Source organism: Castor canadensis, chromosome 4 (genome assembly GCF_047511655.1).
Source record: "Castor canadensis chromosome 4, mCasCan1.hap1v2, whole genome shotgun sequence".
NCBI classification, from domain to species: domain Eukaryota; kingdom Metazoa; phylum Chordata; class Mammalia; order Rodentia; family Castoridae; genus Castor; species Castor canadensis.
In genome coordinates, this window is record NC_133389.1 from 39,652,504 (window position 1) to 39,724,592 (window position 72,089).

General features: G+C 41.6%; 1 protein-coding gene across 6 annotated transcripts; it reads left to right on the forward strand.

Moving 5' to 3' along the window:
* Nucleotides 1-26,692: 26,692 nt before the first annotated feature.
* Nucleotides 26,693-48,619, forward strand: Ino80c (INO80 complex subunit C). 6 transcript variants are annotated; one of them, XM_074070001.1, is made up of 6 exons: nt 26,766-26,903; nt 35,679-35,743; nt 36,313-36,423; nt 37,453-37,564; nt 38,527-38,594; nt 44,824-48,619. In XM_074070001.1, exons 2-6 carry the CDS (start codon nt 35,705-35,707, stop codon nt 44,953-44,955), a joined length of 462 nt encoding a protein of 153 aa, XP_073926102.1. In that variant the 5' UTR covers nt 26,766-26,903; nt 35,679-35,704; the 3' UTR covers nt 44,956-48,619. The 6 variants fall into 6 exon arrangements, with proteins under 6 accessions (XP_020014384.1, XP_073926102.1, XP_073926100.1 ...); XM_074070002.1 differs by lacking the exon at nt 26,766-26,903 and adding an exon at nt 26,986-27,059; XM_074070000.1 differs by lacking the exon at nt 26,766-26,903 and adding an exon at nt 27,312-27,333.
* Nucleotides 48,620-72,089: the final 23,470 nt, after the last annotated feature.

A 72,089-nucleotide genomic window follows, 5' to 3' on the forward strand; every position in this document is an offset into this window, starting at 1 on the left:
GGCTTGATCTCATATGCAAATCTGGATTCTGAGAATTTGGGTAGGGTTGGTCATAGCTCAGCACCTGAAGTTTAGAATATGGTGTAGGTTAGCTTTTGTTGATAAACAAAACAAAACAAAACAAAACAATCCTTCTAAGTACTGGCATATAAAAGTAGGCATTTATTATTTTGTTCACAATTCCATGGTTGGCTAGGATGGCCTCTCTGGTCCAGGTCAGCTTAGTTCAGCTGGTTGATTTAGCATTGTTTCACTCTCACATGTGGTAGTTGGTTAGCTACTTGGACCAAGACAGCTCATCTCTGGTTGGTCAGCTGAGGTGACCCCATTCTGCAACCTGTAGTTTCTCTCATCCTTCACTGGCTAGCCCAGGCTCTTTATGTGGTTGTCTCAAATTTTCTAACATTCCCTTGGCCAAACCAAGTCATACTCAGATCCAAAGAGTAAAAACAGAGACTAACTCTTGAGGGTAGACTTGGCAAGGAGGCAAGTAGGTATAGGAGTAATACTGTAGCTATTTTGCAAACTACCTATGGTAAGACTCATTAGGACAACAATGAGGTGTCCATAATGAAACAGAACAGGATACATGTCCCACCCAGGAAGGTAGACTTCAGCTGAGTGGGAGAGATAGAACTGAGATGGATGCAGGTGAGGTGACATTCCAGCTTGGGGGAGTTCCAAGGATATGGAAATGCATTTGATGTGATCAAGCAGCAAAGAATGTATGGCTTTGATCATAACACAGAGCTCACTTAGAGGGGAAGGGGAACTGAAGACAATAGAGTAGCTGAGAGCCAAATTGAGCAGGATATTGATGTTGCTCAATTGGTCTTAACCCTCTAAGTAGAAGGAAGCACTTCAGGTTTTAATCCAGGGTCAAGCAGTACTTCAAGAAGACTACTCTGCAATAAAACTAGAACGCAACAACAAAAATAAAGACAAAAAAAGTGCAAACAGCTGGAAACTGAATAACTCATTGCTTAATGAACAATGGGTCACTGATGAAATAAAAGAGGAAATTAAAAAGTTCCTGGAAATCAATGAAAATGAAAACACAACCTACCGGAACCTATGGGACACAGCAAAGGCAGTCTTGAGAGGAAAGTTTATAGCCATGAGTGCATATATTAAAAAGACTGAAAGATCTCAAATGAATGACCTAATGATACTTCTCAAACTCCTAGAAAAACAAGAACAAGCAAATCCCAAAACAAATAGAAGGAGAGAAATAATAAAAATAAGAGCTGAAATCAATGAAATAGAAACCAAAAAAAACCATACAAAGAATTAATGAAACAAAAAGCTAGTTCTTTGAAAAAATAAACAAGATTGATAGACCCCTGGCAAGCCTGATTAAAATGAGGAGAGAAAAACCCCAAATTAGTAGAATCAGGAATGCAAAAGGGGAGATAACAACAAACAACATCGAAGTCCAGGAAATCATCAGAGACTACTTTGAGAACCTATATTCAAATAAATTTGAAAATCTTAAAGAAATGGACAGATTTCTGGATACATATGATCATCCAAAACTGAATCAAGAGGAAATTAATCACCTGAATAGATCTACAACACAAAATGAAATTGAAACAGCAATCAAGAGTCTCCCCAAAAAGAAAAGTCCAGGACCTGATGGATTCTCTGCTGAATTCTATCAGACCTTTAAAGAAGAACTGATACCAACCCTCCTTAAACTGTTCCACGAAATAGAAAGGGAAGGAAAACTGCCAAACACATTTTATGAAGCCATTAGTACACTTATCCTAAAACCAGGCAAAGACATCTCCAAAAAGGAAAACTATAGGCCAATCTCCTTAATGAACATTGTTGCAAAAATCCTCAATAAAATAATGGCAAACGGAATTAAACAACACATCAAAAAGATCATTCACCACGACCAAGTAGGCTTCATCCCAGGAATGCAGGGGTGGTTCAACATATGAAAATCAATAAACATAATAAACCACATTAACAGAAGCAAAGACAAAAACCACTTGATCATCTCAATAGATGCATAAAAAGCCTTTCATAAGATCCAACACCATTTCATGATAAAAGCTCTAAGAAAGCTAGGAATAGAAGGAAAGTACCTCAACATTATAAAAGCTATATATGATAACCTACAGCCAGCGTTACACTTAACGGTGAAAAACTGAAACCATTCCCTCTAAAATCAAGAATGATACAAGGATGCCACCATCTCCACTCCTATTCAGCATAGTACTGGAATTCCTAGCCAGAACAATTAGGCAAGAAGAAGGAATAAAAGGAATACAAATAGGTAAAGAAACTGTCAAAATATCCCTATTTGCAGACGATATGATCCTATATCTTAAAGACCTAAAAAACCCTACTCAAAAGCTCCTAGACATCATCAATAGCTACAACAAGGTGGCAGGATATAAAATCAACATAGAAAAATCATTAGCACTTCTGTACACTAATAATGAACAAACTGAGAAAGAATATATGAAAACAATTCCATTTACAATACCCTCAAAAAATATCAAATACCTAGGAGTAAACTTAACAAAGGATGTGAATGACCTCTACAAGGAAAACCATCTCTTTCTTCTTCTGAAGAAAGAGATTGAGGAAGACTATAGAAAGTGGAGAGATCTCCCATGCTCATGGATTGGTAGAATCAACGTAGTAAAAATGTCTATACTCCCAAAAGTAATCTACATGTTTAATGCAATTCCCATCAAAATCCCAATGACATTCATCAAATGGATTGGAAAATCTACCATTAAATTTATATGGAAACACAAGAGGCCACAAATAGCCAAGGCAATACTCAGTAAAAAAGAACAAAGCTGGGGGTATCACAATACCCGACTTCAAACTTTATTACAAAGCAATAACAATAAAAACAGCATGGTACTGGCACAAAAACAGACATGAAGACTAGTGGAACAGAATAGAGGACCCAGATATGAAGCCACACAACTATAACCAACTTGTCTTTGACAAAGGTGCTAAAAATATATGATGGAGAAATAGCAGCCTCTTCAACAAGAACTGCTGGGAAAACTGGTTAGCAAACTGAAACTAGATCCATGTTTATCACCCTATACCAATATTAACTCAAAATGGATCAAGGGTCTTAATATCAGACCCCAAACTCTAAAGTTGGTACAGGAAACAGTAGGAAATACTTTGGAATTAATAGGTTTAGGCAAGAACTTTCTCAATGGAACTCCAGCAGCACAGCAACTAAGAGATAGCATAGATAAGTGGGACTTCATAAAACTAAAAAGCCTCTGCTCAACAAAAGAAATGGTCTCTAAACTGAAGAAAACACCCACAGAGTGGAAGAAAATATTTGCCAGCTACACATCAGACAAAGGACTGATAACCAGAATATATAGGGAACTCAAAAAACTAAATTCTCCCAAAATTAATGAACCAATAAAGAAATGGGCAAGTGAACTAAACAGAACTTCTCAAAAGAAGAAATTCAAATGGCCAAAAAACACATGAAAAAATGTGTTTGCATCTCTAGCAATAAAGGAAATGCAAATTAAAACCACACTAAGATTCCATCTCACCCCTGTTAGAATAGCCATCATTAGCAACACCACTAACAACAGGGGTTGGCGAGGATGCAGGGGAAAAAGAAACCCTCTTACACTGCTGGTGGGAATGTAAACTAGTACAACCACTCTGGAAAAAAATTTGGAGGCTACTTAAAAATCTAAACATTGATCTACCATATGATCCAGCAATACCACTCTTGGGGATATACCCAAAAGAATGTGACACAGGTTACTCCAGAGGCACATGCACACCCATGTTTATTGCAGAACTATTCACAATAGCCAAGTTATAGAAACAGCCAAGATGCTCCACTACTGACGAATGGATTAAGAAAATGTGGTATCTATACACAATGGAATTTTATGCAGCCATGAAGAAGAATGACATGTTATCATTTGCAGGTAAATGGATGGAACTGGAGAACATCATTCTGAGTGAGGTTAGCCTGGCCCAAAAGAGTAAAAATTGTATGTTCTCCCTCATATCCAGACATTAGATCAAGGGCAAACACAACAAGGGGATTGGATTTTGATCACATGATAAAGTGAGAACACACAAGGAAGGTATAAGGATAAGACACCCAAAACACTAGATAGCATTTGTTGCCCTTAATGCAGAGAAATTAAAGCAGATACTTTAAAACTGAGGGGGACCAGGAACTAGAGAAAAGGTGAGATCAAAAAGAATTAACCTAGAAGGTAATACACATGCACAGGAAATCAATGCAAGTCAACTCCCTGTATCGCTATCCTTATCTCAACTAGCAAAAACCCTTGTTCCTTCCTATTATTGCTTATACTCTTCTACAACAAAATCAGAGATAAGGGCAGAATAGTTTCTGTTGGGTAGCGAGGGGTAAGGGAGGGAGGGGAGGTAAGGAAGGGGGCAGGGGGAAGCAGGGAGAAATGACCCAAACACTGTATGCACATATGAATAAAAAAAAAAAAGAAGAAGACTACTCTGACTGGGCGCAAGTGGCTCCTCCAGTAATCCTAGCTACTGAGGAGGTAGAAATCAGGAGGATTGTAGTTCAAGGTCAGCCTAGGCAAATAGTTCACAAAGTCCCTATTGCAAAAATGCCCAACACACACACAAAAAAAAAAATGGCTAAAAGAGTGGCTTAAGTTGTAGAATGCCTGCCTAGTAAGTGTGAGGCCCTGAGTTCAAACCCCAGAGCTGTGAAAAAAAAAAAAGACAAAAAAATACTACTCTGCAAATAGGGTGTGGACTGGGGAGAGGAGTTTTTAAATTTTGCCATAGTGTAGATCCCAGAACCTTGCCTAGAGTATGAATGATGAAACACAAGGGGGCCTTTCAGTGGTAGGTGGAGGGTATTTATTGTTGCTGTTTTGTTTTGTTGGTGTTTTTCACCTATGTGTATCTTGGTTACAAACATGCCAGTATTAACTTCTAGTGTTGTTGTAAGATTGAATTGGCAGATATATGTAAAGGGTTCAGCACAGCACTTGGTTTTTCATAACACAGAGTAGAGGGATAGAAAAGGAGTCTCAATAAACAAGAAAAGCCTATGTGTGTTGAGGCTCTGCTGTCATTATCTTGAAATTCTTAATTATTTTTTAAAAGGGGCCCCACATTTTCATCTTGTAGTGGAATCCACTAACTATGTAACTGGTCCTGGCCATCTGGTCTGTGGCCCTAAATGGAGGAACCCAAGCTAGCTATAGAAAGACACTGATTTTAGAATGGACCTATTGATCCTCTGTTCAAATGTGGTGCCACCTAAGCACACCAGGCCATTGGAGATCAGGCTGGGTAAAACCTGGTAATTGAGCAGGCTTTTCTTTCTTTGCAATTACATTTTTTTAGTACATTTAAAAGTGGAAATGTCAACCTTAATGCCTTGTGTGTGGCTATCATCCATGCTGGAGTTGGAGAAGGATGATGAGGGTAATATGTTAAGGGTGGGGTGGAGCCAGGAAGTGGGCAGTGGGCAGAGGTGGTGAAAGAGGTTAGAGGTGGCTCAGCGAGGTCCTAGAGGAGAAACATGTGGGTGGCCCTGACTTGCCAGGAATTCCATCACAATTTTCCACATCCTCTCTTGTTATATTTGCTTTAAGCCCAGCACAAGTCTTTATGATACAGGAAATGAATGAATGACAACAACAAAAAGATGCAGAAAATGGCAATATTTAAGCATTAGGAGAGACTGTGAAAGTGGATCTAAGCTAGTGAGTGTATGTACTCTTATTGTGTATATATATATATATATATATATACACACACACACATACGCATGCATATAAGTATATATGTGTATATAGTCCAATATATATAATTGGTTTCATTACCATATTATAACAGCATTGCTTTCTACTATTGTGATTTCATATATATTATGGATTAGTTTCAGCATGTTTATTCTTTTTATCTGAAACTGTATTCTGAGTGCCAACTAACAAACATGCAAATTTACTTTTGGAACATAATTTGTTTGTAAGCAACCTGAAGCTGTGAATATTTAAAGTTAGTACAATACTGGATTTCAAAGACCCAAAGAGAGTTACACAGCAAGAGTGCTCTAAACATATCCTTAGAAAGACAGAGGTAGCCAGTGTCCATAAAGGCTTCCTCAGACAAGGATAGTACGTGGGAACTTTTTGAGTACAAACTGTATGCAGAGTTCTTAGTTTCTTTTTTGTCTAAGTCCATGCAATCATGTCTGACTTTGTGCCACTTCTGTTTTCTAGAACCAGCTCTTGGTATCTATTTTGAGAGTCAGGAAACCCTAGGCCTCAGAGAGACATTGCCGTACTGGTCTAACCACCAGTGTGTGTGAGCTGAAGATGTCATTACACACTTCTGTTCACATGAGAGTTTTAGGAACCTTAATTCTTTTTTTTTTTTTTTTTTTTGGTGTGTAGGGGGACAGTACTGGTGTTTGAATGTGCAAGGCAGAGCTCTACTACTTGGGCCATGCCTCCAGCCCCCTCAACGATTCTTTACTGGTCTGATCTCTGGTGTTTTGGTTTTGATTGGTGTGTCTGGGATAATGTGTTGTGAGAATAATCTCTATATATTTTGTTCCTTCCTTCTCTCTGAGCTGGAGGTAGCTTCATTTCCCATAGGAATTATCTTCCAAAAGTCCATGCGGTTAGGTCAGACCCAGATAGTTTGGAATAAACTTGAAGGGAAAAGGATTCTCCCCTGGCCAGACCCAGTCTGTAGAGGCTGGAAAAGTCAGTTTACTGAGTGGGCTGAACCAGTAGGGTGCAAACAGAGAATGGCTTTATTTTACCTCCTTTCTCTATTTTCAAACATACTTAGTTGAATTTTCATTCTTGACTCCTTCACATCTCAGGCTAACCTTTACTTTTAGGCTTGTAAGACTCTGGTGGCATTTCATTTAAAATGTCACTCTGATATTTTATGCGCAGGACTTGGCAGCATGCCAGAGAGATATGTGCCAGTCTCTTGGCTCCCCCTTCTGCATAGTATGCCTCAGCATGGAGGAGAGGCATATTTCTCTCCATCACTTTGCTCCTTCAATGAACTCTCCCACTTAAATTTCAGTACTCATTTATCTGAACACCTAGTTGAGGACATAGGGCTAGTCCAGCCCTCTCTTGGCTGGTTCTGTGGGATGCTCTTTAGGATATGAGTGAGAGGAAGGGAAAGCAGGACTCTTTCTCTTACACACACACACACACACACACCAGTGCTTTGAGCAGTCTTGAAACCAGAGAGATTTGCACTGCTGCACAGAGAGATGGATGAACTCCAGAGAGAAGAGACTGGCAACCAGATGCCATGGCCAGATTTGCTTGTACAGACAGATGTCTTGTTTAGCACGGTGTTATAAACTATTTGAATGTCATTGAAGTTTGTGGTTGACCAAGTGCTTCTTAGGGCTTGCCCCCAGTGGGCTCTATTCATGCTTATTCACAGCCTAGAATCTGTGACCTGCTTGGGAACTTAGGCCACAGGCTACTTTGGCATAGATTCCCATTTCCTGAGGAATCATTGGCACAGAGGTGGCTAAGAAACTCAGGACCTGAAGAGGCTACTTGGTGCCAAGGACAAGAGCTGGTTTTTCCCTACCACACACGTGTAACCCAGGAACTATGTAATCTAGGGAATTTGTAGCCCAGGAAGAAGAAGGACATTCCAGCAAGGACAGCTCATGTCCTTCAACAACCAGGAAAACTTAGGGCTAGGAACTAGCAATTAATTTATCACTTAAAAAAATTAAGTCTTTATCTGTTTTGTGCTAAAAAGGAAAATCAAGTGACTTTTCTTCACATACATGAATTAGTGAGAGAAAAACTTAGGAGGGAGGATGACCAATTTGTCAAGTTATCTTATTCTTTACGTCACCTTTCATCCATCCTTTCAAACATCTATTTTTGCATTCACCTTTTCACTGTCCACAATCATTGTCTGTAGTCAATGGATTTATCTATTCATTCTTTCAGTCATTCATTAAAACTAGGCACCCATCACCTGTCTGTGATGGAGACTTACACAAAAACAAACAAACCAACAAAAGTAAAATATAAAAAAGTCTGGAAGAATTTCTGCCCCCAATGGGTCTACTGCTGAAGGAAGGAAAAGCTCTGATCCTCAAAAACACACTCACCTCAACTACAAGTAGATGTGTCTTAAATCATGGCCATTCTGTTGTGTGTGTGTGTGTGTGTGTGTATTTGGGTTGAAACCCCGGGACTTTGTGTGTGCTAAGCCCACGTTCTACCCCTGAGCTACACTCACAGTCCAAGAATTTTTTTGAGACAAGATATTGCTATGCCTCCCATGCTGGCCTTGAACTTGAGATCCTCTTGCCTCAGCTTCCTGAAAGGTGGAATTACAGACTTGAACCACCACACCCCACTCCCGTTTTGCTTCATAAACTAGAAGCTATTTACTTACTAGCACTTCAATGTAGTAGAGATTAACTGGCTCATTGGTCACTAACCCCTGTACCCCAAACTTCTAATCAAAGAGAGGGGGGTGGGAAACATTGAATTGTAACTGGGGTCACTCTTCCTTAACAACAGTGAGCCACTGCAAATAACTGGTTTTGTGTATATAAATGTGTATGAGAACATCTGTATGTATGTGGGTAATCAAATGCATGTGTGCTATGCACATATAGGTGTGTAAGTATGTAGCTTATGCATGTGTATATGTGTATGTGTATTGTGAGTGTGTGTGTGTCCATGTGTATGGTATGACACCAAGCTTTGGGACAAAGAGGACAAAAAGCTAAATGCATCTCAGTCCCACTGCATGAAAATGCAGCCTGGGGTGGGACTGGAACACCATAGCTCATGGTCAAGAATGGAGCCGTGTCAATAATGGAACATTTTTCTCTTTTCTGATGGCATTTGTGAACAGGATTCCTTCTATCTGTGCAGTGAATATCTTTGATGGGCTGAGGTCCAGCTCTCAGCTCTTCTGGAGGGCCCAGTCCTAGCTGAGTCTGAACTCTCTGCATTCTATAGGGCAAAGCAAGGATTCTGAGTCAGAAACCCTGGCCAAGAGGAGTTGCCGCTTAAGTGGTCTTAACAAGTTGCTCCCATGCCTAGGGCCATAAACCCCGGTCCTGAAGAGCACATGCAGAAAGCACTGCAGGCCTCACAGACTCACCCTGTGGGGCAAAGGAATGGTTGAGATTCTGGAATTTTAATTATTGTTCCTCCTTCATTGAGATACTGTCTGAAACTACCTGGTTCACTGTCATAATGGTATGTAGGGGGAGGAGGGAGTAGTGCCCCTAAAATTCAGTGTTGTTAAATACAGGGTCAAGTTATGAGGAAACAACTGAGTAGTCAGGGGTGACCCATGCAGTCAGTGGGCACCTATGTTGAACCTGGCTCAAGTTTATGCAGATGAACATTTCCCAATCCTGGCCTGGCAGGTGTTCGGGTGAGCTGGGGTAGACAGGGTGGCCTGGAAGGGACAGGAAGTTCATCTTGGGACAGAAGCTGCTGTGGGACAGCATGACTGTCTATGCCATGGGAGTCTCAGTGCCACCCCTATGCCTTTGTTTATGACAGATGTTAACATTTGACTTCCTGTTTTCTCCATAAATTATCAATGTCACACACTGTGAGAGGTGAGAAAAAAGGGCATGCATTTTGACAGTTAGGAAGGGCACTCTTCTCTTTATAAGATGTTCAAGTGGAACATTCTGGTCTCTGAGAGACATATCATGATATGAGCAAGAATCATGTCACTCTTGGTGTCCTGGATCCATAACTTTGTGACCTTGGTCTGGTGAAGTGACACAAGAAGGTCCATGTGAGTTATTTGTAGTATCCTCTGCACATTTCCTTCTAGGTGAGTGACTGCCTGTTTGCCTTCATGGTTTGTGTGGACATCAAGGGACCAGGGAGCCTATAGCACCTCTGTAAGAAGAAGAGAGTTCCCACCTGTAACATAGGGACTATAGGTCCTACCATAGGGCTGACCTGAGGTTGAACGTGGCGATGAATGTGACATGTTGAGCACAAGACCTGGCATTCAGGACATGCTCAAGATAGAGTATACATGGACACTTTTGGAGGCTTGGTCCTCAGGCTGAACCTCCGCCTCACCAACTTATTAGCTAGCTGGTTTGAGCCATCAAAATAGTGGAGCTGCTTATATTAGTGGTACAAAAAATTACTTTAGAAAAAGCATTTAGGAATGCCCATGATTCTGAATTTCAAATGTGATTTATAACATGCTTCAAAATAATATTGACAATGTTTATTCCTTTCCTAGTTATTCTATAATCTTAAGGCTTTAATCAATCCTAATACAGGAGTTGTAGTCACAAAACATTGAGTTTTTGTCCTTATGGGACCTTTGCATTAAATAAGTGATATAGTTGAGATACAACTGCCTGGAGTGAAATCAAAGTATTTCTCACTGTGTCTCATTTCAGTTGGTTATGTTCCTTTGTTACGAGATTGTGTCAGGTTGTCTATACTACATGATGTGACATTTCAGCCTGCCATTATTACTGAATAAGAATTTTAATACTTCAAAGTGTTTTAGCAGGAAATCAATGGCACACTCAAATTAAGGAAATTTATGAAGATTTTTATGAAATAACAATTTAGAAAGATGTGAGCTAGATTCAGAAGACCACAGGAATAATGCAACTCACCAGGGCTGCTATGGGAACCTAGAAGGAGAAAGCCATGTAGAGGTAGCAAAGGCCTCTGGAACCCTTGGTTGAGGAATGAAGCTCACTCAAGATGACTTTGCCCAGAAGAAGCTGGGGGGAATAAAATACCCAGCCCCTCTCCCATTCCCTGCAGGTTTTCCCACCTGGTTGCCAGAGAACATGAAAGCCCTTTTATCTGTCTATCTGGTCAACCCTTGGGCAGAAAGCAAGGGCAGAGGGAAGGAGATCTGAGGGTAGATCCTGAAGATCATTTGTCAGGGGAATGAATGTTTACTAATTTTAGACGAGCACAACCAGTTACAGAATTGGATGACTTCTCTAAGGTATGTAAAAATATAAGGGAGTGGCACTTAAAGAACTAAAATATAACCCAGCGTGAGGCAAACTGAAGAGCTGGAAAAAAAAATGTACCATTGGGCTTTAAAGGCAAAAGTGTTATTTTATCTCAAAATAGGTTTCATCTATTAACAATAGCAAAAATATAATCATACAAATCCACATAAACATAATGCTAATCACTTTGAATGTAATCTGGGTCCCCACGGAAGCTGTGTGTATGTGAGCTGAGTCCCTTTCAAACTTAGGATCGGGGGTTTAAGGCACCTGTATGTAACTCAGATTTAGACTAGCAGTTGCCTTCAAGAGATTATGTAATAAGGGAATAACCAGGCAGGCATATGGTTGAGCTGGCTTTTGCTGAGTCAAGGAGTGAAACTGTGATGTCTTCCTCAACACCTTCTCTAGGGCTGGGCTCTGTGGCTGAGAGTTTCCATCTTGTTCTTTCCTTGCCCAGGAGAGTTGATGTCTTTGCTAATTCATCAGTACCAAGGCCTGGTATGACCCAATGTTGGGCCAGTCCCAGTTATAACAGTAGTAAAAGATTATGAAGGCCAGTGCATGTCGGCAGGAGGGCGGGGAGGCAGTGAAAGGAAAGAGAAATCAAGTAGCCAGGAGACCCAGGCCAAAGCAGGGCTGTGAGTAGATACAAAGACATTGAAGAATATATACCTAGAGAAACAAGGATCAGAAAAATGGAGAACTAGAAGATAGAGAGATATTGAGAGACTTCATGGGTTTTGGAAATATTGCTCCTAGCTTGGTATTTAAGCATAATTAATTCTTCCTGGGGGTGGGGTAGAAAGCATTGACTTGGATCTATAGCTTTTTCTCTATCTATCTATTCATTTATCTATCTATCTCTATCTCTGTCTATATCTAGCCTGAAATGGACCCTGGTGAATTTCAAGTCCAAGGGAACAGCATGTAATAGTGGGGGCCCAAGGCATGAACAGTGAGATCAAACATATGCCCAGAGGAATCATGACAGAGCCACGGCTCAAACTATTGACTGTAGTGTGAACATGAACCTTGCTTTCTCTACCTCATGGCAGGATATAATGAAATGTGTAAGCAAAATGCATTGGATAATAGGAGATACTGATTTTTTTTTGTAATACATGTTCTTAGAATTTTCACTTAAAAATCAAATCAATCATTTTGCCAATAGAAAAGCCACAGCAGTGTTTTAAGTATGCAGATCTGACACAAAATGAATGTAATCCTTTATTTTAAAAAATGTTGTATATGAAAAGACCTTCTCCCTAGCATTGACTTTCTAGTGGAGCTATTTTGGGATGAGTAGGCTTCATGAAATTAGAACTCTCACATATATACTATAATGACTAGCCTTAAAGTAGTTGACCTCAGGGCGACCTCACCTCAGGTGCTCTGAGGCTGTATCAGACAAGTATTTATAATCTATTTAGAAAACTATACAGGAGTCATTGAGAAAATAACTAAGGTAGGTTTAACAAAGGCCTTGGTTGTGTAGATCTGGCTGTCAGAATGACAGAAAGTCAGAAAAAGGTCTGTATGGTGTTGACAGGTTCTCAGGGAAGTTGAGAAGAATGTCAGCTGGGCCTGGAGGGAGGCAGAGAATCTGAAGCATGCAAAAGAGTGTGCTGCTTGAGGGGTGGAGATCATTTGTGCAGAGGAAAGCATGAGAACCAACTGTGCTGAGGATCCAGGGTCAGGAGACTGAAAACACTTGTCCCTAAAACATCTGAAGTTGAACTCCTTCTCAGAAGCCACTGGTTCCTGAAATATCTGGGTCACTTGAGGTAGAAGCTCTTTGTGAATTCAGCGCACAAGTTGCCACTGGAACATCATTCAAATGTCAGCTTCCTTCTTCCTGTGAGCTGGCAGTGATGACTGAAAACAATGACACTGTATACTAGTGGTGAGAATGTCTATCTTAACACTATAACAGTAGCATTTGCTGGATTATTATTATTATTTAGTTAGTTATTTGTGTGTTTTCATTTTTTGCAGTACTGGGGTTTGAATTCAGGGCCCGCACCTTGAACCACTCCATTAACCCTTTTTTGTGATGGGGTTTTTCGAGATTGGGTCTCACGAACTATTTGCCCAGACTGGCTTTGAACTGCCATCCTCCTATCTTTGCCTCCTGAGTAGCTAGAATTACAGGAATGAGCCACTGACACCTGGCTGGTTTTTGTTTTTGTTTTTGTTTGTTTGTTGAGACAGGGTCTCACTATGCAGTCCATGCTGGCTTGGAACTCTTGATCCTCCTGCCTCAGCCTCCCAAGTGCTGGGAATGCAGGTGTGAACCACCATGCCCCACTATTTATTAATTTTAAATAACAACCAAGGGGCCTTAAAATAGGCACAAGTAGCTTCACTCGTAAATTTGACCAAACACTTATAGAAGAAACAATATATAATCTTCCAGAAAATTGAAGAGAAGGGAATATGTCTTCTTCTTTTCTTAAGTATTGGGATTTGAACTCTGGGCCTTTTCTTGCTAGGCAGGCACTCTACCAACTGAGCCATGTCCCCAGCTCATTTGGCTTTAGTTATTTTTCAAATAGAGTCTCACATTTTTGCCTGCACTGGTCTGGACTAAGATCTTCCTATTTACACCTCCTGTACAACATGGAGGACAGATATGGGCCATCATGCCCAGCTTATTAGTTGAGATGGAGTCTGATAACTTTTTGCCCAGGCTGACCTCAAACCACGATCTTCTCAAATTCTGTCTTCTGAGTAGCTGGGGTAATAGGCATGAACCACTGTGGTCCAGAAGAAAATACTTCTCAACTCAATCTATGTAGCTGGTATTACCCTAATTTCAAAACTAGACAAAGACATGTCAAGAGAAGAAATTATAGATCAATATTTCTCATGGACATAGATTCAAAAATTCTTAATAAAGTTGTAACAAATTGAATCCAGTATTAAAAGGATAATAGATTATAACTAAGCAGAATTTAACCCAGGAATTCAAGATAGGATTAACATTCAGAAAGCAATCTAATTTCCCATATTAATTAACTAAGAGAGAAAAGATAAATGATTTCCTTACTGGCATTTGACAAAATCCAATCTCCATTCCTGATTAAAAGCTCTTTGCAAACTAGGATTGAAAGGGAACTTCCTCAACTTGATAAACAGAATGTGTTAGCTTTCTATGACTGTGATAAAACACCTGAAATTAATCAACTCATAAGGAGGAAAATTTTATTTTGGTCATAGTTTTGGTGGTGTCAATTCTTTGTCCATTGGTCTTTTGGGCCTGTGATAAGGCAGTATAAAATGGAGAAGAGTATGTAAAAAGGAAGCCAATCACTTCTTGGTGGCCGGGAGACAAAAAAGAGAAACAAAGGGGCAGGGGTCCAAGCACCCCCTCCAAAGGCATGGCCCCAGTGACCTAACTTCTCACTAGACCCTGCCTCTTAAATGTTCTACCACCTCTCAGTAGTGCTAGGCACCAAACCTTTAACACGTGGACCTTTAGCACTCCAGATTCGAACTACAGCAGGGCATCTACAGAAAATCCCCATACCTAGCAACATGCTTAATGGTCAAAGATGAATGCTTTCCCTTTAAGATCAAGAGTAAGATAAGGGGTGCTGGGCACCAGTGGGTCTCGCCCATAATCTGAGCTATCTGGAAGGCTGAAATCAAGACACCAGTCCAGGCAACTACTTTGAGAGACCCCCATCTCCAAAGTAACCAGAACAAAATGAACTAGAGGCTTGACTCAAGTGGTAGAACACCTGCTTTCTAAGTGTGAAGCTCTGAGTTCAGACCTCAGTCCAACAACAACAACAACAAAAATAAGATAAGAGGTGTGGTGGCTCACACCATAATTCTAGCCACTTGGCTAGAATTATGAGGAGGATTGAGGTTCAGGCAAAAAGTTAGTGAGACCCAATCTGAAAGAACAAGCTGGATGTGCTGGTACACACCTGTGATCTCAGCTACACAGGAGGTCTAGGTAGGAGAATAGTTGTCTGAGGATGGCCTAGGGCAAAACCTTGGGACTCTATCTGAAAAATAACTGAAGCAAAAACAAGTCTGGGGTAAGGCTCAAGTGGTGGAGCAAGTGCTGTGTCCTGAATTCAAACAGTATTACAATAACAAAGAAAGAGAGGAGAGGACAGGGAGCAGGGGGAGGAGAGGACAGAGAAGGAGAGGGGAGGGAAGAAGATGAGAGTGGAGGGGAGGAGGGGGAAGAGAAAAGAGAAAAGAATAAGATAAGGACGTCTGCTCTCAGGGCTCCCTTTCAACATGCACTGGAGATTGTGACCAATGCAATAAACAAGAAACAAGGATCAAAGTTTTGATTGGCTCAGGCCTGACACCAACAAGAGTGGCTGAGTTGTCCAGGAATGTCTCTTATGTTCTCCAGCACATGTCTGAACATAAGATGTATTACTTGTGTAAACCAGCTTGGCCACTGTGTAGCTGTGTGACCTCGAAACACCCCTTAACCTCTTGGAACCTCAACTTCCTCAACGTTGGTATGAGCATATAGCAACCCCCTGGCAGATTTGCTGTGAGGTTAAGTGGAGAAAATATGCTTGTGAAAGTGCAGATAAACTGTAAAAGGCTATTCCAGCATTTGTTTTTGCTACACTCATGCGGATTGGTAAGAGGGAGCTATGTGATCCACTGAGGCTGCAGCAGGCAGGTGTGAAGACTTGGAATTTGAGGAGCTGGGTGTAGACTAGGTTCTTGAACAGGGGCTAGGGCTTGGCTAGAGATGTGCCCCCCAGGTGGTAGTGGGACCGAGCCACAGACATGCTGGTTGGGATGCCAGCTTGGGTTATGCCACTGCTCCGGTGGGGTAGAGTTAGAGTACTGGGAGGACAGGGCAGGGGACATGAGAGCCCTGGGTGAGATTGTCCACAGGTCCCGTCCTTATTCCTCTGCTCTCTTTGATGACCTTTAGATGCTCTCTCCATCTGCAAAGACTCTTCCTGGTTTAGAGAAAAGTGACCTGGCAAAATAACCCACAGTGGGACCCTGCGGGGTTGGTGACTCAACACTTAACTTCTTTGGGGAGCATCTGCCTTTTGAGGTCTCAGAGAAAAGGCAGTGCTTACAGTGACTCTTCAGGACTTCACAGGGGCGCTGGGGCTCCTACCCAGGAGATATTTTAGGTCACATTTTCTGCATGGAGTCTCCTCTTAGAATGAGTTGACTGACTGCTTGCCCTGTAGCAGTTGTTGGAGGAGGCAGGTGAATAGCCTTCATGAGAGAATGAAGCAACTTTCTAGGAGGAAGCACCACACGGGGGAGAGAAGAAGATGGGGAGAAACAGGGATGATGTGGTGGTTAAACGTCTGCCCACAGATGGATCCATGAGGAGGACTCAACCATACAAAAGCCAGCTAGTCCAGCTGGCCACTGGGGAATGGCCAGAAGTACCTGATCAGGCATTTGCTTGAGGGAGAGAATGAATATATTCAAACTTGTAATTAAGAAATCATAAAGCATTATGTTCCAGGTCTGGGAACAAAAACTTGCCTTGTTAGATGGTTGCCTCAGATGATGGGAAGCTACAGTGACTTGTTCTGGTCACTACTCTGCTTGGCAAGTCCTCCTGTATAATTTCCATGGGTTTGAAAAGCTGTGTCACTTCTGGATGGATGACAGTTGTGCACTTTCGGGGTGGGGTAGGTCAAAGGTGTGGAACCTATGAGCTTTAACTGTCGAAAACAATGAGGAATAAAACACAAAAAATGAAGAATGACATTATTTTGATGTTCTTTAGTTGTGATAAAAAAAATCCAAGAAGGATGAACTACTGGCAATCACTTTTGATTGACCATAGTCTTAGTGCTCCAATATCTGAACTCCTTTCTTCTACAGAGGCTGCACATACCAGATGTGCATTCTCCAGGTCTCTTTTGCAGCAGGGACTTGAGCACAGGCCATAGGCTCCACCTACCCAATCCCCAATCTGAAACTTTCTTTGGGGAGAGGGCTGTACAAGTGAGGCAGCAGCAGCCCACCTGCCTGCCCCAGGCCTGGAGGAGTAGGTGTATATTTTGCAAAGGCAGTGAGGTGCCTTTCCTGTGGAGACTGGAGCACGCATATGCCATTGGTTTCTTTCAAACTCTGACCATGCTGCCAGCTTTGCTTTGCTGCCTGGGGCAAAATAACACCCTGCTACCAAGAACTCTCTTTATAAATTCCTCTTGTTTATTTCTCAGTGCCCTTCCCTTGCCCTTCAGCTACTCTGTGTCCTTGCACCACTTTAATCTCTACACTTGAAACAGAGCCTCCATAGCACAAGTGTATGCACTTATGGTTCAGTGTCCACACAGAGCTGGTCCTGGACCTCCTACAGGGAGACACCAGAAAGTACATGACAAAGGAAGCACTCACCACAAAAGTCACAAAATGGACTAAGACTTTTATAAATAGAAATGGTCTTATAGGTCATTATGTCTTTAGGGATGAGGGATTTGTGGTATGACTGCATGCATGGTATGACTTCATGTATAACTGCATGCTTCTCTTGAAGTTTCACTCAAGTGTGATTTTTACCATACTATACTGCTTCTCCCCTTGCTAGAGGCATTTATTTGGCAAAAATAATTACTCATTATAAAGTTCAATGAAAAAGTCCTAAACTTGCGGAATATTTGGAACTGTCATTTGCTGTAGTAAGAAGGTAAATTGGTATAACTACTTATCAAAATTGTTTGACAGTTTTTATTAAACCATAGACCAGCACAAAGAAATACCACTCTTGATATATCTCAAAATACATGTGTACCTGTGTACATCAAAGTATATGTACACACAATGCTCAAAGGATCTTGAATCAGAAGAGCCAAAGACCGTGCAAAGAACCTAAATATCCTGCAGAAGAATGGATCTACTGTAGGATATTCTCACAATGGAAAACTGTACAGCAGTGACAATGAAGTGCTGCAGCATGCTACAATGTGAATCTTACCAGAGAAGACAGACACACAAGAATACATACAATGTGTAAACCATTGCATTTCTGTGAAGTTCAGAACCAATGTTGTGTTAGAAGCCAGGAGTGTGGTACCTTGGTGGAGCGAGCTTTTTCTCGTTCCCTTGTTGGAGAGAGCTTTCTCTTGCTCCTGGTTATTACTGAACCTAACTGGGGCCTAACTGGGCAGCAACAGAGATGCAGAAAGGACACAGGATAGACAGACAGACAGAAAGTGGGATCAGGTGTTTGGTGCTTAGGTGGAGATGCATAACCCTCATTGCTTCTTTTCTCTATTATTCTCTTAATTTACGCTGCTTTTTTTCTCTATCTTTATTCTTTAAGGCCTACCTCTTTCACAGATCTTTAAAAGCTTGCTTCTAAAGTCTTCTTTAAAACCTTGCTTTGCTATTCTTTAAAACCTCTTTCCCTAGACTCACTCTGTCCCATGTTTTCTTTAGCTTTTCTTCAGCATAATCTCTCTTAAAGTCTTTGCCCCCAGACTTGTACTGTCACATGTTCTCTTTTTAGCTTTCTTAAAGTCTCAGCCCTCAGACTTGCTAGAAATTCCCCTTTCGCAATTCTCCTTGAGCAAGTCTTTTCCCTCCAGAAATCTCCCTCCAGCACTTTCCCTTCAGCAATTCATTTTCCCCCTTTGGCAATCCTTTTCCCTTCCAAAGCCTCCCATTTCAGAAAGCCAAAATCCCAAAAGCCAAGCAAAAAGCCCCAAAGCAAAAGCCCAAAGCAAACAGCCACACCTCCCCTCCCCGCCCAGTCCTCCTTCAGTGAGTTTTTTATATCCAGTGGTAAACAGGATGGAGCAGTGGTTCTCAGGGAGGGGCGTGACAATCTGCATTCCTGCTTCTCTGAAGGTAAACAACTTAGGAGAAGCAGCTGTTCTGCATTTTCCTTTTCTGTGGCCAGGGCTGTGCCAATCTTGGCCTACAGATAAACATCTTAGGAAAAAGCAGTTGAACTGCATCTCACCTTGCTTATTTCCAGTTCTCACAGGCTTCTCATAATCCACTCTCCACACCTTGGGGTATGGTAACCTTAAGCAGCTAAGGTGCTAACAACTTTCTATTTCCTTCCTTCTTTCCTTCTTCCCTCCCTCCTTCCCCATCTTCCTTTCTTTCCTTCCTTCCTTCCGTCCGTCCTTCCTTTCTTTCTTATACTGCAGTTTAAATTCAGAGCTTTGAGCTTACTAGGCACAAGATCTACCACTTGAGCCATATCCCCTAGTCCTTCTGCTTTGGTTATTTTTGAGATGGGGGGGGTCTCCCTTTTTGCCAAAATCAGCCTGAAGCCTCTAATTTAAGCTTCCTTGCCATAACTTGGATGACACACCCAACTCTTTCTTCCACTGATTTGGGATCTTGCAAAGTTTTTGCCCTGGTTGGCCTTAAACCACCATCCTCCTGGTCTCAACCTCTCAAGTAGCTAGGAATACAGGTGTGAGTCATTGGCGCCTGGCTAATTTTGTATTTCTTAAGCTGGATTACCACATGAGTTCACTTTGTAAGGATTCACCTGGCTGTCTTCTTATGATTTGAGTACTTTTTTTGTTTATGAGTTAGGCTTTAATAAAAACACTAATTTAAAAAATCTCTGACAACACAGATAAAACAGCTTTAAAAAAAGAAAGATAGTTAGCTCCTTTTAAACTAAAGCCCCTCCCAAAAGTGAAAAGACTTAAAAAAAAAAGTTCTGAATCAGCCAGACTAAATCCCCCAAAGTCCACATAGTTTGGTCATATGTCTTTTGTCTCTGGAGATCCACTCTGTCCTCTCCAGGGCCTTACTATAGGCACCTGTGTCTATTTTAGACACACTTTTAACACCCTTGGTAGTTTGTCACTCCAGTGCACAATATTTTAAAAGAAAAAAATTGACAGAAAAATCTGCTGAGAAAATGAGTATTCTGGGGGAGATACCAAAAGCCAGTCCTTTAAAATGGCAGAAATGAAACTCAGAAGGCAAGAATACAAGCTTATATTGATATGGGATCTTTTAGGGCCAGGGACAATGCTTTTTACACCTGCTCCTGAGAACTTCCTTGTATCAGAGAATAGTCCAAAAACCTGTGCACATTGTCAATCTCTTATTCTTATGAAAAGTTCAGATCCTTAGTGCAAACAAGTGTGGACCTAGATAGAACATTTCAAAAAGAGCTCCACAACAAGGTCAGGAAGTTGTGAAAGTAGATGTGAGGTACAGCAAGAAGGACTAGCCACATAAGTCTAAGAATTGGGATCAAAAAAGCCAAGATGGGAGCTGAGCCAGGCTAGGGGTGGGGCTCAGCCCTCCAACAGCCCTGAGAGGACTGGGATAGAGTAGAGGACAGTTGGATTTAATCAGAAGCCATCCACCACTAAAATATTTCTAAAGAAACATAAGCAAGTTATACTTTTTGCTCTTCCAAACAATGGCATACTTCCTGGGGCAAGGTAAAAGAGTGGGATTTCTTTGTCTCACTAACCTCTAGTTTAACCTTCCAGGGTCATGCCCAGGAAGAAGACTGACAGCTCTCGTCTTAGCCTTTGCTGAGAATGGATTGCCCTCCCTCAGCCATGCCCTCTGCTGGCCCTGCCCCTCATCCCTAGGGCTGGGACATAGTCTGGGAGCTGGAAGGACAGGAGCAGTAACATCTCATGAGGGCTGAGTAAGGGACACTGGAGAAAGCCTCAGTTTCTCAGTCTTTGGGAGATTTTTTTTCACAAGCTTAGAAAATGAACACCTGAGTCTCCATATTGTCTAATTCCAAAACCAACTGTCCCCAAAGCTTTTGGACTGACCTTCTCTAGTACTATCTCAACATGTCAGTACAGTTGGCAGACACAAAGTGTCCCGTGGGAATAAAAATAAACACAAATAATATTGCTACAGAGTTAGGAAAATGATGGGGATGGGGTGTAGAGGCAGTTTAAGAGGCAATTGTTGCCACAGCCCAGGATTAGCAAATTTGAGGTTTGGGGATAGCAAAAAAAAAAAAAAAGAAAGAAAAAAAGGAGAGAATATCAAAGTTGAAAGAATTACAGTAATTATAATTGTTTTCTTTCTCTATGGTATGCACAAAGAGTAAGTGTTAGAATAATAACTCATTTTAAGTAATGGGTGGGGCCTCTGCTAAGAGAGAGGGAAGGACCAGTGCCCAAGGGAGAGTCACAGGAGTGGATACCAAGGGCCACCTGGGAGCATGATCCTGTCTCTCACAATGAAAGTTAAGAACCCCACTATTTGGAAAGTCCTTTGTCAGCCTTTTTGTGCTATACTTGTAGCACTAAATTGGTGTTTACTTAACAGGCATGGATTTAAGAAGTAATTCCAGTAAGCAAATGGCCCATAAAACTTTTTTCCCTCATTCTGACTTTGCAAAGCAATAATACCTGTCAAGGCCAAAATTCAGTAGAAGACTGCACACGCCTAGATGTGCCAGATGTGTCTGTGCAAGAGGCACAATGCCTGACTCCAGGGGTTGCCATTCACAATGTAGTTACTGTAAAGGGTGTTCTGGAGTTGAGTGGTATCCAACTTGCCCAAGTTCATTGCCAGGAAGTCTTTCATGGGTCATTTTCAGCCCTCTCTCATGATATATTTAAAGGGTGACTTTTCCAAGTCTTGACTCTGACACTTTCCCTTCACCAAGCAGGTGATTCTGCTCCCTCCTCTCCCCAGTCTTTTTGGAAAATCCGGTTTAAGAAATGGAGATCACATTGACTGCCTGCCACCCCAACTAAAAATGCATCTTTTCCTGGGCCCACCTCTCCTTCTCCCTGTAAGAGAAGCAGGAGCCCCCTGCCTCTCACTGAAGCTCATCTGAACCTTCTCAGGACTCAGAGCACAGTCTACAGGTGACTCCCTGGCCTGAGCAAGAGGGGCCCCTTCTGGCTCTGTCGTTCTGCACTGAGCAGGGAGGCTGGAGACAAGAAGACATGCCCATGTAGGTCCACAGCTCACACTTTAAGGATATGTTCTGGGTACTGGAGACTTCAGAATCTCCTGCTCAAACGGCCTTGTACCACTTCAGAGCCTCTGAGGACCTTGTTTGATGCATCTGCCCAATGTCTTGAGAAGTGGTCAGCAGAATGCTATGGGGATGCAGAAGATGAATGAAGCTTGGATGTACTGGTTAGATTTGCACATGAGTGTACACATGTCCCCTCATGATGCCCTGAGGAGCAAGAAGTGGAAGAGGTCTGGGGGCTGGGATAACTTTTTCCATGACACTGTATCTGGAGCAGAACACCAAGGAATTTGAGCATTCTAAATTCATCTTTGACCTTCTGAGTTATGAAGGTAGAAGTATAGAATGTATCTTACAGTTTTATTAGCTTGATTGGTGCATTTAAGTATCAAGATAGGCAGGCATGGTAGGCATGGTAGGCAAGTTCCCATGTGAATTCTTTCCCTTGACCCTGCAAATTCTAGGCTCAGGCTTATTTTCAACCACTCTATCTTCCCCACCTTTAAATATTTCTGTGCATCTATCAGGTGAGAAATACATAAGCAATGAAATGAACTAAGGCCCATCCCCATTGGTCTAAGATCTCTGCTTGTACATATTGATTATTTAAATAATGAAACATTCTGTAGATTGTTCCTGAGAGCCTAAAATGCTCTGAAAATAGAAAGAGGAAATTGCCAAAATGAGCTATAACCACAGGCGTTTACCTCACCTACCTTTGGTCTGTGATGGAGAAAACATGGGCTACTTTGGGAAGATCCTCAGAGAAGCATCCCAAGAATGAGTGTACTTCTCACAGTGCTGAAATACTGTGACTCATCTTAGAGTGACTCCATGAGCTTCCCATTGCAGTGGGTTTGATTTTGGCTCCACAGCCTCCTAGCTCAGAATATGCAGTATTGTCTCTTTCAGAGGCTTTGAATTGGTGATTTTGACTACAGAAGCTTCAAGGTTTTTCCTATCATCAAGGAGTCTCTTATCAATGGGAGCAGCCATTTTTTATACAGTGAGCCAAGACTTGCATGCTTCATGCCCATTATCAAGAGAAGATAACACAGTCTTCTATCAAGCAGCAGCATGATCCCACACATCCACTGTGTTTCCTGAGATTTCTGAGAGACAATAAGACAGGCACTCTATGTCTCAAAAGATATGGGGAAGTTTAACAAGTATGTTATTCATTTGTAATCCTTAAATCTTAACTGGGATCAAGGCTCTGGCTGAGGCCACTTAACTGGTGCATTCAGTCTTGTCACCAGCATCCCAAGGGGGCTCCAGCAGCCTTTTGCCAAAGGAAGCATGGCATTGATGAGATACAAAAAAGGAGGCTGAAGAGGAAGCACACAAAGGGGCTCACACTGCAGCAGAGGTGAGACACATACACATCTTGGACCTTCTCAAGAATAACCCGTGAGGAGATAAGAGGGAAGCTTGGGCCTGTCTCAACATACAAGATAGCCCAATATGGGTCACTGATGTTAATTTATTTATAGTAGAGCACATGGAAACAGGTAGTTGCACAGGCAGTGAGATGTATGAAGTCCTTCCAGGTGCTGACAATGGGCAGTGATGGTGCTGCCAAGATGAATGTGGAGCAGGTTTTTCCACAAGCTCAAAGCCTTTACTCTCTTGTGTGGGTGTCCTCCAACATTTCTCTTACTTTCCTGTGTTTCCATCTGTTAATGCTCTGCCACGCAATCCCTGATGACTCTAGTAACTGTCCACAGGGAGTTCCTGTCCAGCTGGGAAGACAAATAGTCTGTCTCCTTTCCTACTAGATTGGGGCTCCCTGAGAACAGGGACTAAGAATAGTTCTTTTGCCTGTGCTTACCTCCATCCTCAGAAATTAGCATATAAAAGGCAAACAATAGCTATCGGATGACAGAGACTGATGGAAACATGGAACTGGACCAGAGAGATAGGGAAAGCTCAAAAAATAGCATGTCACTCAAGACAGAAAAGATGACTGCAAGTTAATGAGCCTGCAAGAGGATAGTTTTGGGAGAAAAGCAGCTTCTAGGCATGTGTGTCTTCACACTGAGGGAGAAGGGAGCATAGCTGGTTGTTGGAACTGACAAAAGTGAAAACTGTGTGAGAACCCAGACACCTGGGGAAGAACCAAGACTAGAGAGATAGTAAGTCTCTGAAGATCTTTGAACCATGTTATGGACAATGAGGACAAGAGGTCTCTAAAGAGTTTCAGTTTGGGGGCGTTATCTGAAAAATGCATAGTTTTACCTTCAAAGAGATTGAAATTGCATGTAGTGACTAGGTTGGAGAGGCCAAAGGTGGAAGCAAGGAGGCAACTTATAAGGCAATGCAGGGGGATGATGGGGATAAAGGAGAATGATGGAGGGGGTGAATTCAACTATGAAATATTGTAAGAACTTTTGTAGACGTCACAACATACTCCCAGCACAACAATAATAAAAAATATAAAAAAAAAATAAGGCAATGCACAAATCCAAGACAGATCATGGTGGCTGGAATAAGGTTATGGCATGGAGGTGAATGAAGAGGGGTACAGGTTGAGTACCAGGATTTTAGTTTGAATAACCTGTGGATAATCATGGCATTTACTTATATAGAAAAGACTGAAGGAGGAGGACCAAAGAGGATGATGAATTCTGTTTTTTGCTATGCTAAGTTCAAGATGCCTATAAGCATCTGAATTTATCTGGGTGGGAAATTTTAAATCTGGGTATGTATTTTTCAAGAATGAACCAGGTAAGAGCTGCAAATCTGAAAGTAGTCCCATTTATACGGTAACTGAGGCTCTATCAGTTGGTGAAGTTGGCTGGGGAAAGTACAGACTGAGAAGGGCAGAGGGCCTTAGACATCAAGGTATGTAAGGATTGAGCAAGAAGAGCATGGCTCCAAACATGCCTGCTCATGAGAACACCTAGGAAACTTTTAAATGTGTATATTCAGGGGGATGTGACTATATAACGTATTTTGAAAAACCTGTGAAGCGTTAGAAACCATTTGATAAAAGAAGACAGTTGTCAGACAGACAGACAATCAACAGTTATGAAGGAGGAAAACAAAAGGATGGAGGTTTTTCTGACACGGAGGAGAGAATTTCAGGAAAAAAGCAGACAGTATCAGAACTGAATTTCGTCATGGGAAGCCAAATGGTGGTGCATCCACTTGTCTGACTCCTTAAAACTGGGGAATTGGAGTTTGAACTTGGTAAACCTTACAAGTAACCCAGCAGAACTTCTGTGTTCAATACCCTCAAAGACATGTGCACACAATGGGAATAGGCGAAAAGAGGGGAAGGAGTGTGCATCAGATAGCAGAAACTTTCTCATTGGAAACAGAGTTTGAACTGCAGCAAAATAGGTAGCAACCAGGCAAGAGGCTCACTACAAACAAAAGTATGAGTTAAGAGAACAAGCTACACTCTAGGGAATAGAGTTAGTCCCTCGCTGGAGCACAAGGAATTAAGTGTTGGGAATGAGGCAAGAGAAGAGGATAGTTATTAAGGACCTGATATGTCACACTAAAAAGCTATTTTGCTTTTATCCCAAAGATAACAGTCCCTGAAGAATGTAAGAAAGTAATTGGGTGCAGAAAACCCATTCTGCCAGCCAGTGGGAGGGATAGTCTGGGATCAGGAATGGATTAGGAAATGAAGACCCAAACTTCCAACTGGAGGCTGTTGCAGATTCAGACATGAGAGATGGATTGTAGGAGCAGTGAAGATGACAAGTGATCTCAGCGGGTGACTTACTGGAATTGGAGGACAGGATAACTTCCTAGGAATAGGTAACCTGCTTGGGTGACTGGTTGGTTGGAGATGCGAGTCCTTGAGATAAGAATAAGGAAAAGATTAGATTTAGGTGAGGATAGGGGTGGGGAATCTGGCTTGGGAGAGGATATTCAACACCAGTGGGCTATTCCTTTCCCTGAAGGAGAAACGACAGTAACAATATTGCATGTTTTCCTAACTGCCTTTTCACCTCTAAGTCATTTTATAGCCTGTTTCTTTTAAATATCCAGATTTATATATGTCACTTTAGCTTCCAACGAGTCATCAGAGAGTTCATTCGTTCATGATAAATGAACATGACAGAACCTCACCTCACCTTACAGAAACTACATTCTAGCATACTCAAAAAGACATACCCAATTAGAAACCATTTAGTTTATGTCATAAAGGTTCTGAAGAATACGGTAATAATGAGGCAAAGAACAAGGGGTGGGACACCGAGGTTCATAAATAGGTAGCAGATCTGCAACCTCCCTGAAATATGTATGTAAAATTGTGTCTGTCGGTATCTATTTGGTGAGGCAAGTGAATAAGGGTAGCATTATTTCTATGCTCAAAGTGGCCTTCAACCCCTAAAAGGTTAAGATACACCCTGTACTTCCAGTCCATTGGGAGCTACAAACTTCTGCGTGGGAAGGCGGCCACCAAAGAGATGCTAATATCGTGACCATCTGTCTAGTCCTCTGATAATGAACACCTTTATTCTTACAGACATCAAAAGTGACCAATCTTTTGACCTAACGTGAGAAAAGTCAACACGATTATTAATTTTTAAAGAAGTAGTTATTAAAAAGATCAGGAGATGTTCACTGGGGATTTCCAGGCACGTGCCCCAAGGCCTAGGCAGCAGGGCACCGCCCAGCTGACACCATTCGAAGGAACAGATGTCTCCGAGCTCCGCCCTTTACATTCAACCGAAAGAAGTCAGCGAAGCCTTCGTGCGTAAATCCAGGCCGGGTTTTCAAGCGTCAGGGCGGAAGTAACCGCAAGCCGGAAGTGCCGAGGTCCGCTCTGGGAAGGGGGGGAGGGGCAGGAGGAAGCCTCCGAGTAGGATGGCGGCTCAAATTCCAATTGTGGCCACCACTTCCACTCCGGCGATATCCCGAAACAGCAAGAAGAGGCCAGGCAGCCCTTCCCACAATGGCAGTAGCGGAGGGGCCTATGGCGCCAGTAAGAAGAAAAAGCTATCCGCCTCTGGATTTGCACAGGTACGCTTCCGCCCTCCCGGCGTCTCTGCGAGTGCACGGGACCGGCAAGGGAGAGTGCGCATGCGTGGGTCTGGGCTGTGCCAAGACGCGTGCGCAGAGCCGGGCGGGCGTGTGCGAGTTAGTGCGCGCTGGGGAGGACGCTGGTTGGTCCTTGGGGTAAATGAGGGTTTTTGCTTCTTAGTTTGGATGTATGGGCTGTGGTTAGAGAGTCACCCGCGTTCTATTGCGAAGCAAGAAGGCGAGGTGGGAGGTTACTATTGATTCAGTGGGCGGACCACCTCTTCCCTCCCAGGTAGCATTTACAGCGAAGGCGCAGGACTTCTCTCTGTCACTCAGAAGTTAGCGGATCTCCCTTCATCCTGCGTTCACTGGGTGTCCGAGGTGCAAAGCGCCCATTTTCCTACATGGAGTGACTACAAGTGCATGACACGTATGGGTTCCCTTACCCTTTTTTTTTTGGGTGGTGGTGGTGGTTCTGGGGTTTGAACTCAGAGCCTCACTTAGCCACTCCGTTATTCCTTATGGTGATTTTTTGACCCTCAGTTTTTCCATCTTAAATTGGGATTGGTCTGTCTTACCCCCTTGAGATTGTTAAGGGAGTTAAATAAGACAATGACCAAAGCACTGAGTACAGACTTTAGGGCATCTCTGCGATCTGTGCTCTGCTATTTTAGCAAAGAATTTTTAGCGCAGTGGCTTGATTGGATTTAGTGTTTTCTCTGGTAAGTGTTTTCTCTCTTCTCAGTAAGAGCAGAGATGGAGTGTTTGTGCTCCTCAGCGTGTGATGTGGCATGTTCTCCCATCCCTTTAGAACTTTTTTTTTCTTTTGCGTACAGTAAAGTACACATCTTTATTTTTATTTTTATTTTTTTAGTTATATTTTGAGTTTTCCCTTAGGGCCAGCCTCAGATTGTGATCCTTCTACCTCCTGCCTCCCGAGTTGCTGGGATTACAGAAACTGGCTCATTTTTGTTCAGATGGGGTTTTGCTAGATTTTGCCCAGGCTGGCCTTGAACCATGATTCTCTGGATCTTTGCCTCCCTGGTAGGTGGGATTACAGACATGAGCCACCATGCCTAGCCCACAAATATTGGCAGTACAAATAAATAATTTTATATGTATACACCCATGGCTACTGTTCAGATAAGATAGCATATCTGAGAATTCCAGAAAATTCTCTGGTGACCCTTTTCTGGCATTACTCTCTTCCCTCCTATTGAGTGGTAACCATTATTCTGCTATTTTAGCTAAATTAGCTTTGTTTCAAATGTAATATAAATGGGATCATACAGAACACATTCTTTTGTGCTCTGGGTTCCTTTGCAAAACAATGTTTTGCTTTTTTAATGGTACTGGGGTTTGAACTCAGGGCCTTGCACTTGCTAGGCAGGCACTGTACCAGTTGAGCCACTCTGCCAGCCCTGCTTTTATTTTTTTTTAAAAGAGTCTCCCTATGTAGTCCAGGCTGACTTTGAACTTGAGCTCCTGCTTCAGCCTCCAGAGGGGTGGAATTACAGGTGTGGATCAACATTTGAGCTGTTTACAGCTTTTGACTTTTATGCATCAGCTGCTCTGAACACTTCTACAAGTCTTTTTGTGGAGCTTTGCTTTTATTTCTCAGGTAATAGTGTAATTACTGGATCAGAAGGTAGGCACATTTAACTAAGAAACTTAAATGGTATTTCCTATAGTAGTTGCACAATTTTTCTTTCTCACCAGTAAAGTATGAGAATTCCAGTTGTTCTATATCTTCATACTTAGCATTATGCGTTACTTAAAATTTAGCCATTCTATTGAACAGGTAGTGGAACTCTTCTTTAGTTTAATGTGTCTCTGACGACTAATAGCAACTGCTTTTTTCATGTGCTATTGGTCATTACAATATTTTCGTAAACTGCCTGATTTTTCTTCTACTTTGTATTTTTTTTTTAAATTATTGATGTGTAGGCGTTCCATATGTACTCTTTTTTTTTTGGCAGCACTGGGCTTTGAGCTGCAGGTGCTCTTATTGCCTCAGCCACTCTGCCAGCCCCCCATATGTACTCTTGATTTGAAGCCTTTGTCAGCTATATTGTGAGTACTCTGTCCTACTATAACCATAATGTGTTTTGATATTCAGTGATGCCAAGACCAAAGAATGTGGTCAGTACATTATGGGAGGGGTGATTGTTTTGACCCCCCACAATAGTGTTGGTCAACTCCCACCATAGTAAGCTTCAGACAGTTGCCAAATGACTTCAGGATGCTGGAAATTTCCAATAACACAATGTGATAAAAATCTCAACTATGTTGCCCTCAGGACTCACACTGAGGAGAAGGGCTGTCTAGATGTTCTCTGAGCATCTTCTCCATTTTACCAGCCCCCTTAGGAGAGGCTGGAAAAAGTGGGATGTTTCCTGGCATAGTGAATTCTTTTTTTTTTTTTTTTTTTCCTTTGCTAGTGCTAGGGTTTGAACTCAGGGCCTCATGCTTGCTAGGCAGTCACTCTACTACTTTGAGCCATCCCGCCAGCCCTATTTTTTTGTGTTGGGTATTTTCGAGATAGTGTCTCAAACTATTTGCCAGGGGTTGGCTTAGAACTTCTGTCCTCCTGATCTCTGCCTCCTGAGTAGCTAGGATTATAGGCATGAGCCACCTGTGCCCAGTTTGGCTGATAGTGAATTCTTTTGTCTTGGCTCTCCTTTTCTCAGCTGGAGTTTAAAGAGCTGTACTAACCAGTTATTCTACTCCCACACTCAGCATCCGAGGAAGGAAAAGCTCCTGGGTCTAATAACGGACTCTTAGATTTTTGTCCTGCCCTATCCTTTCCTCCTAGTTCCCTGACGCAGAGCATATGCAGCCATTAGCACAGTCCTCCACTGAGAGCTGCCTGAGGCGACCCTCATCTTTGTTCCTTGCTCATCCTTTTTCTTCCATTTCAGTTCAGTTCAATCAGCAAGAACTTATGGTATTGTATTCTGTTATGTCCCCAGCAGTGTGCTGAATACATTTCAAAGAATTAGAGCTTGTCTCCTTTTTCCCCAAAATCTCCCAGGAAGAGAGAATAACAGCCGTACATTGTATTTGTTTTCTATTTTTGCTTTTATAAATTATCACAAACCCAGTGGCTTAAATAATAACTGTTTAATAGCTCATAATTCTGTAGGTCAGAATTATGGCATAACATGACTGGCTATGCTCTGTGAACCAAAGCTGAAATCAAAATGTTGTCTGGGTCGAGTTCTTGTCTCAAGGCTCTGGGGAGAAACTTGCATTCAGGTTCCTTAGATTACTGGCAGAATTCAGTTCTTCTGAAGTGGTGGGTCTGTGGGTCCCACCTCTGTCCTGGCAGTCAGCCATTGCTCACATTCCTCGCCTTGTGCTTTCTTCCATCTGCCACCCAGCTATGGAGAGTCTCTCCCTCTGTCCAGTTCCTCTCATGCTTCAGGTAATCTCTGGCTTCTTTTATCTCTGACCTCTGGATTTAAAGGATTTATGGATTAAGGCAGGCTTACTTGCACAGTCACCTTTATTTAAGATCAGCTGATTTGAAACCTTAATCACATCTGCAAACCTCCTTTACTGCAGTACCTAGGTTAGTGTTTGTGTGAATAATTGGCAGGTGTAGTGTTCTACCCATCATACCTATGAGACAGCTGGGGAGACAGAGTAGTTTCTAACCTTGAGCCAAGGCTGATGGTAGGTATACTCTCACATTGGTTCCTTACTGTGACCGGACAGGGAAAGATGAGAACTCAGTGCTAGTGATGGCAGTTAGAAAAGGAGGGGTGAAAGATGGAGGGATTTGAGGTTAACTTGGAAGGGTGATGGTTTGAATAGGGAAGGTGTCCCAAGCTGTGCTCCCAAGTTGGCTCCAATCTGTGCCTGTGTAAGGTCAACTCAACTTATCCAAGATATCAACAGCAGTGAAGTTAGTGTTTTTAAGTAAATGATGTTATTACTTGAGTTAGAAGGGATTTTACAAGTCTTTCAGCACCTAAATTTCCTTACTTCAATAATTGCAGCTATTTTGTTTCTTAATGAAAGGTAAAGTATATAAAACTTTCATAGGATTTAAAATTTTACAAAGGATATTTACATAAGACAATAGAGTGCTTTTAGAGATTGTTGAAAATAGCTTGATGCCATGGATTTTAAGGTGGGTGAGTTTTACTTTTTAGAAAAGTGCATCTGGTTCCTAAAGTAAAATTGTGTGCATAGTTGAAATTTAAGGCTGTTTAGAAATTTAAATCCTTACAGGTCCTCAGGAGTTGCATGGAATATTTTTGATCTGAATGCATTTTGAGCAAACTATTTATAGAAATATCCTTTATATCAATCTTAGGGAGTAGTATTAGATAGTTTATTAGTACAAAAATACTTTTATTTGCCAGGTGCTGGTGGCTCAAGCCTGTAATCCTAGCTACTCAAGAGGCAGTGCTCTGGAGGATTGAGGTTCGAGTCCAACCCAGACAACAAAATTGAAACCCTATCTCAAAAATACCCAACACAAAAAAAAGGTTGGAGGAATGGCTCAAGTAGTAGAATGCCTGCCTGGCAAACTTAAGGCCCTGAGTTCAAACCCCAGTACTGAAAAAAAGGCAAAGGCAAGGGTTCATGCCTTTAAAAACCAATAGTTTTATTTCATCAAGATGGATCTTTGCTTTCGGCAGAAATTACTAAGTGTTTATGCTTGCTGAGTTCTATGAATTGTCTTAGAATTCCAATTCTGTGTTTGGATTTATTTGTATTTTCAGTGTAGCCAATGTAGTTTTTATTAATAATGTTACAAAAGTGCGAACTTCCATGTATTCTGGTCGTGACACTTCGGAAAGGATTAATGTTAAGTTGGAGGGTTGGGGAGCAGACAATGGGATAAAGTGAAAGAAATGATGGTAAACGAACATTTACCCTGTGCTAGGCACGTGCTAGGTTCTTTCTGAGTATTATTTCATTTAATCCTCAAAACACTATTCTCTGAGTTATTGTTCGCATTTCATTTTACAAACACAAAGACTAGCGCCATTGAGAGGATAAGTAACTTGCCCAAGGTCACACAGCTAATAAGTCACAGATTCAAGCCTCAAACCCAGGCAGGCTGTCCAGAGTACAAATTCTTTTTTAACCGTTCTCTCTCTCTCTCTCTTTCTTTCTTTTTCTATTTTTCTTCTTTAGTGGTAGTGGGGTTTGAACTCACAGCCTCCAGCCTACAAGGCAGGCTCTCTACCACTTGAGCCACCTCCAGCATAGTTGTTACAATGTTCTCAGAAACATAATTGGCGTGTGGATTTGTTGTTACTTAATAGACTTTAGAACCATGGTGAGTAAGCAGTTAGCAAAGCGTCTGAAGTCAAGAGCCAGTAGCTACTTCTTTAAATGGCTAATGCAGAATGCAGATGACAAAAGGCACAGAGACGGGATAGAATTTTCTGTAATTGGAGGCAGCCAGAGAATCTGGACTGATTGTATGTATTCATTTTAAAAGCAATCATTCTACCCAACTTAAAAAAAAAAACCATGATAATCTTAAATTACACTAGTCTTTCCATGTAGTTTTCATTTGATATTTGGCATATGACATTGTGCACTCTGTTTTTCATTTAGCATTATTTGTGACCATTTCTTTGTTTTGATAGCCTTCTGAAGTAGACTTTAAAAAGTCTTACAGACTTTTATGACTAATTGACTCATTATGTTCTAAGGAATTAAGTGCTCTAATGAACTAACTTTATTGAATATTTAGGTTAGGTCTTATCTTTTGGCTATTTTAAGTAACCCTATAGTAACCCTGCAGTTTTAGATCCAAGTCAACCCTTTTTTAATCTAGAATACTATTAGATAGATATACTTGGTATTTGGTTTTTCAGTGGTAAGATAAAAGACATTTGTCTCCTTTCATTGTAACCACAGACAGGAGGCCCAAGTTATCCTGAAGTTTGAGCGGGAGTCATGCAGGATGCTGTCTGGAAAGTCAAAACCATTTATTTAGGCTGTGCAGTTGGAAGTGCTGGACTGAGACCCTAGGCCTGGCTGACTCCAGTGTGTTATAGCAGGCTTGGTTTCTTCTTTGGAACTTAATCAGCTCTTTTAGTGCTGCATAGGGGACAGCCCTAAGTACTCGGTGTTACTTCTCTCTCTCCCTTTCCCTTTTCTCTCCTCCCCTCCTTAGGGTGTTCATGTCTTGGGACAGGTCATTTCATCTCATAAAGTCTCTTAGTGTTAATAGTGCTTTGGTAATATGGAAACTATACATCATCCAAGGTTTTATTTAGTTACATCTAAGCCTCATAGACTTGATCTTCCCTGTGACTAAAGGTCTCTCCCTCCCATCCTGTTCTTAGTAGACACTTTAGTCTCAGCATGACTGAAGGTGAGGGTAAGGGAGCATTGAGGGTGGAGTAATAGGGCGATGGGAAAGGAGCTGAGGAGGAAAGACCAGCAGAAAGCCAATTCTGGCCTCCTGGGGGGATTCATCTGATTACAGAGGCAAGAATTCTCCACTGTGTGAGAGCCAGGAGCCCATCTGGATTGATGCAACTCAGTTCATGTCCTGCTGGCTTCCTTTCTCCCCCTTCTTTAGCTTGACTCACAGTCAGACCCTGGCCTGCTGAAAGGGAAGAGCAGAGGAAAAAGTGAGCCTCTAGCAGGATGGGACATTTCAAAGCCCCATGCTTCAGCACATCACATTCACTCCCTCTTGACTCTTCTGCAGCTTGCTGCCTGCAGCGGCTGCCTTGTAGCCTGTCTTCATGCCACTGCTCTGCATTAGTGTCAGCAGATATGCTGTCTGATGGCACGACCTCTCTCCTGGCAGAACTTGCAGATTGTCCATGCTGATTTAGTGCCATAACTGTTTTTAGTAGTGGCCTCTGGGGTGGGGAAGCTCTGTCTGTCTGAAGCCCAGTGAGGCATGGCTCCCTGAGGCCTTGGGACAAAAAGCCTATGTCAAAAGAATCCCTGTATGCCTTCCTTTTCACCTGCCCTCAGCACCTTTGGACTTCATTACTGGGAATCAGGGAAGAGCAATAAACAGGAAGGGAGGGAAACAATCTGGAGCATTTCTGGGGTGCAGGAAAAAGCAAATCACACTCCCAGAGGATGGAACCTAGGGAGTGGGGCATTCTCTGGATAGTTCTGGAGGAGGGGTGCAGGTCTCAGGACATGCTGTGTGGATGGTTCTGGAGAATGAGGCTTTGGGCACCATTTGGATGGTTCTGGAGGATGAGCTGGGCACTCTCTGGATGGTTCTGACATCATTGTTGGAAGCCTTTGGGCTGGAATTTCTTTGTTTCTCTTTAGAATCTCCTCTTTGCTTCTTTAGCAGTTGAGTTTGTTTTCTCTCAGATGGAAACAGTATTATATCAATAGTCATATTTTTATGAAAAGCTCAAACAATAAAGTTGAAACTTGAAGTATATTTGACCCCAAGAAATCTCTTTCATACTCTGCCTGTTTTCCCTGGATTATGCCTTGAACTATCTCTAGCTGTCCTTGTTTCTTTCTTCTGACATGGTGCCCACTGGGTATCTCTTAGGGTCATTTCTCTCTCTCTCTGTCTCTCTCTTTCTCTCTCTCTCTCTCAATTTAGGCCAGCCAGTAGGCTTGGCCTCTTGACCATGTAGGGACATTGACTTTTCCCTGCTGAGGTCTTACGGGGCACCTTTAGGAATAGTTAGATTCCTTGGGAGAATGGCCTCTTTTCTTCTGATACTGGCAGGTCTCCTTATACCAGCTCTGCCAGTCCCCTGGTCAGCAACCTGTGCTTTCTCCTTTGTTCCTAGAACACTGCTTCAAAGGTCTATTTCAGTATGAATTTCCTACAGCCAAAGATTTTTTACGTAATGACAGCTGGGGAAGGCTGTGGATTGAGGAAGGATGAAGGGAGGGGTTGTCCAGATAGAGGAGCTTGTGCTAACAGAGGACAGGGCTCCTAGACTGGAGTACATCCTTATGAGATTCTACTCTGCTTAAAAGTAGGAAAATATGATGAAACAACAACATGGGTACATCTCAAAAACTTTACACTAGACTAGGCACAGTGGCTCATGTCTATAATCCATCCCAGCCACTCGGGAGGCAGAGATAAGACAATTTCAGTTTGAGGCCAGTCTGGGTAAACAGTGAGACCCTGTCTCAAAATAGTTGGATGTGATGGTGTATGCTTATAATCTCAGTTGTGTGGGATGCAGATAAGGGGATTGTGGTTTGAGTCTGGCCCTGGGCAAAAGTGAAAAACAACTACAGCAAAAAGGACTTGGGGGAGTGACTCAAGTGGCAGAACACCTGCCTAGCAAGTGAAAGGCCTTGAGTTCAAACCCCAGTACCACTAAACAAACAACACACACCCCTTTATGCTGAGCTAAAGAAGCCAGACACAAGCATGTATGCTGTCAGACTCCATTTACATGGAGCTGTACTTAAAGTGACTGGCGGAGATCAGTGTGCTTACCCCTGGGCTGGAAGGTATTGATCAGGAAGGAGCAGGAGAACTTTCTGGAGTAATGGAAGTGTTCTGTATCTTGACAGGGATTTGGATTACACTAGTGAAAACATGACAGACTCCCAAAACATATTGCTTAGAATTGTAGCTGTTTTCTAAAAAGTTTATTGCAGTATAGGAAAATTGGAATTACATTATAAATGAGAAATTAATTTTCATTTTACATTGTTTCTTCTTTGTGATTGTTAGCTTCAATGTGTTTTGTTTTCAAGCATGTTAGCTTGATTGTTGGGGCGCTCTGACTGCAGCCAGCTGACCCATGGCCCTCCAGCTTCCTTTCCATTTTCCTTCCTCAGAATGCCTGTGTCCTGTTGTGCCCCTTATGCATACCGGCTCCAGCCTGGCTTCTGTGACTGACCAGGTACTTAGTACTTTAAGACAGAGTTGACAAGATCAGCAGGAGTAGTGACTGTGTGGTGTCAGGGAAATGGTGGGGCTTTAGAACTGGCCTGACCAGGGTTTGAATCCAAAGGTTGGTCAGTGTATGGCCTTGAACCCATCCCCCTGATCCTCAGTTTTTTTTTCTGTGAAGTGGTGATATTATTACCTCCTTTAGTGTAGCTGTGGCTGGTCTTGGACTTGTGACCCTCCTGCCTCATGTGCTTTGCCTTGTGTATTACCAGCTTGTGCCACCATGACTGGCAGCACCTCCTTTATACCAGTTGTTAGAATGAAATGAGCCAACTTGAATAGGACAGCCATCTCTGAACTTGTTACAAAGGGACCAGGAAACATGGCAACTGAGTGTTCTGCCTGTCTATCCTGTGACCTCCAAATACACAGCAGGTGCTTCCCATCCTGTGGGGCAGGCTGCCTGCTGCAGCTTTGGGCGCTCTGTATCCCCTTGAATGTCTGTCTTGTTGAGAGCAGAAGTGGGGAACCTAGCTAGAAGAAACTGACCTTATACTACTCCTCTTACTCTGTTTTAAGGGTGTTAGTGTGGAAGCCATGAGTGAGAATAAAATGGTGTCATCTGAGTTTAGCACAGCACCTATGGAAAAAGCTGCCAAAACTTTGCCATTTAAGGACCCCAACTTTGTGGTAAGCATCTAAGGTACAATAGAAATAAAAACCTGATAGCCACACCTTAGCCTCTGGTTGTGTTGGGCCTGCACTGAGGTCCCCTTGTCCCTCAGTCGAATCACCATCTCTCCCGTTGGCTCTTGGGGGGCTGTTGAGGAGAGAGGGGCAGGAGAAAAATGGCCCTTCCTGTTGATGCCCCAGTGTGTCAGTCCCAGAGGACTTTGGTGTCCTTTGTGGAATTTATAGAAGGGTAAAAGTTTGCAGGTGGGTCATTTCCACAGTGACTCTCCCTTCCCCCTTTTATTGGTCTTAACATAAGTTTTAGAAAGGCTGGAAATATTTAACTGAAAGAAGGGTGCTCCTCATTAGTTTCTTCTCATTAATCTAAGCTATAAGTAGAATAGGATACTTTCCCTTTCATTCTTGAGGGACATAATCAACCATGGTGATTCACATTGCAGCTTTAAAACTTCAGTTTTTATGAAAGAGTTTTGGGAATACAGTATGACTAGTGACTACAAACATTTTGGTAGTACTTTCTTTTTTATTTTATAATCTTCATAGGACAAAAAAAGAAAAAAAGATTTCATGAATGTTTGCCATGCCATAATTGAGGCTTACTCAGTTTTCCAGGATCACTGGCTCATTTGCAAGGCAGAGAGACTCATCCCCAGAAGGGAGTTTAGAGATGCAGACATGAGGGTAAATGTAACTTTGGAGAAAATTTATTTTAAAGCAGTGAGGTCACAAGTGAAATCTACAAAGTTAAACCCCAAAAAGGATTTGCTTTTTTATGTGTGTGTAAAAAAGCAGCCTTTTATTTCTATTCTATCATTAGCAAACTCATGGGTTTTGACAACGCAAAATCATGGTTTTTAAACAAAGATTAAAGGGTATAGTGAAATACTGTTTAAAAAGATCTCAGCAGTACGAATTATTGCTGATAGAATGGGGGGTACATAACAGTTACGATTAAGCATAAATGTCAGATTCTCAAATGGTAGTCAATTGATTTTTGTTTCTTCTAATCCATGCTTTTAATTTGAGCATTCTGGCCATGGTGGCGCAGTAGCTGGCAAGAAGAACAGAACCTGGAAGAACCTGAAACAAATTCTCGCTGCTGAAAGGGCATTGCCGTGGCAACTGAACGATCCTAACTGTGAGCTGTCTAGAGCCTTCTATGTGCTTATAATGCTCAGGCTCAAAACTTCCTTATAAGAAACCTTCGTTATTTGATTATGTTTGCATTACTGTAGGAAACTGTTTTTAGCTTGAGAATTTTATAGTGGCATCAGTCCAGGAATATCATGTGTATATTTCCTCTTAACTGTGTCTGTGTTGAGTCTGTTTGTTTGTGTTGTCACAGGCATGTGGTTTTTAGTGTATTGTTAACATTTTTGGTATGGAGAAATAGGTCCAAAGATGGTAATAATGATGTTTCTGTTAGACAAACTTCTCATTGAACAGTCTACTCTTAAATTTTGTTTTCAAGAACAAGGTAGCCCAAGTATGAAGCCAGATTTAGGAGGGAGGGTTTCCAACAACCAGCTTAAAGGCCATTTTTTTGCTTTCTGAGTGTTTTTCAGAGTAAATTACTTCTGCTTCAGTGTATCCAGATCTATGTAAAACCCCAATAGATGTTCTGTTCAACTTCAGTGGAAAATACAGGCTCAAACATCCTTCTTCCTCCTGTCCTGCTGTGTTCTTTCCTGGGGATGACTCAGTGAGTGACAAGTCAGCTCATTCAGTCATCTGGGTGTGGACACACAGCAGTCTGGATGCTCAGATCCAGTTAGTGGGTCGTGTGACATTTCAGCACCGTCAACCCATGAAGCCTGAGACTGTGAGCATGGCTTGCGGGCAGATGAGCCTGGCAGTTTTGCTGGAATAGATGGCCCCTGGTGACAGGGCAGGGCTACATCCAAGCCTGCACTTGGTCTATGACATACTGCACTGTTGCTAAGACTCCTCCCTTACTTCTCTGGTTAATCCCCAGAGAATTCTGTGATATGTAATCACAAGAAAAATTTGAGAATATTATCAAATGTTATTTTAGGAAAAAAGAAAAGGAATTAGAATGTTTTAAGGCCAGTTTAGTCATCTTTTTCTTTTTTTCCCTAGACTTCAGTATTGATGCTCCTCCATCCTTTAAACCAGCGAAGAAGTATTCTGATGTTTCGGGTCTTCTTGTGAGTACAGTTGCATCTCTCTATATCATAACATTAACTTTAAGATTTCACAGCAATGTCTATCTAAAACAGTGTTCAGTATCAACTACTAATGGTCCTACCTGGAGACTTTTTACTGTGAATAAGTGATGGATGTGAACAAGGTGTTCATGCTGCTATCTGGAGTGTCCGTGTGGGCAGCTGAAGAGAGGACTGGAGCAGAAAGCAGAAGACATGGTTCACTTCCTTTCTTCTGTTAATTAATTATGTGAGACAACATGATAGAAGCAACTTGTTATTTTTTTACAGCTACAGTTTTAAAATACTATATTTAAATGACTGGTTCTACTTTAAAGAAATACTTAGGGCTGGGAGGAGGGTGAGCCAGTGGTAGAGTGTCTGCCTAGTAAGCTGGAGATCCTTGGTTAGATTTCCAGCATTGTTGAAAAAGAAAAAAAAAAAATAAGCATCTCCATATCTCTACAGAGGCACTTGTATAAAGGTAGTGTCTTTCAAACTTATTTTTAAACATCAGACTCCTTTTCCAAGTGAAATATTTTATAGAATCCACATATCTAAAAGGGCTGTGGTTCTGTGTAGAACCACAGAGTCCTCTGTCTTCCTTCCTACCTCCACTAATGACTGCTCAAGTAGTGTGGGGAGCACAGTTTGGAATCCACTAGCAGAGCTGAAGACTGGGAATTGGGCAAGTTGCTGAAGCCCAGGAATCAAAAGAGAGCCCAATCTCCTTATTCACAGAACATGGAGCAAGTGTGAAACCTGTAAGGATATTTTCAGCTCACCTTCTTAATCATTTTTTTCATCTCGTAAATTTAGAAGATGGGCTTTTTCTCATAACTATAGAAGTAGTGGAGCATGTCTCTTTTAAAACTCACATGCACATTCAAATGCTTTACATTTTAATGAAAATGTCTGACTCCAATGCCTCTAACAAACTGACCAAATTAATTATATACATTTTACAAAGGAAGCCAGGCCTGGCTGTACCCCTGTAATCCCAGCTACTCAGGAGGCAGAAGCAGGAGGATCATGAGTTTGAGGCCAGCTTGAGCAAAGGTGTGGCAGGCCTGTCTCAAAAACAAACTAAAGACAAAGGCACTCAGGTGGCAGAGCACTTGTGTAGCATGCATAAGGCCCTGGGTTCAATCCTCAGTACTGCAAAAAGATAAAAATTTTAAAAAAGATAGAATTTTCTCCTTTGTGATGACAATATTCCTCTTTATTCCTGATCATTTTCATTGTTCTGAAGTCCACTATTGTCTGTATTCATATAGCTATGTGGTATGATTTGTATATGCCTTGTTCCCCAGTATGGGGGTGTTGAGGTGGTAGAGCCTCTAACGGGAGCCTAATGAAGATAATTAGGTCCTTGGGGCTCCACTCTCATGGATGGATTATGTACTGTCTCTTGGGAGAGGGTCAGCTCTCCTAGGAGTGGATTGGTTCCCATGAAAGAGAATTGTTATGAAAAAGAGCAGTGAGCCTGGCCCCTTCCTGGTCTCTTGCTTCCATTCCTTGCTGCACACATGCTCTTTCTGCACTTGCCAGTTCTCTTTCTTCCATGTTACGATATAGCCAAGGAGCCCTGGCCAAGATGTTGACACTATACTGTTTACACCTTCCAGCCTCCAAGACCATGAGCTCAGTAAGTGTCTTTTCTTTATAGAGTACCCATTTTATTGTTGTTGTTTTTGTTGTTTTGAGCTCAGGACTTCATGCTTGATAGGCAGGCACCCTCTCACTTGATCTACTCTGCCAGCTCAAAGTGAGCATTTTTTAAGACTGTATTTTTTTAAACTCATAGTTATAGAGTTATCATATACCCCAAACACAGTTTCTCCTTTTATTAACATCTATGGCATATTAGTTATAGTGAATGAACTATATATTATTATTATTAGCAAAAGCCCATAATTTATACTGATGTCCTCTGTCTGTTCTAGAATCCCATCTGGAATACTGTATGGTATCTAGTTGTCATGTCTCCTTAGGCTGCTCTTGGCTGTGGCAGTTTCTCAAATTTTTCTTGTCTTTGATAACATTGTCACTTTTTTTAATTTTTAATTTTTTTTTTTTTTAAGATGGGCTCTTACTATATTGCTCAGGCTGGTGTCAAACTCCTGAGCTGAAGTGGTCCTCCTTTTCCAACCCCCAAGTGCTAGGATAACAGGTGTGTGCCTCCACGCGCAGCTTACTTTGTCACTTTTAAGAAGTGTTGGTCAGGTACTTTGTAGAATGCTTTATTACTAAAATTTGTCTTGTGTTTTCCTCATGGAAAGATTAGGTTAACTAAATATTTTTAAGTTGTACTTATTTTCTAGTTCATACCTCTTTTTAAAAATTTTGAATGGTTGCTCTTATATTTCCAATATATATTTTTGAGCAACTGAGTCTATTTTTAAATATTATACCAATTCATGTGTAGTGCAAGGTTTTTAATGATAGTATATTTCCAATTCCAGTCTTCCATTTCCTCACCATTTCTTTGTTGTCATATTGTTTATTTTTACTATGCTATAAGCAAAATAAATTGCTACTAGTTTTTGCTTCAGATAGTTATCTTTTAGAGAAATAAAAGTGAGAAAAAATAATTTTCTTTTACCTTCATTTAGTCTATTTCCACTTTTTAAATTTCATTGCATATGTCCAGTTTGCAATCTAATAGCATATTCTTTCTATTAGGATAACTTCCTGAGTCTCATCTTGATTTTCTGCTTTCTCATTGTAGTCTTGTGCTACTGCTTGTCTATTGCTTGAAAATAATTGCCTTATATATTTTACCCATTTTGATAGTTGTTTATGGCAAGAAAACTAGTGTGGCACCCAGTTATTCTGTTATGGCCAAAATGGAAATCTCTCCCTGTGTCATTCTGAGCTTTTGGAAATCATGGTTTATGGCCACACTTAGAAGAAGCTGATTCTTTGGAATGTCAACTTTCTCCTCACCATTTTGGGTAGTTCATGCTGGTACAGTGGTTTTCACTCATTAGGAGGATGATTCCTGGTCTCTTTATGACATCAGCAGAGGAATTTCCATGTTACACCTTACCTAAAACCTCTTGCCCCACTGAAGGTAAGAATTAAGAAGTTGTAAGCATATAAAGAACTCCACCAAATCATTAAGGGGCAATCCCATAGAAGAACTGGCAAAACGTGTGTGAGTAGGCAGTTGAAAGGAGAGGACTTACAGATGACTTGTAAGTAGGTATTGGAGCTCATTGGTAATTAGGTAAAAGGCTGATCAAACAGGGAAGAAATTGAGACATTTGTTTATATGTTTCAGCACCAACATAAGGAAGTGGATATGCTCATATATTGCTGTTTTGAGGTGGGAATCATGCATTGATAGAGCTTCCTTGAAAGACAAGTTGAGACTATCTCTTGAGACCAAAAAAAAAACAAGCAAAAGTCTATGATCTAGAAATTTGCCTTCTAGGCAACTCCCTAGAGAAATATGGTGCACCAGAAACTTCATGCAGAAATACTTAGGAAAGTGCACTAGCAAAATACTAGAAACACATAAAAGTCTGCCACTGGGGATTTTCATGCTGTTCTCTGGCCTGGATGTACATGCAACAACGTGGATGACGTTCCAAGATACATTGTTGACAGAAAGATGCAAGCAGTATAAACAGTCTAGTTTATTACATTAAAAATCACCACACACTCACACCCAGAAATACTGGGCAGTTTCTCTGGTGTGTTTAATGTGTGGAAGGGTGTAAAATTTAAAAGTCTGGAAGGGTGCCCACCTAGTACTAGTTGCCTCAGGAAAAGGCAAAGGACTTTGGGGTGGAAGATGGTGATAAAAGGGTGCTTCAATCTTATTTGTAATGTTTTAATTTTTTTCTAGAGAATATGTTCATCTCTTACTTGTATAATTTAAAGTTACAAAATTTAAAAAGCTCAGTTCATATTTACACTGACTCACCTAACCCCAAAGAGCCACATGTGTCTATGTCTCCTGTGTTTGGGCATAGCACGGAGGCATGTTGGGTCACACTTGTGTGTAGCTATAGAGCTTTGAAAGTGTTGTGGCTCTAGGTGAGATTGGAGGTGGGGGCTGTGACCACTGCCTGTCACCATTTGCCTATCACCCTGAAGCAAGGGGGACCTAAAGCTGTTTGCCGATTGCACAGTACAGAAGGACAGCCTCTGTTTATTTGTTTGTTTCATCTAGGCTCAAGGGACAGAGTCCAGAGCCAGGTGGACTGTAGAGATGAAGTTCTTTACTTCTTCAGCTCTGGGGTGTTACTTGGCATTATCCCTCCTGTTCAAAATGCTGGATGCTGGTTCCTGGGTCAGGACCACCAGTTTTTGTGGGTGACCTCTGTTGGTGCCATGAGAGCTCTGTAGTCTACATTGTTTATTCAGCAGTCTTTTTGGTAGAGAGGTCTGAACTTGAGCAGGCAGCTCGGTGCAGTTTGGTGGTGGGAGTGAAGCAGCTGTGGGCAGAGCCAGACTGAGGTTAGTTCATGTACAGAGACCAGGTGGTCCAAGCCAGATGCCACATGCACCCTGCTCAGAACCACGAGGCAGCCTCTACTCCCTCCCACCCCCACCCCCATCAGGTAGACACTCTAAATCCCACATGGCCGTGACCCTCCCAGGAGACTTCTCGCTGTTTTTTATATTAGCCCTTCACTTTTATTACTGTCATGAGAGGAAATGTGGTACAGAAAGACAATATCTAAATCAAGCCAAAGGACCAAAGTTTTATTTTATATGCAGCTTTAATTAGTCTTAGCTTTTTAGGAATAAATTCCATCTTCCTGACACACAACAGGAATCCTTGAGGGGGGTCCCTTGTGGCAGGATTGAGACTTTAGAGCATGAGAAACCCACGACTCAGTTCCCTGCGGCTTGTGGTCTCTTCCCTGAGTCCTCTCCCTCATCAGACCTCAGAATTACCGAGTCTTGGTGCACTCGCAGGTGACAGTGGTGGAGCAGAGAATCCTCACTTGAGTATTGGGACATTATATGTCTGGACTTTAATGATATTTTTTATCATTTTTAAAAGGTGCTTAAAATTATTCATGTGCATGTTTTCTTTTTCAAAAATCCATAGAAACCATGTACTTTGAGGTATATAATAGGTAAATTATTTTCTCTACCTTGCACATGGATAAAATAGACCAAAAGAGTATTTTGCTATGTCTGGGAAGTAAGTTCTTTTTTCTGTGATGGTCCAGGTCATCTAATCATTCCTTTATGCATTCATCAGTTGTCGTACAAACACTGACTGAAGGCCCCTGTGGTCTACAATGATGAGCAAATGAGCACATTCCCTCCCCTCAGAGCCTCACAGCCTAGACATTAATCAGAGTCATGTAGAAACTGTATGTGAAAGCATTGCATGGGAGTGTGCTGTGATGCTGTGAAAAGAGAAGGTGGGGCCTCACCTCCTGAGGGTGTAGCTATGGGGCTGAGTCCTGATGGATGAGTAGGTGATTACTGAACACAGTAGGCCAGATGGAGTTGGGTGGGGCATGGCAGGAAGGACAGATTTAGAGACCATGGTGGTTGGAACCACAGACTGGGGACATGTGGCTGAGGAGTAAAGAAGCCTGGGGTCTGAGTCACACTGAGGACTTGGGCTTTTGTCCTGGTAACAGAGAGGAGCTATTCTGAGAGAGACTTATGCTGAGGAAGGACATGATCAAAATTGCAAGTTGCAAAGATGACCTGGCTGCAGTTGTAGAATGGCATGGCAGTCCCGTCTAGTGGTGGGGGTGGCTGGCCAGGGCAGCACTACAGTAGCCCAGGGTACTGTGGAAGTAGTGTGGGGGGATGGGGAGAAAGCTGGAGAGGAGGACAGAAGGTAGATGGAACACAGCAAGGAGAGTGTGGACCTGGTGTGCAGTCCCGTGTAGTTCTTACCTTGAGGAACACAGCCCTGGGGCATTTGATAGAAGGAGGTGGGAGTTTGAAGGCAGGAAGGAAGGACCATTGTGAATTTAATCTTGGACCTGCTGCTTACAGCCCCTGAGGCACCAAGAAGGGTCTAGATTCTGGCATGATTATTCTTCCTCCAGTCTGTACCCTGAAGTGTTTCTCAGGTCTGAAAAAATTAATGAGTCTTGGCCAAAGTGAGCAATTTAGTGTTCTTGGTGACAGTAAAGCATAATGAAGATATATTTCACTTTGAGTAAAATTAAAAAAGGATTAGAACTTGAACTTAAAATACCACCACCCAACAACTCTTTGTCCTTCCATGTTTCTCACCCAGGCCAACTACACAGATCCCCAGAGCAAGCTACGGTTCAGCAGCATTGAAGAATTTTCCTATATTCGGAGGCTGCCATCAGATGTTGTCACTGGCTATCTGGCTCTAAGGAAGGCCACAAGCATCGTTCCCTGAGCCTGAGAAATGGACATGAAGTAGGAACTGTTTCAAAAGCAGACTCCAAAGTCTGATTTTGTTTCACGGAAACAAACTCATTCTGCTGTCAATCTGAAAATGTCAGTTCTGTGCCTTGGAAAGAATGTTTGGCTTATTTTAAGGGCTTTTTTTTCCCCCCTATGTTTTCTCTTCTAGTGTGATATTTCCTGTTGAATTAAATTATACTTCAGTTGTTGCCTCAAGTAAAATTGCTTGACAAGAAAACACAATAAAATTGTGCTGTCAGTTTAGCCCAAGTAAGTCCCGAATTTTGTTTCCAAGTCATGAACTCTCGTCTAACATTTAAAGTGAATCCACAATGGATATGGATTATTCCTGATCCCAGTGACTCCCTTTTGGGGAATGTTAGTCTTTCTCTTGGATTTGAGTGCTTGGAAGAGTTCCAAAATTGGGAATGGAAAAGAAAGAGCTGAATGACCCATACAGTCCCACCAGCCAGGCCTTACTCTAAGCCTCAGCCTCTCCTTGTCTCTGGAAGTATAGGAACCAACACTGAAGCTACCTGTCAAAGAGGGAGTCTTATCTTCATACAGCCTGCTCTAGAAAGGTGGTGTTTGCTTTCCCATCCTACCAGGAAAGGCAGCATCTCTTTGGGTCAGGAAAAGGAGCATGGAGATGAACCCTGGTCTCATTGAGCTCCAGATCCACATTTTTGTAGGGAGGACAGTGGGACCAGGCCCTGGGGCTTCTGGGCCAGAGCTGCCTCTGCTTTCAAGGAATTAGGCACCCACATGCCATTTCTTGGGGTAGTCCTTCCCACCATGCTCCCCAGACTTAGAGGAAAGAAAAAACAGCTGAATCTGCTGGGAGAGCAACCTGGCAGCTGGTGGAAATAACCCAGAACCTGGTTTCCTTCCTCCAGGTGCAGCAGCCCCAGAGGCCTTCAGCACTTTCCCAGTCACTAGTGATAGCAGCAGGAGGGCTGCTATGTGCTGCTGTGTGACTTCCCACTCTCCACAGCAAGGGACCTGATAGCATGGACATGAGAGGCAGGGAATTTTCCTAAGCTTATGGTCACCAAAGCATTTGAGCCTCTGGTGCCAGGGTTCTCAACCTGAGTGAACATCAGTCAGAGTTGTGGCAGATTAAAGGCCTTCCCCAAGTGTCTGATGCAGTAGATGGCCTGGGACAGTCTGGGGATTTGCATTTAACAAGTGATGCTGTGAGATCTGCTCTGTTGGTGAAATTGAATGTCTCAGAAGGACCTGAACTGCTGCCTGGTTCCTACTGTGGCCCGCGCACTTCCTGCTGGCAGCCATCATAGGAAAACCCCCAGCTTTCCTTTTAGTAGAAACAGGAGCGAGTGAGCCAACAGCCCTTCCTGCTTCGTTCCCCCCTTCTATTATGCAGAGAGAACTTGGGGTAAGTCCACTTCTTTTCCATGAAGACCCTCCCACCACAAATGCTGGATGCTGCCTTTTCAGACTTTCCAGGGGCAAGTGTGCTGTATCCTTTTGGGAGGACCAGCAGACTGTTGATCCCACAAGCATCAGAGTTTCCAGGTGTGTGTTCCATGAACCCTCTATAGAGCCACCTGGAACCTGCTGAAATGAAACTCCTGTGCCACACCTGAGACCTGACCTCAGGGAGTTATGCTCAGGATTTTACCCTTGACATATATCCCAGTGTGACTATGGTGCACCCAGAAATACGAGAGCTACTGCCTTCCACAGGCAGTGTGCAAGCTCTGAGGCTGGGCACCTGGCTCCCTTTGCAGTTCCCCTGCCACACTTCCCTCATGGGCCTGTTTTTGCTGGGGATTCGTGAGTTCCAAAGGTCATGTCATTTTGCACCCCAAGCTCCAGAAGTCTAAGCTGAGCCAAACCAAGCTTCAAGCTGTGACTATTTCCAATAATGAGTTCTATCGGCTTTGAAACCAGCAGGTAATCTGGTGCTGAAACAGCCCTTGTCCATGCTGTTGCCTGGTGATTCCCAGCTTTGGCTGGAATCACCTGCCAGGGGGAGGGTTGGGGTGTCTAAAACTACCCAGAGAGTTTTTGGGTTTGTTTTGATAGCATTATTATGATATAATTTGGGCACAGTAAAATTCACTAATTTTGAGTTATAGAGTTATGAATTTTGACAAATGTATATGTTGAACAAAATCATATAAAGCCAGCATGGTAGTACACACCTGTAATTTCAGCACCCAGCACCAGGAAGCCTGAGTCAAGAGGATCTAGAGTTCATAGCCAACTTGGACCACATAGCAAGTTCAAGGCCAGCCTGAGTTGCATACACACAGTATGTATGTGTGCAAATGTCTGCTCATGTATTAGTCCTTTTATCATTATTATAATGAAATACCTGAGGAGGGCTAAGTTTATAAAGAGAAGACATTTATTAAGACTACAGCTCTGGAGATCCAAGGGCACCACACTGACATTGGCTCAGCTCTGGTAAATCCTCTTGGCAGTGCCACATCAGGGAGGGAACAACTGTAAGAGGAGAGAGCCTACCAAAAGGCAGGAAGCCAGAGAGACTGGGGTCATTTAGCTCCTTCTGAGAGCATAGTCTTAAGACCTATAGAGTTTCTGTTTTGCCCCACCTCTAAAGGGTTCCACCTCCCAACCCTGCCACATTGAGGACCAATTTCCGAATGCATGAGTCTTTGAGGACAATGAATATGCAAACCACACAATGTGTAGTTAGTAGTCCTTTTCATGGCACCCTCGCTGGAGCTAGGAAAGTGAATGTTATTGCATCTGTTTTTACATCTTTCATGTTACCCCCTCCTCTCTACTTGGCGCTGCTCCAGCCTGACTTCAAAAGCACCCTACCTCCTGCATGGACGTTTGCAGTGTCCTCCTCACTGCTTTTTCCAGCAATCTACTCCACCTCAACTTTTTCTTTTGTGCTGGTATTGGGGTTTGAACTCAGCTTTGTATTTGCTAGGCAAGCTCTCTACCACTTGGGCCACATCCTCAGCCCTGCCTTTCTACAACTTTTGACTTTGCCCATCATGGCATGTCTAGTGGTGAATGATTTGTGTCTGATACCTGGTCAATTCTGGCGTTGGCCACAAGGGTCCAAAGGTTAAATACAGCACTTAAAATGCCCAATTAGCTGGGTTTTAGAAATCAGATTTTCTTCTGAATACCATGCTGAGATCCAATCTGCTCTGACTGGATGGAGTTCATCTGTTTCCTAACATCTGATACATGTCTTCACCAAGAAGAGGAGAGCAATCCAGACATATTTTAGAACAACCTGCAGTGTTGGATATATGCTTTCCAGAGCAGGGGCAGTCCTTATGTGTGAGGGAGTCTCAAGTTTAAAGCACACATCTATCTAGACTTTCAATGTATTTTGCAATTGATGTGGCATCTGATAGAAGGCCAAAAGTTATTTCCAGTGAGAAATCTATTTTCTGAATCCATGGCTCTTGGGACGAGATCAGACACTTAATATCTCCAGTGGCTATATCTGTGACTGTGTTTACTGAACTTAGTAAAAATAAAGGGTAAGGAAGGAAAACAATGCAGTATAGAATTTGACCCATCATCAAATAGGATACCGTACTTTGGGGAAAGATTGCAAATGATGTTCTGTTAGGAATGCATGAAGCAAAAAAAAAAAAATGCATGAAGCAATTAGTGCCATTTGCAATAATGTCCTACTAGAGGGGAAGTGTGGGTCTTATTTGGATCTTGATTCAAACAAAAAACTTAAAATATTTTTGAGACAATTGGAAATTTGGTATATTTTTGATATTTGGTAGGAGTTCTTATGAATACTTTTAGTTGTGGTGATGACATTGTAATATTAAAGAAGGGGTCATACTTTAGAGACACACTGAAATATTTATGGATGGAATGATATGATATCTGGAGTTTGTTTTCAGATGATATTGGGGAGAGGAAGTAGATGGAAGTAGTGTTGAAACAAGATTGGCTCTGAGTCAATTATTGTTAAAACAGTGCTAAGTACATGGAAGTTTGTTATACTGTTCTACTTTTGTATGTGTTTGAATTTCTTCATAATAAAAATTTTAAAAAGAATATATTTTTATTCTTAAAAGTTGTGGTGAAATTGGTGAGCTGTATTAGGTTGAACTGGTTAGTTGATGCTGAAAATGCTGCCTGAATGGTGTAAGACTGGAAACACTTAATTCCTAACACATCACACAATGACTAAGTTACAAGAAAAGGCCAACATGGTAGGTGATGCTGTCCTTTAGATGTTCTAAATAGAGGTCTTCATTGTGTGTCCCTTTGTCCTGGCGGGCTGTAAGAATACTATGTTAGTCAACTTTCTGTTGCTGTGACAAAATACCTAAAAAAAAAAACAGTTTTAAAGGAGGAAAGATTTATTTAGGTTCATGGTTTCAGAGGTTTCAGTCTATAGTTGGTTGGCTCCATTGCTATGGGTCTGTGGTGAGGCAGAACATCATGGTGGCTGGAATGTGTGGCAGAGGAGGCTGTTTACCTTATAAAGGCAAAAAGAGAGAGGGAAAGAAGGAAAGAAGACAAGGAAAGAGGGAGAGAGACAGGGAAAGAGAAGCAGAGGGGGGCGGGGGGAAGCTAGGGACGTGGACACCCACAGTTACCTGCATCCTTCAACTAGATATGAGTAGCCCATTCAGCCATGAACTTACTGATGAATTAATCCATTGATGAAGTTTAGCACCCTTATGGCCCCGTCACCTCTAAATAATACCATCCACTGGGACCAAGCCTTTAACACATGAATCTTCGGGCAGACACCAGCTTTGAGTTTATTGTGGGATATAAATAAGTCGTATGGGAGGGTGTTTGAGATGCATTAGAATGACTGACAATGACTTGAGAAAATACCATTGATCTTATTCCTGATAGACTCTACACATACAGAAGATTGGTACCAAGTGGGCACAAATCCTGAAGTTACTGTGTCTCTGTAAAACCTTCCAGAAAGCCAACGAAGAAGTTTGGTATACTTTTGGAACATCATTTTCAAGGTCTGGTATTGTCATTGCAGGTACTTTTTCTTTGTAAAGACCAAAAACTCTCATCTTTATCTCTAGTTAGCAATTTCCTCCCCAGTTGTTATTAGGGGAGATATCAGTCACCAAGGTGTGGGCTGGATCCCTGAAAAAAGCCCTTGCGATATTCTACCCTTCATCCCCCAGGTCATGCCCTCGTGCACTCACACTGGAACACAGAAAGAAATGAGATCTTCAGAGAAGTACATGAACAAACTGTTGGAGCTGAGGAAATTGCTTTTGCTGAATTTCAACTAGGTTTTTGCTTTTGTGCCCATACTAAGAAGGGCACTGAAAGAGTGGGAAGACACAGCCCTTCAAAATGCCTATTGGGTTTGACGCAGAAATGTCCCCCAGGCCCCCCATATCACTGCCCTGCATGTGAGATTTCTAGCTCAGCACCCAGACATGGAGACTGATAACCTGGATTTGAATTGCATTTCTACAGTTGATCTTGGGCAAGTTACTCACTTACTCTTAAATTCTTTGTTTTCTTATCTGGAAAATGAGCAATGTAGGAGTTTCTACCCCACGTGATTGTTAAGATCACATCTACTGATGAAGATTAGCAGAGCCTTAAACTCAGTTTCTTGGCATGTGGACTGTGATTGCCCACATCACATCCCTCAGTCTGTACATTAGAAAGATGGGTCTTCAGGTAGGCTTCATCCCAGGGATGCAGGGGTGGTTCAACATACGAAAATCAATAAATGCAATAAACCACATTAACAGAAGCAAAGACAAAAACCACTTGATCATCTCAATAGATGCAGAAAAAGCCTTTGATAAGATCCAACATCATTTCATGATAAAAGCTCTAAGAACACTAGGAATAGAAGGAAAGTTCCTCAACATTATAAAAGCTATATATGACAAACCTACAGCCAGCATTATACTTAACGGAGAAAAATTAAAACCATTCCCTCTAAAATCAGGAACCAGATAAGGATGCCCACTATCTCCACTCCTATTCAACATAGTACTGGAATTCCTAGCCAGAGCAATTAGGCAAGAAGAAGGAATAAAAGGAATACAAATAGGTAAAGAAACTGTCAAAATATCCCTATTTGCAGACGACATGATCCTATACCTTAAAGACCCAAAAAACTCTACTCAGAAGCTTCTAGACATCATCAATAGCTATAGCAAGGTAGCAGGATATAAAATCAACATAGAAAAATCATTAGCATTTCTATACACTAACAATGAGCAAACGGAAAAAGAATGTATGAAAACAATTCCATTTACAATAGCCTCAAACAAAATCAAATACCTAGGTGTAAACCTAACAAAAGATGTGAAAGACCTCTACAAGGAAAACTATACACTTCTGAAGAAAGAGATTGAGGAAGACTATAGAAAGTGGAGAGATCTCCCATGCTCATGGATTGGTAGAATCAACATAGTAAAAATGTCGATACTCCCCAAAGTAATCTACATGTTTAATGCAATTCCCATCAAAATTCCAATGACATTCATTAAAGAGATTGAAAAAGCTACTGTTAAATTTATATGGAAACACAAGAGGCCACGAATAGCCAAGGCAATACTCAGTCAAAAGAACAATGCAGGAGGTATCACAATACCTGACTTCAAACTATATTACAAACCAATAACAATAAAAACAGCATGGTACTGGCACAAAAACAGACATGAAGACCAGTGGAACAGAATAGAGGATCCAGATATGAAGCCACACAACTATGAGCAACTTGTCTTTGACAAAGGAGCTAAAAATATACGATGGAGAAATAGCAGCCTCTTCAACAAAAACTGCTGGGAAAACTGGTTAGCAGTCTGCAAAAAACTGAATCTAGATCCATATATATCACCCTATACCAAGATTAACTCAAAATGGATCAAGGATCTTAATATCAGACCCCAAAGTCTTAAGTTGATATAAGAAAGAGTAGGAAATACTCTGGAGTTAGTAGGTATAGGTAAGAACTTTCTCAATGAAACCCCAGCAGCACAGCAACTAAGAGATAGCATAGATAAATGGGACCTCATAAAACTAAAAAGCTTCTGTTCATCAAAAGAAATGGTCTCTAAACTGAAGAGAACACCCACAGAGTGGGAGAAAATATTTGCTAATTATACATCAGACAAAGGACTGATAACCAGAATGTACAGGGAACTTAAAAAACTAAATTCTCCCAAAACTAATGAACCAATAAAGAAATGGGCATGTGAACTAAACAGAACTTTCTCAAAAGAAGAAATTCAAATGGCCAGAAAACACATGAAAAAATGCTCACCATCTCTAGCAATAAAGGAAATGCAAATTAAAACCACACTAAGATTCCACCTCACCCCTGTTAGAATAGCCATCATCAGCAACACCACCAACAACAGGTGTTGGCGAGGATGCGGGGAAAAAGGAACCCTCTTACACTGTTGGTGGGAATGTAGACTAGTACAACCACTCTGGAAAAAAATTTGGAGGCTACTTAAAAAGCTGGACATCGATCTACCATTTGATCCAGCAATACCACTCTTGGGGATATACCCAAAAGACTGTTACTCCAGAGGCACCTGCACATCCATGTTTATTGCGGCACTATTCACAATAGCCAAGTTATGGAAACAGCCAAGATGCCCCAGCACTGACGAATGGATTAAGAAAATGTGGTATCTATACACAATGGAATTTTATGCAGCCATGAAGAAGAACAAAATGTTATCATTCGCTGGTAAATGGATGGAATTGGAGAACATCATTCTGAGTGAGGTTAGCCTGGCTCAAAAAACCAAAAATCATATGTTCTCCCTCATATGTGGACATTAGATCAAGGGCAAACACAACAAGGGGATTGGACTATGAGCACATGATAAAAGCGAGAGCACACAAGGGAGGGGTGAGGATAGGTAAGACACCTAAAAAACTAGCTAGCATTTGTTGCCCTTAACGCAGAGAAACTAAAGCAGATACCTTAAAGCAACTGAGGCCAATGGGAAAAGGGGAACAGGTACTAGAGAAAAGGTGAGATCAAAAAGAATTTACCTAGAAGGTAACACCCACGCACAGGAAATCAATGTGAGTCAATGCCCTGTATAGCTATCCTTATCTCAACCAGCAAAAACCCTTGTTCCTTCCTATTATTGCTTATACTCTCTCTACAACAAAATTAGAGATAAGGGCAAAATAGTTTCTGCTGGGTATTGGGGGGGGGAGCGGGAGGGGGTGGAGTGGGTGGTCAGGGAGGGGGTGGGGGCAGGGGGGAGAAATGAACCAAGCCTTGTGTGCACATATGAATAATAAAAGAAAAATGAAAAAAAAAAGAAAGATGGGTCTTTTCCTGAATTGCACCTCTCTTAGATTATTTTTCGCATTTCTTTGTCTCCTAAGGACTATTAGATCTAAATTTGCAGCCCACTTTATTGAGTAAACATCATATGGTAGGCGTTTCCATGCGTTTGTCTTTATTCTCTATCAGTTATTTTCCTAATCTTCATTGCTTATCTTGGACATTTACTGTATCCTTTATTGTGTGTATTTTAATAAGCTGGCTCAACTTTTTTAGGGACAAAAGGAGTAAATAGCTAGTTAAAAAAATAAGCAAATGATCTGCCACTGACACTGGTAGAGAGAGAGAGGAAGTGAAGTAGTTGTAGGACTAGATAACTGAGGACCTTGAGGGATGAGCTACTCCACAATAAAGGCATTTGAGGAGGAGCCCATCGAAACCACTTGTTGAACTTCATAGAAATAATTATTACATTCCTGTAATCCCAGCACTCAGGAGGTGGAGGTAGGAGGGTTGAGAGTTCAAGGTTATCCTGTACTACATAATTAGTTCAAGGCCAGCCTGAGCTACATAGATTGTCTTAAAACAAAAACAAAAATAACACAAAACCAAGGTCTAGGGGCATGGCTCAAATGGTAAAGCTGCTAGCCTAACATGCTTGAGGTCTTTAGTTCAATCTCCACTACTGCAAAACAAAAACAAAGATATCATTATTACCGTATGCCTTCTTTGGTATTTATCATGTATACTACCATTGTTTGTTTCCAATAGGATAACAAACCATAAAACCTTTAAACAACAACAATAACAAAAAAGGGCTAGTTGTTTACTTGTTTTAGTGACAGGATTGGGTGGGTAAAATAGGAGACCCTCCCTCCCATTGTAAACACAGGGCTTTTTTTTTTTAATTTATTTCATTCATATGTGCATACATTGTTTGGGTCATTTCTCCCCCTTTCCCCCACCCCCTCCTTCTCCCCACTACTCCCTTGCTACCAGGCAGAAACTATTTTGCCCTTATCTCTGATTTTGTTGAAGAGAGAGTATAGGCAATAATAGGAAGGACCAAGGGTTTTTGCTAGTTGAGATAAGGATAGCTATACAGGGAGTTTACTCACGTTGCTTTCCTGTACATATGTGTTACATTCTAAATTAATTCTTCTTGAACTAACCTTTTCTCTAGTTCCTGGTCCCCTCTCCTATTGGCCTCTGTTGCTTTAAAGTTTCTGCATTAGTTCCTTTGCATTGAGGACATCAGGTGCTATCTTTTTTTTTTTTTGAGTTTCTTGCCTATCCTCATATCTCCCTTGTGTGCTCTCGCCTCATCATGTGATCAAAGCCCAATCCCCTTGTTGAACACAGGGCTTCTGATACACCTGGTTTTCTTTCATGACTCAGTGGCCTCTGTCCACTGGCATTTCTGTTCCAACTGCAGACAAAGTCTTTCCTGGGAAGAGTCAGTGTTTTCCTGGCCTACAGGACACTGATTGCTGACAGGTGCACAATGTGCACAAAACACACCACTTTGCCTGTTTGAGGTCAGGAAGATGAGTCACATCCAGCAGCCCTGGTGACTTGGAGCCTTGGATCTTTCCAGCGTGAGTGCAGAAGGGCATGGCCTGGGGGATGCAGGGTAGAATATCGCAAGGGCTTTTTTTCAGAGATCCAGCCAAAGCCTTGATGACTGAAATCTCCCTTAATAACAAGTGGGGAGGAAATTGCTAACTAGAGATAAAGATGAGAGTTTCTGGTCTTTTCAAAGAAAAAGTCCCTTCAACAATACCAGACGTTGAAAATGACACTTCAAAAGTATACATTTCTCCAAACTTATTGCGTGGCTGTCTGGTTTTCTCTGAAATTCCATGCTGCCACTCTTGGCTTATGGAGTGGCAGAGGACCAATGCTTTTGACTTAGCCTGAAATGCTAAACCAGGGTGAAAGGCAAGACAGGACATGCTACGGATGGAGTACATAAGCGGCAACTTCTGGTTGCAGATTGGATCTCAGAGAGTAAAAGCAAGACCCGGTTATAGTGTAGCATTGCCTGGGCCAGGGCCCTTCTCAGAGAAAGGAGGCTGGATAATGTGTGTGTTCCCTCTCAGAGAAATAATTTCCTAGCCTATGGCAAGGCTTATCTCTTATTTGTAAGAAGCCTTTTATTTATTTTTCTTCTCTATTTTAATTTAAGAAAAAATAAAAATCCATTGCACAAACACTCAGATGTAGATATGAAAAAACACATATGGTATGAACATTGCTAAATGAACATTGACAAAATCACAACCCATAGACAAGCCCTGTCATGGTTCAGAAGCACAAGTCCAAGTTCATGTGTTGGAAACTTAATCCCCAATGCCATACTATTGAGAGGTGGGGCTCTTAAGATGTGATTAGGTCACAAGGACTCTGCGCTCAAGAATGGAGTGGGTTCCTGAATAAAAAAGGATGAGTTTAACTTTACCCTACTTTCTGTCTAGTGTGCGCTTGTTTGCCCTTCTACAACAGGACTACACAGCACACCAGGTGCTGGCACCAGGTACTTTCCAGCCTCTAGAACCATGAGCAAAATAAACTTCTTGTGCTTATAATTTACTTAGTATGTGGTATTAAAATAAACACCAGATTAAAACAAACACTTTTAATGGGGGGTTGAACATAAAATAGAAAAACTAACATTCTGATTGTTTTGTTAAAGATGTAGACTTTTCTTGAGACTTTCATACAAGGCAATGGATGAATGATGTTAGCCTGCTGAAGAAAACACATTTTTGACATGGAAAAAGGCACTTCTCCAAATACCTATTATAGTTATGACAACTTTGAAATAAACTGTCAAACTCTCAGGGATTTCTTTTGGAAACAACTCAGACCTCAGCCCTCCTGCTTTCAGAGGCTAGGGATAGCTAGAGACTGCCATCACAAACGCTATTTTTGCAATTAAAAAAAAAATTCAAGCCAGGTATGGTGGTTCCCGGGTGTGGTGGCTTACACCTATACTCCTAGCTATTGGTGTGTGGGGAGATTGGGAGGATTGTGGTTCAAGGTCAGTCCAGACAAAAAGTTAATGAGACCTCCCCCTCCACTTCAACCAATGAAAGCTGGGTGTGGTGGCACGTGCCTGTCATCCCAGGTACTCAGGAAGGGTAAGTAAGAGGATTGCAGTCTAGGCTGGGCTAGGTATAAACATGAGATCCTATTTGAAAAATACCTAGAGCAAGATGGGCTCCAGTGACTCATACCTGTAATCCTAGCTACTTGAGAAGCTGAGATCAGGAGGATCATGTTTCAAGGCCAGCTCAGGGAACTAGTTTGAAAGACCTCCATTTCTAAGCACAGCAAAATGGACTGGAGGCAGGGATTAAGTGTAGAGCATCTGCTTTTTGAGCACGAAGCCCTGAGTTCAAACCCTAGTCCCACAAAACCCCAGAAAGAAAGAATAAACCAAAAAGGGCTGGAGGTGTGGCCTTGAGTTCAAACCCCAATACCTCAATATAAATAAATAAATAAATAAAAATCAGGACTATGGCTGCGGCTTAGTGGTGGAGTGCTTGTCTAGCATGTGTGAGGCCCCAGGTTCAATCCACAGCACCACCAAAAAACAAAAAGAAAAACATCAATAAGAAAGGATGTGAAATGATTCATGCCAAGGAATTAACAGTTGTTTCTTTTGGAGAAGGGAGTAGATTTGGGGGGGTGACAAAGAAAGAGAGTTGAAATTTTTTATTCAAATTTTTGGAAAGAGCATACAGTAATTTTAAAAAATGAGAGACAATTTAGGAGCTCAATGTTGGGAAGACTGCTGATGCTTTCCCATGCAACTTGGGCTCGTCCTTGAGGTTGGACTCTCCTTGACCTGCTGCCTTGGCACTTAGGAAAGCCAACCCCAACGCATCAGGACATGGGGTCCTCTGTGTGCTGTGTCAGAGCACTTTAGCCCTTCAATAATTGCAGCTGGGAGAACAGCATCCCACATCTCTTGCTTCTGTCTCAGGCTTGCACAATCTTGCAACGCAGGTAGGAGTAGCAGCATATTCATTTTACACCTAAGGAACCTGCAGCTCAAGGACAAAATTTCACAGCTATTAAGATGGAGGGAGGGCTACGAGCCAGGCCTTCCACTCATGCATAGGGCTCCATAGCCCCTGCTTCCTTTGTTAGGAAAAGATTGGCCTGACGCTACCTGAGAGAGGAAAGAAGGAGCACAGGAACTCTGCCTGGATGTATGTGAGAACACAGATATTATCTCCAAGTGCATTTCCCCATGTTGCATCTTGTGATGGTCAATTTTATGTGTCAACTTGGTGAGCTCGTGGTATCCAGCTACTTGGTCAAACATATCTGGATATTGCAGCTTGAATAATTTTTAGATGAAATTAACATTTAGACCAGTAGGGTTTGAGTAAACCAGATCGCCCTCCATAATGTGAATCGGCCTTATCCAATCTGTTGAAGGACTTAAGAGAAAAACAATAAGGTCTCTCAAAGAGGAGGAAATTCTGCCTCCATGCTGCCATCCCACTCAAATCTTCCCTGGTTCTCCATCCTACCCACTTGCTTTGAAGTTTCCAATCTCCATAATCGTGTGAGACTATTTCTCTATACACACATGTATTCCTCTGGTCTGCTTCTCTGGAGAGCCCTCACCAATACTTTTTCTTTGAAGTGAAGATTGGGATCACATATTTGATTTAATCTACTTTTCATTGTCTTTACTGTGCCTGTGGCACATCTTATGTGCTCCATAAATTTCTGAGTAAGAACCAATGGTAATACTAAAAATGTTGAATGGCTTTGCCAGATGTGATATGTATTTGAACTGTTGTTTCGTTTTCTCCATTAAATCCAATAGAATGGAATAGAAATTGTCTTGATGAAATTGGGGCTGGGGAGAAGTTGGGAGCAATAGGTGGTGAGTTTCTTTCCATTTCTGAAAATGCTGTGACCCATCATCATTCCAGAAACTCTAGTTTCAGTTTTGTCTTTTAAATCAGAGTAGGCAGGGGCTGGAAGGGCCAGAAGGAGAGCTGTAGGGAGGCAACTTTGTCTTCTTCCATCTTCACAAGTGCCTTGAGTTTTTTGCTTCTTTCTTAAGGAGGGGCCCAATCCCATTGTGACCTCTGTCACAAACACCATTCATTGGTTGTTTAACTGAGCAAGTTCCTGTGCTGTTCCCTCAGGACTTCCTCAGCACCCTGGAAGGCAGACCTTACAGCTCTTATTTTAACCAGCAAAGAAGCAGCCTCAGGGATGTTGGGCCACCTGCTGAAACCATACAGAAGTCATGGTCCAGCCTGTCCTGAGGCCACTGGGAAAAGGAAGGGTCAGGAGGATGTGCCCTTGGCTTCCCTGGGATCCCCACACTGATCTTTACCACGTCTTAAAGGGTAGATCCTGATGAAGGGATTGAGACTTTGCATCCTTCTTCACTGTCTTCAGAACTATATCCTGAGTCCAGAAAAGTGCTTCTTAATTCCTGTTAAAATTTCTGACCAGTGCCTCTTTTTTAAATAACTGGTGTCCAATATCACATTTCATTTCCCACAGTGTGGCAAGCTCATTCCACTCTCAGCACCTTATCCCTCAGCACCTAGCTCAGTAGTAGCCCCTCTAAAAGGCTTCCCTATGCCTTGCCTGCCCCTGCCTTCCTCCTGTGGAACACTGACAGTCCCATACTCTACAGTTTTGCTTTGCTTATCGGGCTGAGACCCTTAAGGGCAGGGAGCCTGACTCCCAGCAATTTCTGCTTACCCTAGAATTCTGTAAACATCTGTGATTAAATCATGGAGAGCAGGTAACAGCAATGTGACAGTATAAATTAATAGAGTAGTGAATTTTTCAATATGGAAAATAACTAGAAATTACATCATCTTGTATGACACAGAATGGCCACTCAGTGTTTATAGAATTCTTCAAAGTGAGAATAATGGATGATTCTTTAGAGTGTGAAGAATATTCTGAGAATAAATATTCCCCAACTTGAAATGTGCTGTGGGGTGGCTGGGCAGTGCCACTGTCATTTCATGACAATGACCATGAAGAGAATGTTCCCAAGTTTAAATTTTCCTCCCATAAATTTTCTAAAACCATTGACATTCATTGTTGCCTATAATTTAATAATTAAAATTTAGCCCCAAACTATGGGGCTAAATTTATAGATATTTATAGATATTTTAAACTTAAAATTCAATATGATACGATTTTAGGGGGTCTACTTCTTATTTAAAGTAAATCGAATCTGCCTAGTCTCAAAATTTCTAGCCAATTCAATGAATTCAAAATCATTTGGCATCATGTGATTGTTTATGGCAAGAAGCCTCCTGCCATAAGGATAACCTATTTGACGAAAATGGTGTTTGAATACCCGAGGAAAACTAGATAAAAAGAAATATATATATGATACTGTAGTGATATGATACTGTAGTTAGACGTGAGGCCCAACAGGATGGGATAGGCTAGATTTTCAAAAAAGAATACAGAAAAGGCAAGGAATAATGTGAGAATGGAAATTTTTTCCTTGGATAATAATAATCTCATGCAGGAAATAAAAATAAATCTTTAGTGTTTATGGAGAATGAAAGGACAAGTGAAAGATGGAATGGACAGTGGTCCCCAGGCCAAGCTGGAGCAGTGACTCAGGCAGGAGGAATGTCGCTTGGGCAGCCTGCAGCTGAGATAAGAAGGACAGGATGGCGTGCTGCAGAGGACATCCTGTAGCAGCCTGGGGACTTTCCATATAGGAGCACATGTGGAAACCCATAGCCAGAGAGAACGCAGAGTACTTGAGTGTGAGTGAGAAGACTGGGCATGCTCTCCAACACTGGGGAACAGTGGGGTTTGGGAAGATGGCCTGCTGAAGTCTGCTGGGCTGCACAAACGGCTACATTACAGACCCTTGTGGCTCCTGCATTCCAGGGCCTCACAAGGCACGAGCTTTGCTGGACCCTTTTCCACGCTATCCTAGGCTGTGTCCATAAATCACGCCCACTTGACCCACCACCACCACCACCATCCACAGAATTCCGGGCTTCCTTGCAGCATAGTCCACACCCTCTGTGGGCACCTGCTCCCGAGATTCTAGGTAAAAGGACATATCCTCATGCAGCCGTGTTAAGTTATGGTGCTTCTGGGAGGTACATGGTCCCAGCCTGGTCATGTTTTTCCCCCTTTTCTATTGCTAAATGTGGAATTCCAGTTCCTCTCTCTATGCCTCTCTCTCACACACCTGGGAACCAGGTTCTGGTTCATTCTTTCAGGGAGGTCTGTGCTGATCCTAGGAGATAAAAAAATCAAAGTGTCATCTACAGTAGAAAGTCACTTTGACAACATTGCCCTTGATAGGATACAATGAGGATGGCACTTCATCTCTTGGTCCTCATCCCTAACCCAGTAAAGTAAGCCTAAACTATGTGAGAAGTCCCACTTTGAGGGGTTTGCTACAAAATGCATGATTAGTACTTTTCAAAACATGACAAAATCGTCAAAATGAAGGAAGTCTGAGAAAATGTCATAGCCAAGAGGAACCTAAAGAGACATGACCATTAAATGTAATGTGGAATCCTAGAAGGGAGTACAGGGCAGGAAAGGGTACTAGGCAAAAAGCTAGGGAACTCTAAATAAACTATGGACTTTAGTAATAATAACATAGCAAGATTGTTTCATCGATTCTGACAAATGTACCACACTAATGTTAAGATGTTCACAAGAAGGAAAACTGGGTGTTGGTAACTCTATGTAGTAGCTTTACAACTTTTCTGTAAATCTAAAGCAGTTCTTAAAAGTTTATTAAAAAATAATGAAGGGCTGGGTGCCAGTGGCTCATGCCTGTAATCCTAACTATTGAGGAGGCAGAAATCAGGAGGATCACGGTTCAAAGTCGGCCTGGGCAAATAGTTTGTGAGACCCTATCTCAAAAATACCCCAACACACAGAAAAGGGCTGGCAGAGTGGCTCAAGTGGTAGAGCACCTGCCTAGCAAGTATGAAGTCATGAGTTCAAGCCCTACTACTATAATAATAAGTAAAACAAAACCAAAAACATCTTACAAACTTCAAAGGAGCAGCAGTTTCTTTGTTGGTTATAATGGGGAAAAAAATCTTATCCTAAATGCAGCCTTTCAAACTATACATATGGTAAAGTATGAACTAGTTACTAAGTAAGAACTCACCCACTTCACCTTCTGCTATTTTAAATATCTAATATGTAACCCACAAGAACTATGATTAATATGTACTTTAACATTCTGCTTTGTTTTATTTCTGACTCAAAAGACAGCATGCTACATGGTGGGACTTGAAGAAAAGAAGGAATTGTTGTCAAAATTGTTTCTGCCTTAAGAAATAGCATTATTTGCAGAACTTCCCTTAATGGAAAGTTTGGAAATGACTCAGAATGCTCTATGTTCTACCCAGTGGCCTTTGTGATAATGAGGTGGTAATTTCCAGTGATAGTCAGATGTGATAAACCCCAAATAGATTGCTTATCTCATTGTGCTAATGCAAAGTCTAGCCCATTCTTTCCTGCAGCGACTTGTAAGATTATAAGTACATATGTGTTTCTTGTGCTGCTGTTATGAGAGGGAGAATTTGGAAAGGCGAGATGAAGAATGTCGGAAAGGGAGAGATGTTACCAAGGAGGAGTTTGGAAAGAAGCATTTCTTGTTTCCACTAGTGGTATCTCAAAAACAACATTAGGGTCTCAAAACGTCATGATACAATTCAAGTTATGGAAGACTTTCAATTGAAAGAAATAAGTGAGAAAGAACTAAGCTGGCAAATGCCTCTATAAAACCAAAAGAGACACCATGCAGCCTGGCATGTGCAGACTTGCCCACCTCTAAAATTCTAACATCTCACTGTTTTGTTTTACCTGTCACCTTTCCAGTTCTCTTGTCTCTTGGGCTTCTTCCCATCTGTCTTGGCCAGATTATTCCTTCTACCCTCTTCCAGGTTATTCCTGCCTCCATGTTCTTTCCTGTTTAGCACATGACCTTCACCTGTGTAAAGGCCAGACCCCAAATGGCCAGGGGCAGTGAGGCCACGGATGGAGTTTTATTGAGGCCCTTGTAGGCCCAACACTTTGTCAAATGCTCCTCACAGTTTGTCTTAGTTAGTAATGGTTTTGGCACTTCACCATGAAATAAGGATTAGAAACCCCAAATAATAGGCCAATCCAAAATGTGGAAAGCAACTGACTGACTTCAACATCTTGAAGCTCATGTTTGAGTTTTAAGCCAGAGCAATGGTTCTGATGACAGAGTCTGAAGAAATTAGTCTCTTTGGACAGCTTTCTCATTTCCACTTGTGTGAAAGCTAGTGAGCCAAAGTATCCCCAAGTTATGCAAAATACAACTGGTGTACCCATACTTGAAGATACTAATGCTGCTTACTACCACAAAACAAACCTTGGGATTCCCAGAACTCTGGCAGGGTTGGTGGGGCGAGGAGAGCAACATGTTGGAGACTTATGCAGCACAAAGTAATGCTGAGATAAGCAAAGCTGTTTGGTCGGTTTAATCACCATTTTATAAATTCGGTAAACATTGTTTGCACATGGATTTGTCTCCCCATGATGAGGCACAATTAGTGCCTGTTTCCTCCATTCTCTTGTGTCTGGGCCTGACAATGAGGTGGAAGTACTAGACTTGAAGTCTGAGGATCTGAGTTTGACTTCTAGGCCTTTACTTACTAGATAGATACACAAGGATCAGTTATAAGAATGCTCAGAAATCTTAATGTGCTCATCTTAAAAAGAAGGTAATACTCCCTGTATGTGGTAGGGTTTGTCTAAAGTTTCACATAAAAGTGCTTTCTTAGGTGCTATAGATATCATGAAGTGCTTTAGCATTTGTAGAGTAGAAATGTTACAGAAGATGCTTCTTCAGCAAGCTTAGGTACTATGCAGGCAGTTTCAGAACTGTCAATTTCATTACGATATTCAATATGTGATTCTTAATTCCTTAAGCACCTGGAAATTGGCTACCAATTCAATGTTAAAAGGAGTGTTGAGAAAACCATGGCCTATTGGTATTTGCAGAAATATCATTAGAGGTGTAGGCTTTGTTGTTAGACAAGAAAGCTTTTGAATTGGGTAGAGCCGTACTCATTCCTCATAACCTGTCACTCCAAGTGAGAGATAGATGGGTAGGAATTGACAAGTCTTTTAAATAATCTAACCTTTGGAACAGGGAAGTGGGAAGTTAGTAAACTGTTGGAACCCAGTGCTACTAAACAGAATGTGGGAGTTCATTCTTTTCATTCTCTAATTAATATCTTTTGATGAGCTGAATTTTAATTTTGGTGACTTTTTGGATTTTTTCTTACATAGTTTTTTTTGTGTGTGAGCTCATAAATCTTTGCCTACCTCAAGGTCATAAAGATATTCCTCTAAGATTCCCTCTCGAACCATTATTGCTTTGTCTTTTCTATTTAGGTTTGTTATTTATCTTGACTTAGTTATTTTATGCATCACGGGAGATAGGGATCAAGGTTTATTTTTCCCCATATGGACATTCAGTTGTTCAAATACCATTTATTGAAAAGACTTTCTTTCCCCAGTGAATTACTGTACTGTTTGTCTTGAAAATCAACTGAACATCTATGTGTGGACTTGTTTCTGGTCTTTTCTGTTCTGTCCCATTGATCTTCAATTTTTACTAATATTACATTGTCATAATTGACATAGATTTATAGAAATTCTGAAATCAGGTAGTGTAAGTCTTCAGATTTTTCTTTTTCAAAATTGTCTTGGCTATTTCAGGTCTGTGTTCTTTCCACATGAATGGTAAATCACACTGTTGGTTTCTTTATATAAAAAAAGCCTACTAGGATTTTGATTGAGATTGTGTTGAGTCTAAGATCGATTTTAGAAGAGTAAGTATCTTAACTATATGGAGTCTTCTACATTTTTTTTTTGGTGGTACTGGGGTTAGAACTCAGGGCCTCATGCTTGCTAGGCAGGTGTTCTACCACTTGAGCCAGTCTGCTAATCCAGAATCTTCCAAGAAACCCTATATCCAGTATTAGTCTATTTTTTTCTCTTTCCAGCCCTGGTCAACCAATAATCTATTTTCTATCCCTATGAACCCACCTATTCTGGATATTTTTTATAAATGGAATCCTATAATATATACCCTTTGCATTTGGCTTCTTTCAATAAGCATGGTGTTTTCAAGGTTCAGCCATATTGTAGCATATACGCCAACACTTTTTATGGTGGAGCAATAGTCAATTATATGGATAAATTATGTTATATTTACCTATCAATGGACACATGAGTTGCTTCCAACATTTTACTATTGTAAGTCATGCTACTATAAACACTTATGTGCAAGTTTTTGTTTGAATACTTGTTTGCAATTTTTTGAGTATCTATCTAGGAATGTGTTGCTGACTCATATGGTATTCTTGTTTAACTTTTTTAGGAACCACCAAACCATTTTCCACAGCGGTGGCATCAATTTACATTCTACTAGCAATGTGAGAAGGCTCCAATTTCTCTATATACTTATCAACACTTGCTTATTTTGTTCTTGTTTTCATTATAGTCATCCTGGTGGGTATGAAGTGTTATGTTATTGTGGTTTTGCTTTGTACTTCTCTAATGACTAGTGATGTTGAGCATCTTTTATGTGGTTATTTGAAATTTATGTATTTTTGTTGGAGAAATGTATATGACCATTTTAAAATTGAGTTGTCATCTTTGTTGTTGAGTTACAAAGTTCTTCAGATATTCTGGATACTTTAGCCTTATCAGATATATGATTTGCAAATATTTTGTAAGTTATTTTTTCATCCTCTTATCATGTATTTTGATACATAGAACTTCAAAAATTGGGATGAGATCTAATTTATCAATTTTTTCTTTTAAACCATTGTGAAGTAAATCCAATAAATTATTGCAAAATCTAATGTCATGAAATTTTTTCCTTATGTTTTCTTCTAAGAGTTTCATAGTTTTAACTCTTATATTTAGATCTTTGATTGATTTTGAGGGTTTTTTTTTGTATATGGTACAAAAGTTTCAACTTTGCATATAGATGGCTATCCAGTTTTTCCAGCATCATTTGTTATAAAGACTCTCCTTGCTCCATTAAGTGGTCTTGGCACCCTTGTTAAAAATCAATTGACCATAATTGTGAGGGTTTATTTCTGGGTTCTCTTTTTCATTATATTGCTCTATATCTGTTCACATGCCAATACCACACTGTTTTGGTTCCTGTAGAGTTCTGGTAAGTTCTGAAATCAGGAAATGTTAGTTTTCCAATTTTGTTCTTTAAAAGACTATTTTAGCTATTTGGGTCTCTTAAGCTTCTATTTGAGTTTTAAAATGGGTGTTCTAGTTCTACTTTAAAAATACTGGTATTTTGAAAGAAATTGCATTGAGTCCATAGATTGCTTTGGGTAGTATTGTTGTATTAATAATATTAAGTCTTCTAATCCAGGAAAATGAGAGGTCCTTCCATTTGTTTAGGTCTTCTTTAATTCCTTTCATCAGTGTTTTGTAGTTTTCAGCATACAAGTATTTTGTCTCCTTGGTTAAATTTATTCCTAACGTTATTCTTTTGATGGTCTTGTAATGGAATTGTTTTCTTAATTTAATTTTCAGATCATGCATGACTACCATCATAAGTGTGATTCCATCACCCCAACATATTTCCCAAATCTGATCCTTTGTAGTCAAATGCTGTTTTGAATTTTTTATTTTTCAGTTGCTTGTTACTAGTGCATAGAAGTTGATAATTGTAATGTGACCTTATATTCTGAGTCTTGTTAAATTCCATTCTAGACTGTTTTAATACTCTCTTTCCAGTTTTCTACCTGTTGGGTTATTTTACTTCTATTGTCCCAGTGAACAGTGATCTCCAGTACAATGCTGAGTAGAAGTGGTGAGAGAGGACAATTTTACCATTATGTATGATGATAGTTGTTGTTGTTGTTGTTGTTGTTGTTGTTGGAAATGCCCTTTATCAGGTTGAGGAAGTTTCCTCCTATTCTAGTGTGCTGAAAATTTGTATCACGAAGTGGTGTTGAACTTGTCAAATGCTATTCCTGCATTATTGAAATGGTTGTATGATTTTTCTCTTTAATTTTGATAGTGCAGTGAATTATTTTGACTGATTGATATTGAAATAATAAAATAACCTTGCATTCCTAGGGAACATTCCACTAAGTCATGCTGTATTTATCCTTTTTTTTTTAAAAAATGCTGGATTTAACTTGTTAATATTTTGTTAAGGATTTTTGTGTCTGTATTCATGAGAAATATTGGTCTGTGGTTTTCTTTTCTTGTAATGTCTTTGTCTGGTTTTTGGATTTGGGTTGTGTTAGTCAGCTTCCTATTACTGTAACAAATACCTGAGTTAATCAACTGATAAAGAGAAAAGGTTTATTTTGGCTTATGACTCTGGAGATTCCAGTCCATATCAATTGGCCCCATTGCTTTTGGCCCTCTAGTTAAACAATTCGTCATGGCAGGGCACATAGTGGAGCAAAACTGTTCATCTTGTAGCTAAGAAGTGAAAGAAAGGAAGAGGACAGGTTTGGGGTCCTGTGACCCCCTTTGATAGCACATCCTTAATGCCTATCGATATCCAGTAGGCCCCACTTATTAACAGTTCTGCCATCTCCCAACAGCACAAACATGGGGACCAAACCTCTAACATACAGGCCTCTGGGAGACACCATACCATGGCAAGATTTTACTGGGCCCAAAATTTAAATATTGGAAAAGGTTTCCTTTTGCTGTATTCTCTGGAACAGATTATGTGCATTTGGTATAATTTCTTCATTGTTATTTTTTTTAAATTTACTTACTTTTTTGAGAGTACTGGGATTTGAACTCAGGACTTCATGATTGCTAGGTAGGTGTTCTACCACTTGAGCCACTCCACTGGCCCTTTAATTGTAATTTTTGATAGCATTTATCAGTGAGACCATCTATGACTAAAAGGATTTTTTTTTTTGGCAAGTAACTGAATGTTCAAATTTTAAAAATCACCATGGGTATCTTCAAATTTTCTATTTCTTCCTGTGTTAGTTTTGGTAATTTATGATTTTCAAAGTGTCATAAATTTGTTTAATATGGTTACTACCTTAGTATCCATTTTTAGGTCTGACTTAGGCTGTTTGACCCGTCCTACTCCATCGCTTTTGGTTGTAGCTAAAACTTTCTTTCCTTTTGTAGTTGTTTGTAAGACAGACTTCTTCCTCATCTTAGTGACCTAAAACCCTAATACTCCACAATGCTGACTACAATAAAACCCAGTGGTCAACACCAGAGTCATAAATAAGTGACCCCTTTGAGCTTATTGTGTTTAAACTAGCCAATCCACAGTTCTTGTGGGAAAGCTTAATGTCTAACACACATGGACCTTAAAAAAGGCATAATCTTTCTTTCCTCTCTCTGCCTCTCTCTTTCTTCCCTCTCTCATGAAATGTGCTCCTTCTGGGATGATTATTTAAGCCTCATGTGTGATTTAACACTATCACCTCATTGTGTGGTAGGCTAAATAATTGCGCTCCTCCTCCTCCAAGATCCAGATCTTAATCCCTGAACCTATAAATAAATGTGTTTCCATACATGGCAAAAAGTATGCTTCAGGTGTGGTTAAATTAAGGCTCTCTGGATAGAAAGATTATCCTGGATTATCTAAGTGGGCCTAAGGTTATCACAAGGGTCCTTATAAGAGGGAAGCAGAAGAATCAGGGTGAGAGAAGATGTGACCTTCAAAACAGAATGGGGGAGGATGGAGGGAGGAAAAGAGGGAGAGAGAGGAGAGAGAGAGAGAGAGAGAGAGAGAGAGAGAGAGAGAGATGAAGATGCTACATTGCTAAAGATTGAGGAAGTGGCTATGAGCCAAGGAATGCAGATGGCCTCTAGAAGGCATAAAATAAACCAAGAAACATGTTCTCCCTTACAGCCTCCAAGAGGAAGGAAGCCCTGTCAACACCTTGACTTTAACCCACCTGAGACCTATGCCAAACTTTGACCTCCAGAACCGTCAGATAATACATCTGTGTGTTATCTTTGAAGCCACTTCAGTTTGTGGTAATTTGTTATGCAGCAACAGGAAACTAACATACTTTGTCATGAAAATGTCTATGCACACCTGTAATCACAGCACTGGGGAAGCTGAGGCAGAATCTCAAGTTTGAGGCTAGCCTAGGCTTCATAGTGAGTTCAAAGACAGCCCAGGCTACATATTGAGACACTGTCTTGAATGCAGGTGACACATAGCAGAGCCTCCAGATACACATGATGGACACGGTATGCACGAGCTACAAGAGTTCATCCCTCATGCAGCTGAGATTTTGCAGCTGTTTGCACAGCTACATGTCAGTACAAATACCACGTGAACAATTTCAGTTTGTCCCACTTTACTATTAGACCTGAAGATATTTTTTGAATGGAGCCAAACTCTTTCTAAGGCCCTAGAAGTGGTGAAGTATTGGGCTATTCTAGCAGAAACCTAAGAAATGGTTTAGAGTTGCCTCTGTGAGTTTGTTGAGGACCTGAGGCATCATAGCTCCTTAGTACAATGGAGGACGTAGTCAGGATTTGGCTCCTCTCAGAGACAAGACAGTCTAATTGGAGGGAGAATCTGTGTAGGCATGACCTAGCTAACAATCTGAGGTGTAACACTTAAAGTTACAGAGGAAGAAAGCTTATTGAGAAGGCAGCCTTTTATTACTAATGAGTTTTGCTGGACATGACTGTTGAGTGGAGGCAGAGAGCTGCAGTCGTCATAATTATATAATTTTGAGAACAAATCAAATGACAAAACCAAAAATAAAAATAAATGCTCTGAAGGCTGGGAGCTTGGAGAACTAGGAGGTGAGGGACTGGCTTCCCCAGTCTCCATGTAAAAGGAACAGGCACTGTAGCATCCATACTTGGGGACATCGCGCTAACCTGGACTACAACAAGCCTTTGGGAATGGTGAGATCTGAGGTGCTGAATCTTTTGGTCAGTTTGGGGTATGTTTCTAGCCTTCCATGGTAATGGCCAGTTGCTGGTAGGATTCATGACAATCTTTGTCCCCAGAATACACACACACATCCATACACATGTGCATGCACACACATCTTTCCTAAGTGTGATGGTTTGGATATGAAGGGTTTTGCCAATATAGCATCCCATATTCTCATGTGTTAGGATTTGGTGCCTAGTTGGTGGTGCTATTTTGGGAGGTTCTGGAAACTTTAGGAGATGGGTCCTAGTGGATGAAGTAGGTCACTGGGGGTATGCCTTTCAAGGTTGTGCCTGGTCTCTGTTCCTTCCTCTCTCTCTCTCTCTCTCTTTCTCTTTCTCTCTGCTTCCTGTCCACTATGAGGTGAAGAATCTCCTCTACCACCTGCTCGCATGCCATGATGTTCCATCCAAACACATCAGTCAAGCAACCATGAACTGAACCCTCCAAAACCATGAACAAACAACTGTTTCCCCCTCTTAAGTTATGTCAGGCATCCTGTCACAGCAACGAGAAAGCTAATACATGGAGACAGGTGGCTCTCTGTCTAGTCCATGAGAGCTGCTAAGTCCACAGTTGCCCTGCACTTCTGAACCACATTTTGTTTTGTTTTTCATTCAGAAACAGTAAAGACATCAAATATCTAATTTTGGTCACTAGACACATGATGGCTTTTTTCAGAATCTAGATTTAGAGACAGACACCAGAGAGTCTAGTGCCAGAGAGATGATAACTGGAGCTGCCAACTCAAAGTGGGTTTCCCATGGTACCATGAAATATGAAGAGACCTGTCTCCTTATATCTCTGTCTCTTGAGATGCCTCCTCCATGTCTTGGGGCTCCATGTATGGAATGTCATGCAAGGACCACAGCAGTGCTACACAATGTAGCACCCACTATAGCATCCCTGTTGCATGGAGGAGGGAAAGAGAGGGAGGATGTACCCAGTGGGCTGTCCTTGGATCACCAGCACCCTGCCCCCTCCTTCCTGTCCAGCTCTCAAGACTGAGGGCCAGCACACACACATCAGTTTGATTTGGAGGGAACTTGTATAATATAATGTCCCATGGTCTGTGAGCTTCTGACAGATCAAGGTGCCTTGCCTCCTTTGTGACCCTAGCTCCAACCTGCAGCAGTACACCACCACTCAATTTGCTTCATGATCAGACACTGAACAAATTTATGCCTGGAATATTCTTGATCTTCTTCCATAATTGGAAATGGAACATTATTTCCTGGGGACCTGCTGCAGATTTGTGACCACTCAAAATTATACCTACCCCAAATTCATATGCTGGAACCAGAAGTCCCAATGTGACTGTCTTTGGAAATAGAACATATAAGGAGGTAATTAAGGTTTAGTGAGGTCATAAGGGTAAGGTGCTGATCTGATAGTATTTGTGAGTGTATTAGTCACTTTTCCATTGCCATAACAAACCACCTGAAGCTGAGTACTTTATAATGAAAGATGTTTATTTAGGTCACAGTTTGGAAGGCTGGAAGTCCAAGATTGGGTAGCCCTATTGATTCAGCCTTAGTAAGGGCCCCCTTCACTATATCGCATCTGTTATGCCAGATGGCATCATAGAGAAAGTGCCTGCAAGAAAGAGAGATTACATGGAAGACAGGAAGTTAAGGAGTGGGTTGGGCCAGTCTTGCTCTTTTATAACAACTCACTGTCTTAGGAACTAACTGGGATCCTATGAGAACTATGTTAATATTGCCTAAGGGCAGTGCCTCCAGCGATCTCACTTACCTGCTCCTATATCCCCTTCTTCTTAAATGTTCCACCACCATGCTGAGTACCAAGTTCCCAATGTCTGAAACTTTGGGGCACACACTGAAACCACATCTCAACCATAGCAGTGTCCTTATAATAAGAGACATCAGAGCTCTCCCCATCCCACTGCCCCCTGCCCCCATGTGCAGGCACTAGGGAGGAGGTAACTGCCTGCAACGTGGGCAGAGAGCCCTGGACAGACACACAATTGGCCAGAACCTTTATCTTGGACTTTCCAGTCTCTAGAATGATGAAAAATACTAAAATTTCTACTGTTTAAGCTACTTAGTCTATCATGGCAGCCCAAGCAGATTAATATAGGAGCCACCATAAAACAGGACCAGTATGGCCTGCCTCATGAATCTGGACTCTGGTGTCTCTGATGGAATTTGAGGACAATGGTCCCCACTATAATTCCTGGACTCAGGGCTGCAGGCCTGGACAGGCATCTATCTTTCCTCCCATTTGTGCCCCACAGTGCGCACCAAGCTCTGATAGTTTAGTCTTTGAAGGCTGCTGGGATTTGAGTCTGCCTTCCTCCCAGAAGGCAGATAGGTTCACAATCAGTGTGTTGAAGCCTGCAAGAAAACCTCTGTCCTCAGGCCCTTCACTCCACTCTGATGGTCCACACAGTTTCCATTATGTCCTGGGCACCAATAGAGTCAGGTGTACTGGGTTAGGGTCCGGGTTGCCCTTGGTTTGGTGGATCTGGTCAGCAGCAGACTGGGATCAGGTTATGAACAACCGTAGGCCACTCCTTCTTGTTGCCCTGGGCTGAGGCTGTTGGGTCCAATGAGTCACAGTTCTCTGCTGAGCGTGGCTATTTATTGCTCTGAGCTTACAGAGCAATCTCCATCATGGAGGCCAGTGCTTCTGGGCTGAGGCTTTGGTTTAATTAGTTTAATTAGTTTAACTTAGGATAGAAAGGTGAAAGGAGAAGAAAAGGAAGGATAAAGTGGAGGAGAAAAGAGTGCGGAAGAAAAGCGGGGACGAGATTTCCAGAAGTCAAAGCATAGCCCCATGGCTCTGGGCTGGAAGTGGACATAGACACATGTATCCAGTGACACCTGAGCTATCTCAGCAGTCTGAGGTTGGCTTCCTCTTTGGATGATGAGATATGTAAGTTCCCAATAGT

Coding starts and splice junctions, on each gene's coding strand:
- Ino80c (XM_020158795.2), top strand. CDS start 26,748: ATGGCGGCTCAAATTCCAATTGTGGCCACCACTTCCACTCCGGCGATA. Junction 26,904..36,312: donor CCGCCTCTGGATTTGCACAG/GTACGCTTCCGC, acceptor CTCTGTTTTAAG/GGTGTTAGTGTGGAAGCCAT. Junction 36,424..37,452: donor TTAAGGACCCCAACTTTGTG/GTAAGCATCTAA, acceptor TTTTAATTTGAG/CATTCTGGCCATGGTGGCGC.